Source organism: Pleurodeles waltl, chromosome 7, assembly GCF_031143425.1.
Source record: "Pleurodeles waltl isolate 20211129_DDA chromosome 7, aPleWal1.hap1.20221129, whole genome shotgun sequence".
NCBI classification, from domain to species: Eukaryota; Metazoa; Chordata; class Amphibia; order Caudata; family Salamandridae; genus Pleurodeles; species Pleurodeles waltl.
Window position 1 is genome coordinate 460,098,327 of NC_090446.1, and position 60,948 is coordinate 460,159,274.

The 60,948-nt window shown below is 48.0% G+C and overlaps 1 protein-coding gene across 1 annotated transcript; it reads right to left on the reverse strand.

Moving 5' to 3' along the window:
• Nucleotides 1-8,195: 8,195 nt before the first annotated feature.
• LOC138304189 (sulfotransferase 1 family member D1-like) lies at nt 8,196-40,560 on the reverse strand. Its single transcript, XM_069244037.1, has 4 exons — nt 40,444-40,560; nt 34,654-34,748; nt 13,560-13,740; nt 8,196-10,889 (listed from the first exon to the last, which is right to left on the reverse strand). The coding sequence occupies exons 1-4, from the start codon at nt 40,508-40,510 to the stop codon at nt 10,777-10,779; spliced, it is 456 nt and encodes a 151-aa protein (XP_069100138.1). The 5' UTR covers nt 40,511-40,560; the 3' UTR covers nt 8,196-10,776.
• Between the last annotated feature and the right edge of the window lie 20,388 nt (nt 40,561-60,948).

A 60,948-nucleotide genomic window follows, 5' to 3' on the forward strand; every position in this document is an offset into this window, starting at 1 on the left:
GCGGTGACGTTGCGCAACGCTTCAAACGTGACCGCCATTTTCTATCTGTTCACTCACTTGCTACCTGACCTTCAACATGAGAGGACCTACACTGCAACTGCTTCTGTGTCTGGAACCGATCATGGCTTGAGTCACTGGGGAAAGGGCCCCTGCCTTCAGCACTGCGGAGTTGGGGAGACTGGTGGATGGGGTCCTACCCTAGTACCGATTGCTGTATGGGCCTCCAGACCAACAAGTGAGTACACTTTGTGCACGATGCATGGGGCATGAATGCATGGAGTGCTGTGTGTGAAGGCCTCGTGTAAGGGGGGGGTGGTTGAGGGGTCCTGGGCAGCGTGCTGCATGTATGGTGGGCAATGTATGTGCGTAAGGGGACAGGAGGGATATGGTGGGCCATGAGTGTAGCAGGCCGGACAGTATGACATACCTTTTTCTACGTTTCTTTTTCTGCAGGTCAGCGCCCATCAGGAAAAGTGTGGACCCTGGGGGTCTACGGCAGACGGATAACCCACTGTCACAAACAGACAGAGGACCTGAGACGCTGGGAAAGGAAGACAGCAGAGGTCCAGCTGGGGATGGCCTTCCAACGAGGAAGGGGTGCCCGTCGAACCCTAACCCCGATGTTCTGCATACTGGTGGTGGCCTATCCGGAGATGGATGGGCGCTTGAGGCCATCACAGCAGCCACAAGGGGGTGAGTACAGTTCCCAATATACTACTTGCGCGTGGAGCGGTGGTCTCTGGGTGGGGGATATGTGCCTGTTGGTGCCCCTAGGCCAAGCCGGACATTGCAGGGTAGGTTCTATGTTGGGCAGGGGCTGATGCACTCCACACCCAAACAGGCTAGTGGGCATCCACAAGTAGGCAGGGATCTGTGGGTCTCAGGTATGCTGCAACTGGCATTAGGTATTCCTGTCCATGGCGTGGTGACTATCATTGTGACTGGTAGTGCATCACCTAGTGCGTAGGGCTGTCCCTTGTGTGTTGTGTACACCAACAGTGGTGTTGTTGCTGGCATTGACCAAGTGTATCTCCCCCCCCCTTTTTGTTTTGTCACCCTGTCCTTCTGTGCAATAGCATCATCTGGCGGAGGAGCAGAGGCACCGGCAACGGAGAGAGCTGCATCCCACAGGGCCCAAGAGGCCGAATTCACTGACGGTGGTGCCCTGAGTGAGGAGGCTATTGACCTCCTGCGATCCATCTCTGTTGGGCAGTCAACCATTGTGAATGCCATCCAGGGGCTGGCAGCCCATTTGCAACATACAAATGCATTCCTGGAGGGCATTCACTCTGGATTGGCAGCCCAACATAGATCATTCCAGGCTCTGGCCTCCTCCCTGATGGCAGCCATTGTCCCTGTCTCTAGCCTCCCCCCTCCAACTTCCTCTACCCAGTCCCATTCCCCTTAACCCCAACCTATCCTAAGCACACTTTCAGACCAGCATGCACCCAAGGCAACACACAGGAGTGGCTCAGGCTAAGACAAGATAACATTTAAGTTTCCAGATGGGGGAGGCTCTGTGGTGGTGTATGACTGGGCCTGGGTAACTGACTGTCCAGAGGTCCCTCATGGGCCAGGTTGGTCAACCAGATCCAGGCGACCAGAGTTGCTGTCATCACTGTTGCCCTCTTCATTTGGGGGACTGGATAGTGCTGGCACCTCTTCTCCGGGGATATTGGCTGGGATACCTGTGGGGATGTAAACGCTGTGTTATTTTTTCTGTGTCTGACATATTGTGCATCGGTGCGTTGCCCTACTTGATCATATTTGCCCTGGCATCTTTAACTTGTGTAGGTTGGTATGTGGTTGACTAGCTGATTCTCTCTAGTATGCATGCCTTGGTTGCAGGTGTCCATGCAGGGCTGTGAATGATGTCCATGCATTGGTGGTGCATACAGGGCTTGGCATTGGGATAAGTGAGATTTGATGGTGGGGTGTGTGGGAAGTGGTGGAGTGATGGGAGTGGGGGTGAGGGTGGGGGTATGTGATGGCATGCAGGGAGGGGGGTGATAGTAGTAGAGAGTTACCAGAGTACAGTCCTCCTCCTACTCTGGCCAGGCCCTCAGGATGCATGATTGCCAAGACTTGCTCCTCCCATGCTGTTAGTTGTGGGGGGGAGGTGGGGGTCCACCTCCAGTCCTCTGTACAGCGAGTTGGTTTCTTGCTGCAATGGAACTTACCTTCCCCCTCTTCCTGATGTCGTCCTTTGTTCTGGGGTGCTGTCCAACAGCATTGACCCTGTCCACGATCCTCCAACATAGCTCCATCTTCCTAGCAATGGATATCTGCTGCACCTGTGCTCCAAATAGCTGAGGCTCTACCCTGATGATTTCCTCCACCATGACCCTTAGCTCCTCCTCTGAGAATCTGGGGTGTCTTTGTGGTGCCATGGGTGTTGTGTGAGTTGTGTAGGTGAGGGTGTTTAGGGTGATGTGTTTGGGTGTGTAATGTGGGGTGCGTGGGTGGTGTATAGTTGTAGGTGGTGTGTGGCTCTGGTTTTGTCGGTATTCGTAGTGTCAGTCTTGTGCCAATGGTTTTTAGTCATAAGGGGTTGTGTGTACTGTGGGTGTATGTATTATAGTGGTGTGGGTGTGGTGTGTGTATGGGTGTCAGGTGTGTGTAGTTTGAATTGTCCAATGTGGTGTTGTTTTGTGTGTGTGTGTGTGTGTATTTTTAACGCCATTGAATGTTCGCCGTGGTGATTCATGGGTCATAATGTGTTGGCGTAATGGTGTGGGTTTGGATACCGCCAGTTTATCACTGACTTTGGTCTGACGGATTTGTGTCTGTGGTAGAATAGTGATGGATTGGTGTGTGTGTGTCATAATATAGTAAACAGATATCTGCCGCGGCGGTGGTATGTTGGTGGAAGTCAGCATGGCGGTAAGTGGGATTTACCACCAATGTCATAATGAGGGCCTTTAGCTTATTTTACATGATGTTTGGTCCATGTTTTACATGACAAACATTTTCAGGGATTGGCCTGTGCACAGGCTTTAAGATCCAAGCCAGCCAATTGGCTCAGAGCTAGCTTGGCTCTCCCCATTCATTTCTTGGCTCACCCAGCTCTACTGTGCACTTTTGTACTCCTTCAAGCAAGTCATCATTCAGACATCCTCAAATCTTTCAGGATTGGAGTGCTCTGTGTGTGTGTTCATATTTGAATGTAACAAGAAAAATAATGTTAATTGAAATAGAGATAATCAAATTAGTGTAGCAAAGGAACTGCCTCCAGTGCCTTGGCCTCTGTTAGCAGCTTCATCCGCCAGTCAACTGACTCCTCCCAAGAATGACAGATCAAGGGACAGAGCCAGGCCTCTTCCAAGATGGCCAACCCATGATAACACTCTGTGAACTGATCTAGTTTTGGGCAATTCTCACTTGATTGGGGTTTTTATCATACATGCCAGATGCCAAAAGTAGATGGTAGAGGAGGACCTGATTGCATGATAGCCACTGGGTAAAATGAGGACTGCATACGAAATACAGGGTGTGGCACAATTCAGCACAGTGCTCCACCTCAACCCTCTCCATGCCTGATCATAGTCAATGTAGATGCAATCCTCTCATACACTGACCTGAAAGCAGAATATTCTTCTTTAGTACAATGGGGGGAGGACCTCAGCAGCTCTGTCTTTCTCATTGTTGGAAATGGCCCTCTACAGGGTCACCCCCTTCCTCCTCCTATGTTTTGCTGGGTTTCGGCTTGTTGACCTTAGGACTCTGAGCACTTTCCCACTGATAACCAGTGCTAAAGTGCCTGTGCTCTTACCCTAAAACATGGTTTGACTAGCATATACCTGACTGACATATTTAAGGGCATACAGTGCAGCACCACTTTTCTTGTGCCCCTTCATGCACCCCTAATGCCACCATGTAGGTGCCGTATTTAATACAGCGCACCATGGTGATGGTTAGGGAACTAGTGTCAGAATGAACAGCAGTCCAGCACTTTGCAGCATTAGCATAAAAAATTCTGGCGTTTATCCTGCAAAGCACCCAGAGGCCCATTGTAAATAATGGAAGCCTCCTTTTAACGCCTGCTCTGAGCAGGAGTAAAAAGTACTGAAAAAAATGGTTCACGGAAATCTCTTAGATTTCCTTGTGCCATTGTTTTGACCCCCCTAACGGGGGAATGCCGCCTTTGTATACATTATGCCTGGTACAGGCATTATGTAGCGCACAGGGTTACAGAATAGCCCAATGCATGCACTGCGCCACTTTGTAAATATGACTTGGAGTTTTTAGCCTCGCTGGGCCACATTTACGTAGAAAGAAATGACGCAACTGTGGTGCAAGGGGGCACCTTGTAGACAGGTATACCATATACCCAGGGCCTGTAAATTAAATGCTATGAGTAGGCCTTCAGTACTTATTGTGACACCTACAAGAGTAGCACCTAAAAACCTGTCCCACTGCTGTGTCGACTTGGCATTTAAAACCCCTCGCCAAACCTTAAACTCCCCTTTTATTACATTTAAGTCACCTCTAAGATAGGCCCTAGGTAGCCCCTAGGGACAGTGTGCTGTGTAAGTAAAAGTTAGGATATGTACTTTTTTAGTTCTACATGTCCTAGTAGTGAGAAACTCCCAAATTCATGTTCACTGCTGTGAGGACTATCCTCCCATAGGATAACATTGGGGATTAATAAACTGTAATTCCCAAACCAGAGGGGGTAGCTGTGTCATGTTGGGTACCTATAAACTTGTAATGATAAACCCTCTTTAGTGGTAAAGTTAAATTTATCATTACACGTTTGAAAATGCCACTTTTAGAAAGTTGGCATTTTCCTGCCCGTAGCCCTCTGTGCCTGCAGTCTGCCTTAGTTCACATGACTCTCTTTAGTGGTAACCTTAAATTTATCATTACACATTTGAAAATACCACTTTTAGAAAGTTGGCATTTTCCTGCCCTTAGCCCTCTCTGCCTGCAGCCTGCCTTAGTTCACATGACTGGGTGTAACTGACAGTTAGGCCCTTTTCCTCCCAGACACTCACACAATAGTGGGCATAGCAGAACCTGAATGGGCCATTAACTAACTTGATTGGGAGGCAGACCTAAGCACAGCCCCAATTGCACCTCAATGGGCTGAGCTCTGCCACCTCACAATAGGCTTAAAAAGTATTCTCAGTGCAACAAACTAGGAGACAGGGCATGGGAGGCAGGAAACTCCTGGAAATTCAAAGAACCCTTCTGGAAACTTCTCCCACATTCTAGGAGCAGGGCACCAGGGTATAAAAGTAAGGCTCTCAGACACACCCTTCAGTTCACTACTGGACCTGTGGAAGGACTCTCAGAGGTCTGCCGGCTGCTGTGACCTGCACTGCACTCTACCAGACTGCTGCTGTACCTGGAAGGACTGCTTTGCTGCCTGGAGCCTGCCTTGTACCTTCAGAGGCCAGACCTGCTGTGGAGCCTTGCTTCTTTGCCTGCAGCCAAGACTTCAGAAGTGACTCAAAAGGCTAGCTTATCTGGTCTCCTGTTCGGAGCACACAGGCAGACGAGCATGCACACAAGACAACACACAAGAGTGGCAAACACAAACACCACACACCATCCCACAGGCACTCCCACAACACCATCCAGATGCAGACATACCAACATCCACAGATACCACTGTGATCCTGTCCTCCTCCTCCTCGAGCACCTCCCTCCCAGTTGTGTCTACACTCACACCTGCATGCACTACATCCTCATCCACTACCAGCATCACCACCACACCTAGCAGAACACACACCTCACTTGCAGACACGTCCACAACAGCCATGCACCCGTCCAGTGTCCTCTCCCACTGTGTCTGCCCCCCCCCTCCCAAGGTCCACAAATGCAAGCACTCAGACACCCAACAGCCATCCACCTCAGAACAGCATCCAGCCCATGCACCTGCACCCAAACACAGCAGATAGACACCTCCCACAACCACTCCCTCTTCCTCCACTCCTATACCTTCTCCCTCTCCCCACCCCAATGTCCCTAAGAAGTTTTTCCTCTCCACCATTGACCTCTTCCCTATCCCTCCCCCCCCAGTCATTCATGTCTGGCCAGGGTGGCAAAAACCCAGGCAAGCATCTCAGCCACCCAGTCCACGGGCCTTGTAGTCTCCTCACCCACTCGTGGTGGGAAAGGATCCAGGGCACGTGTCCAGAGGTTGAAGGAGCCTGCACCAGGCAGCCTCAAGGAAAGGGTGCCTGCCCCAGCTGCAGGCCGGAAGACCAAGGAGCCAGCTCCAACTGCTGCCAGTAAGGGCAAGGAGTCAGCCTCAGCTGCTTCCAGGAGGAGCAAAGAGCCAGTCCCAGCTGCTGCCAGGGAGGGCACGGAGCCAGCAGGCAGGAAGGACAAGGGGCCTGGTGCAGGGACTCAGACAGAGCCCACACCACCAACCATGGATGTGCAGCCGTCCGAGGCTGCAGGGGATGGGCTGGAGCTTCCCCCCACCGCCACCAGCAGCACCACCACCAGGAGTGGGCAGCTGTCCGCATCTGCAGGGGATGGGCTGGAGCTTCTCCCTACCACCACCAGCAGCAGCACCACCAGCAGACAGCCGTCCAAAGCTGCAGGGGATGGGCAGGAACCTCCCCCCCTACCAGCATCAGCAGCAGCACCACCACCAGTGGGTAGCCGTCCAAGGCTGCAGGAGATGGGCTGGAGCCTCCCCCCACAAGCATCAGCAGTACCACTACCACCACTGAGCAGCCGTCACTGCCGGTGGACAGTATGTAGTCCTGAGTCCAGGGCTGCTGTGCGGCCTGCCCCCTGCAAATCCAGTGGGTATGACACCCACCTGAGAGACTGTGACCTTGCACTCCCCAGGATGAAGAGCACAGGGCACGATGCCCCCTCCAGAACCAGTGGGTATGACACCCACAAACCCCAGCCTCCCCAGGATGAAGAGCACAAGGCAGGATGCCCCCTCCAGAACCAGTGGGTATGACACCCACCAAACCCAGCCTCCCCAAAATGAAGAGCACAGGGCACGGTGCCCCATCCAGAACCAGTGGGTAACACGCCCACCAACCTCAGCCTCCCCAGGATGAAGAGCACAGGGCTTGATGCCCCCTCAAGGACCAGTGGGTATGACACCCACCAACCTCAGCCTCCGCAGGATGTAGAGCACAGGGCACGATGCCCCCTCCAGAGCCAGTGGGCAAGTCACCCACTTGAGAGACTGTGGCCTTGCACTCCCCAGGACCAAGCGCAGGGCACGTTGTCCCCTCCAGAGCATGTGGGCAAGTCACCCGCTTGAGAGACCGTGGCCTTGCACTCCCCAGGACCAAGCACAGGGCATGTTGCCCCCTCCAGAACCAGTGGTGTTGTTCCATCTGCCGGCTGAGGTGCCTCCCCGTTCCCCGTCCCCCTGAGGTGCCTGCCTATTTCCCGACTGATGCCCCTGCAGTGTTCTCTTTGTGTTGTTGCAGGTGACAAGTGGGGCCTTGGACTTTGGCCTGTGGCCCTGTGCCCCATGCACAACGAGGACTGGGCAGTGTCCCTTGAACTGTACATATGTTTATATCAGTTGCATTGCATTTTTGATTTTCTACTGTGTTGATCACATTACACTCACTTTATCACATTCCTGTTGTCCTTGCATTATTCCTCTGGGGTACGGGGTAATTATGTTTTATTACTGCATCTGATTGTGTGTATGGTGTTGGGGGTGGGGGTGTTGCGTGTGTGTGCCACACTCTTTTTCCTCCCCCTCCCCTGTGTGCTAGGCAGCTGTACTCACCGTGTTCGTCTTCGCCATCGTTCGTGTTCGTGGTGGAGCAGGACATAGAAGATCATCGGAAATATTTTCAGCTCGGGCTCCATGGTGGCGTGGTTGTTCCCTGTGTCTCCAAAGCTGAGTCCTTTCTCTTCTGAGGTCTGTTTCCATCAGGCTTTTGATGTCGTTGGTACCGCCCCGGAAAAGGTGGCGGTTTCCTGGGTCTTAATATGGTAGGCAGAATATTGACTTCAGCCTGGTTGTAGGCGGCTACCGCCGTGGTGCCTGTTGTTTCCACCCTGGCGGTTGGTGTGGTAAAGTGTTTGTCTATCTGAGTTCTCTCCACCATGGTCAGAATATGGCAGTAATTACTGCCAGCCTGTTGGCGGTATTACCTCCACATTATCACGACCGTCAAGGTTGTAATGAGGGCCAAAGTCTCTTCGAACTTCAAAGAAGTTTATTTATTTAGCTTGTTGAAGCTATGTCATTAATATGTCACATTATAGCACTGCACTGAGGAGTACTTCATTAAAAGCGATATTTTTCAAACATGACCCATTACTGAACTAAGAGGCAAGACAATGGTCATGCAAACCCTGTACATGGCCCAGATTATTATAGAGCAACATCCCTTCTGTTAAGGCTTTGCTTTTACCTTTCAGCAATTTTTATATAGCAGAAACTCAATAGGAAGGTATTGGAGTGCTTTACATAGAAACCCAATACATTACACAAGGTCACCAGTCATTGTTTATAGGGATGTGGAGATGAAGTGATTTTCCCAGAGCCACAGGATGTTGGGCTTTCAGTGGCTCACTCACCTCCGGAAAATCTAGACGAAAATATTGAATCTAAAATATAGAAGAAAAAAAATAAATTAAGGCTTATTATTATTTTATTCACCAACAGGTACGCTTTTTGGCGTTACCGCCTTCGTCAGCCTGAAAATCGCCATCTTGGCTGTGCTTAAATGTCATGTGATTGTGATAAACATTACCAAAACACAATGAAATTAAACCAAATTTCCAACACTGGAATTCTTGCATTCGCAATATATCTCCCCATGATTACACATTTAGGGACAGATGTAGCAAGAATCGAATTTCCGATTTGCAAATTTGTATGCAGAATGGTGTCTCAGACACCTTCATGCAAATCGCAAGGGGGTCGCAAAGACCCACGTCATTAATATTAATGAGGTGGGTCGCAATTTGTGACCCCCTTGCGATTCCCTGCACTCACAGGGATGGTGGCCTGCTGGAGACAGCAGACCTCCATGTCTGTGACTGCTTTTTCAATTAAAGGAAAACGAGTTGCAATACAAAATAAAAAATGAAACCATTTGGTTTCGTTTTTTCAGAGCACGCAGTGGTCCATTGGACAACTGCCTGCTCTGAAAAAAAAAATTGTGCGACATTCACAAAGGGGAAGGGGTCCCATGGGGACCCCTTCCCTTTTGCGAATGAGTTAACACCCACTTCAAGTGGGTGCTAACTGCAAATTGCTTTGCGACCGCTTTCGCGGTCACAAAGCAATTCTGCATCGCGGTGCGAGTTGCAAATAGGAAAGGAACACCCCTTCCTATTTGCGAGTCGCATTCCCATTTTGCGAGTCGGTACCGACTCGCAAAATGGGAATGTGCATTGCGATGGCCGTTTTGCATGACGCAAACTGCGATTTTCGCAGTTTGCGCCATGCAAACCGGTTCGTACATCTGGCCCTTAATCATTTAGCATTTCCAAAAATTCCTTTTTTCACTTATATGCCTTTCTTGTATTAATCACCCTAATGAGGACAGTTGGTTACACGATAACCACTTCAACTACAATGAACAAAGATATAAGCTTCCATATGTATCTAACGGTTACATTAACCTCCATGTTGTCACAATTCCAAATTCTTTTTAAAGAGCATAAATGCATTCGACATCCCGTCAGCGATCTAATCTAATTGCTTTAAGCTGTATTGAATATGTTTGTAACTATCCATTTCGATCATGTAAATTTCTCTAAGGATGACAAAGGATTATAAAATAATCGCTTTGACCACAATAGAGGGAAAGTCCGAGCTTGCATGTGGTTCTCACATTCGAGTTTAACCGCATGTGTTCAAAGATCTGCGCTCTTTGAGAAAAGCAATAAGTGCATTCATCATCTTCCTAATAAGCTATTGTAACCAAATTTACCATATTATGTCACACACCATTCATGTATACTTCTCTGACAATCTATTTCGATTCTATGACATTAAAAAAATATATCGTATCATCTGTTAATACATACAAATATTCTACATTATGATAGGTGACCTCGAACCATATGTGAATGGTTTTCAAATACTATACTTGCCCATGTAACTATAGTTGTCATGTACTGTAATCTTTGATTAAAATTTTCAGGATTCTTGTTTTAAATAAACAATATTTGCAAATGTACAAGCAAACAGCATAAGTGTAGAAATAAAGAAGAACAAGCATTAGCAATAGTTCTGGCTTGCATTTTTAGTCCTGACATACATTTAAAAAAGCCTGCTAGAGTGAAAAAACAACAAAAACAATTGTTTTCTGTATACAGTGTATCTGTGAACTAAACAATGTAGACTGGGACGATTCAGAGTACTTTTGCTGTGTAAAATAATCATTCATGCATTGCAATCCAAGTACTCCATAGGAAATGTTACGCCAAGAGCCAACAGTATGAGGTGGGAGGGAAATACTCCTGTGGGTGGAGCCAAAACCTACTGTATGTATATTTAAGGAATTGATAACATAAAGTAAGGGAGACAGCTGCACTGTCAAGGCAGATGCAAAAACACAAGGTCAAAATAGAAACGAAATGTATCTGCAAAAGATTTTCTTATGAGAAAAGAAACTCCAGTTTGCCATAATGTTGATAAATACCCGGGGACATGGGAAGAAATGTATAGGAGTTAAACAGGAGCAACTAGGAGGGAGAATGGAAATGTGATCGTTGGAGAAATCTTTTATTCATCTTTTGGATTTAAGCTAAAAAATATTGCAAGTCCATGAAACAATATTCAAAATATGGTTGACGAAGTGCCGCCTGTTGCCCTCATAGCTCTGTCCGGAATTGCAGCGTGCTCCCTGACATTTTCCTCACATAATCTTCATCAAACTTCTCATTCTGAGCAACGGTGAACATGTTCTTCCAGTCTCCGGTAATCCCTGTGTGGAGGGACAGAGTCAAAGGACAATACAGAGTTACTTGGTGCCTCCGTTACAAAGGCTTCTGAAGTATGTTTTGCGTTGCTTTAGACATGGTAGAACTGGGACACAATGCACCAAAATATATGTGGCACATATTAGAGAATCAGATAGATAAAAAAGTGTCCCATATTTCCAGGTCGGGGCAGTTCAGGATTTGTACAAATGCTCTGTATTGGTGTTTTGCAAGGTTTGGGCGATTGCATAGATTTGAGCTTGCTGCATGCAGTGTTTGTGGTAAAACCAGGAAAATCTACATTAAATATTGATCCACCAGACCATAAACCAAACCCACAAACAAACAAAACAAAAATAAACGATTGACACACTGACCTGTCAGACCTCCCCTTAAAGCACTGCCAGACCGCCTTATAGGCCAGTTTAACACTGTTCTATGAGCGACCATAAATTCGGAATAAGTATTGTGGTGTTGTAGAAGAATAATCAGGAGCAGCTCTCCACCTAAGCTCCGGACCTACCTGTAGTGCTTTTTATATTATGAAAGTAAATTCTCACTATCGTTCTGTGTCACAGCCCATGCCCACTTTTCATTTTGGTTTGTACTCATTGCATCCATTTAATGCACCAGTACATCAAACGTATAGAGGATCATTATGATCCTGGGGGTCTCCTGACCGCCAGGGCAAAGGTGGCGGTTTCACTGCCAACAGGCTAGCGGTAAAGACTGCCACATTATGAGTGTGGCAGGTTGGCCTGTGCCAACCTGCCACATCTCCACTCATACTACCAGGGTGGTTGGAGCCGCTGGGCCGGAGAGGTGCATCTCCGACCCGATGGTCCACAGAAGACTGCCGACTAAATTAGGAGCCGCCTTTCCACCAAGGTTTTCACGGCAGTAGCACAGCCACGAAAACCCTGAAGGGTTACCGGTGACAGAGAATTTCTTCCCTGTCACCGGTAGATGACTCCCCCACCCCAGCAAGCACTAAGCCCCCCTGCCCCGCCAGACACAGCACAACAATCCATCCACCTCCCTCCCCCAACCACCCTCCAGACACAGCGCCCCCTCAGACACAGCGCCCTCCCACCCCCTTCCCCACATACATGCACACGCACAGACACCCACATGCACTGCTCATAAACACTCATTCACCTACATTTACATACACGCATTCACTCACATGCATCCATACTCGCATTCGCATCAGCACTCATACACGCATTCAACCATGCATACACACTTATATGGATACACACACTCACTTCTACATTCAAACACGCATACACACATTCATGCACACACGCAGACAACACACACTCACACACGCACACACAACAGCCCTTACCCTCCCACCCCCCACCCCTGTCGGACAATCAACTTACCTGGTCCAGGGAGGAGGTCGTCCGGCAGGGAACAGGCGCTTCCACCTCTGGCGGCGCCCCGCCAGCAGGACACTGCCAGGCCGTATTATTGCACATAATACGGCAGGCGGTGTCCTTCTGGCATGGCTGGGTCGGTGGTGGAACCGCCCCAGCGCTTCTGCCCGCCAGCACGACTTCTGATGGATTTCTGCCCAAAGTGTGATGGAAATCCAGCAGTACCTGTAATATGGTGGGCGGAAGACCGCCAGCACGGGCGGTCTTCTGGCACCCGCAGCTTTGGTGGTCACATAATGACCACTATATTTTTCATGGTGCAGGACTTCCAGTTTTACGTTCAAATAAGTTATTTAATAGGGCTTCCTAATATATTTGATGACTGGGGAGGCAATTAAGTCATCCTCATGTGTTATTCTAGGAAATGGGGTTTCACTACAATAATCACTTTTTAGGCATTTATCTAGTGTGCCACCACAATATTGCCTCATGTAAAATTTGTTTTGTAATCTGCAGCACACACACAAGTGCTAAATCGCCATTAGTGATTGTTTATGTGCAGGAAGGGACACCTTCCCGCATATAAACAATCAAACCTCTCAACGCAGACATCCATGCACAATGGTGCAGGGATCCTGCGTTCGCGCTTGGCAACTCATTTCAGCGCCAGCGAGGGGACAACACAGGGATGCACTGTATTCAATTAAAGATGGTGCATCCCTTCGATGTGAAAATGATGGAGCGTGGCGCTGCCAATTTTAGCGAAGTGTCGTGCTCCGTCATTTTCTGTTAAATTTGGGCCTAGATTTTGTTCAGAACGCAAATCCCTTTTTTTCCATAGGCTTATCAACTGCTAAAAACAGGTAAAATGTGCAGAAATGAGGAAATACAGGTTAGAATAAGAGATAAAACACTGATTCCTGTTGCTATTCACCATTTCCGTATGACTAACTCAGAATGGTCCGGTATTCCCACACCCCAGAATTACTAACTGTGGGTTAGTGCATCTGGGTAAAAATATATCAAATGCAAGGCTGTAGCTTAGCTTACATCTGGGCTCTAAAAGATCTGGAGCACTTGGGTAGTGATGACTTAACTAGTAGACAATAGAAGGGCCAAATAACTACTCTCCTGAGGAGTCATTTTCCTATAGTTTAGTAGCACCAAGGAAAAAAATCATAGTCACAGAGACTGGAAAGTCAAACGGAAGAAGCCTCTTCCGTGTGTCATGTGTTCTCCCCCTCCATTTTCTCCTGGTGCTTTGAGGTTAGGTCAGGACTCCAATCGTCTTACCTTTCCTCATGAAAGGAGACACATTTTGGTCCATTAACTCGTCAGGTATGGTTCTGTAGTTAGCCATGGGGTTGCTCTTCATCTCTTGGAAGGACGTGTAGTGCAAAATCTTCTCCAGAACTTCATCGGAGACTTCACGCTCCAAGAAGCGCAGCAGTTTCAGGACCTCTCGTCTTGGATCCTGCGATGCAGGTAAGGAAAGTTTGTTATTCAGCAAAGTAGGCGAAAACATTACTGGGAGAATATTCACCAAAAACTATGCGGAGAAAAAAATCATGGTGTCAGTACATATAGGCATCTATTTTAGGTGTAATCTAGGAAAAATGCATTCTTATTAGCTTGTTATGAAACTTACAACATCTTTCTTATTCATTTTAAAACGTAAACAAAAAAAGACCACAATTTTGACATCACATGAAGACTTTAAATCAAAGTATCCTAAAATAATAAACCAAGGAATTCTGTTTTACTGTGCATGCATCATTTTAATGTCTCATGGGTTATTTGAAGTTTTACAGCTTTAAATTTGCTTTCAAACTCTTAAAGTGCTTGTACAGTATTTAAAAAAAGTCTTCTCATGAAATCCACTAACACAGCCAGATATTCTATTTCAGTGAGATTACGACAACAGGTAAGTTATTTAGACAAGATATGAGCGAATGGATAGCTCACTCAACATAAGTTTAAGACATGTGTCATGACATTTACAGGGGCGATTGATGGGGAACAGCTGCATCATAGAGTGTGTAATGTACGGTACACCCTTAGAAACATGCTTATCTTTAGTGATGCTATTAGAAGGAATGTGATCACCTGCAATAAAACAGCCTAACTGACGGCCAACTGTACAGCTAGCTGGCGACAGTCAGATGACCCACTGGGAACAAGAGGTCCCACAATACAAAGGGGCAAATTTAAAAGACCCCAGGGCCTCCTTGTGCCCCATTAGCATCATTTTTTTTAACTCTAATGTGGCCCAACAAGGTCAAAATCCCAATGCCATATTTACAAAGTGGGCCAGTGCTTGCATTGCGCCACATTGTAATCCTTTGCGCTACATTTTGCCTGCGCCAGACATAAAGAATGCAAATGGGGCTTACCCCCGTTACGGGGCCGAAAAAATGGAGCAAGGAAATATAACAGATCTCCATGCATCATTTCTTTCAGCACTTTCAACGCCTGCTCAGACCAGGCATTAAGAGGAGGAAAACCATTGTTTATAATGGGCTCCTCTGTCCTCTGCAAAAGTAGCACCAAGATTTTTGCACTACTTCTGCAGAGTAGATCAATAGCATCATAGAGAGTGAGGCTATTGGCCCCTACCCTGCGCCATGATGCACTGTATTTTAAATATGGCACACACATGGTGAAGGTAAAGGGCACATGAAAAGAGACGCTGCACTGTGTGCAGCGCCACTTTATTTAAAAATGCCCCAAATACTTTGACTAAAAAGCCAGACTGATCAAAGGTTTCAAAAATAAAAGACACATCCACTTGCCAGCTAAATCATGGATAATGTTCAGCCTCTTCTGCTCCTCCCATACACACACACATTAGTGCAAGGAAGTATTCGCCTTGAATTATGGAAAAAGATTTAATGGTGTTCCTCAAACCTTTTAGCTAATCTTTTTGAATTGGATCTCAGACCCCTCCTGTAAAAGGAATGTTCCCCTCATATAAAGATCCGAGGATTTGCCAGAACATATACAACTCGGTTGTACTGCAAGGAGATCAAACCCAAAATTCGCTGCTCGTGAAGCAGTGTTAGTTCATGACAATGCAGATGAACTGCTGTTCTGCATAGATGCCAAATCACCTTACTGGGTGAAACAATCAGCTAGTACTGGCTAGTACTGGCTTTTAGCCAACAGCAACTTTACATTCAGGGATTTGTAGTTTATCTGTGGGACCTTGCCTACGAGGTAGTTGGCTAAAAAACAAGAAATGCATTAAAGTGGCGCTCATGCTACTAAGTCTTTTTCCGAAACTTAAAAAGAAGTGAGTGCGGAACCCTTGGAGCAACATATTTACTACTCCTTAAAAAATCATTCGCTGGGAAATGCTCAGTAACCACAAACTTAGTCCATCTACACTTTGATAACTGCTGCTGACTTTGTGGCCAAATCGACATCACCAAAAAGTCAGCGATGTAACTGTGCGGCCAGTCATGCAGACACGTTTTTTTTAAATATAACACCTCTATTCGCGTCCAAACTTACAATGGTGCCATTTATAACACGCTATTTATTTATCACCAAATGAGCTGAAAAGGAAAAGTACTGCTAATCTAGTTCTGCGGTCTAAGAGAGGTTTGGAACTTGGGAAGCAGTAAGTTTTGGGTAGAACAGCATTTGCCCTGCCTTCCCCCTCTTCATCTTCTCAGCCCTGAGCCTGCAGCTCCAGACCTCCGTCACAGAAACCTGGGATCTGCAGCTGAGCGCCACCAGCCCCAGGAGAAACTGTATCAGCAAGCAGGGATCAGGAGCTAAAAAAGGTACTACTGAGGAAATGATGTAACACATCTCATCAGGTGCCAGAGGTGCCACTATCACTTCTCTGCTTCACTTGATGCATCCGATTGAGACAGACCGACCAGACTTTAGTACGAGGAAGTGTCTGTATGCAAGGAGAGAACATCAATTGATCAATCAGTTTTTGTAAAGTGCAACTACTGACCCGCAAGGGTCTCAAAGCGCTGGTGGTGGGTCTGGACCTCATTCGAAGAGCTATGTTTTCAGGTTCTTCCTGAAGATGGTGAGCGATGGGCTTTGTCTGAGGTGCGCGGGCAGGTTGTTTCAGCTCTTAGCTGCGAGGTATGAGAAAGATCTTCCTTCGGCTGTGGTTTTCCAGATGCGTGGGACGGTAGCTAGCGCCTGCTGGAAGGAACAGAGGAGTGTGGCTGTGTTATGGAAGGAGATGCAATGGTTCAGCCCGCTATTGTGCTGGGCCTTGTAGGTGTGGGTGAGTAGTTTGAAGTTGATTCGCTTCTCTACTGGGAGCCAATGGAGAGTCCTCAGGTTTCGGGAGATGTGTTCTTGGTGGGGGAAAATTCAGGATGAGTCTTGCTGTGGCGTTTTGGATTATTTGTAGTTTCCTAATGTGTTGCAGTAGTCGATCTTGCTAATGACTAGGACGTGGGTGATTATTTTGCGGCACTCGACCGTGATCCATTTGAAGATTTTGCCAAGTTGGCGGAGGGTGTGGAGTTGAGGATGATTCCTAGGTTGCAGGCGTTGTCAGTCAGAGTAGGTGGTGCGCTGAGCTATGTTGGCCACCACGAGTTGTCCCAGGCAGAGGTGGAATTTCCGAAGATGATGAACTCGTTCTTATCCGAGTTGAGCTTGAGGCAGCTCTCCCTCATCCAGGTGGCGACCTCTTTCATCCCGATGTGAAAGTTCCTCTTAGCTTTGTCTGGGTCTTCAGTGATGGATATGATGAGTTGTGTGTCATCGGCGTATGAAATGATGTTCATTTCGTGGTCTCTGATGATGGCTGCCAGGGGGGCCATGTAAATGTTGAACATCATTGGGCTCAGAGAGGATCCCTGAGGGACTCCGCAGCTGACTTCTGTTGGTTTGGATATGAAAGGTGGGAGCCTGACTCTCTGCGTTCTTCTTGTGAGGAAGAAGTGGATCCATTGCAAGGCTTTTCCGCGGATTCCTGCGTCATGGAGTCTGGTGCATAAGGTGCTGTGGGAGACCGTGTTGAAGGCTGCTGAGAGGTCGAGAAGTATGAGTGTTGTGGTGTGTCCATGGTCGAGGAGTGTGCGGATGTCACTGGTGGCTGCAAGAAGAGCTGTCCCCGTGCTGTAGTTTGCCGTCGGAATCCAGACTGCGAGGTATCCAGAGAGTTGTCCTCGAGGAATTGTCACAGCTGTGAGTTTATAGATTTTTCCAGGACTTTTGCTGGGTAGGGTAGCAGCGAGAAGGGTTGGAAGTTCTTGAGCTCTGATGGGTTGGCTGTGGGTTTCTTCAGGAGGGGGCAGACTTCGGCATGTTTCCAACCTTCGTGGAAGGTGGCTGTTGTAATGGAGTAGCTCAGCGTCTTGAGGAGTTGGGGGGCTACTGATGCACTGGCTCTGTTGTAGATTTGGTGAGGACAGGGATCTGTTGATTGCTGTTCATGATGATTTCAGTCTCCTCTGTGGTGAGCGTGGACCAGCTGTGGATGGTTTGGGCGGGGTTCTGGCGTCTGGGTCGGTCGTGGGCTCTGACGCTGGGTGGGTTCTGCGGGAGGAAGCTGTCATAGATGTCCTTATTCTTGCAGTGGAAGAAAGTGGCCAGTTTGTCGCAGAGGTCTTGAGATGAGGCGATGTTGGTGGCTTCAGAGGGAGTGTCGCGTGGGCTCTCATTATCCTAAATGAGACTACTGGATTTCTAGGTAGCAGGATCGATAACGGTGTGGGGGACTGAGTCTGACCCACTTGTAAAGAACTCTGTCACCCTCAATCCGGTTTTTGCTCCGGCTAACTAGCAGTGCCTCATTTCTCCCGCGGGGAAGAAATGATTAGGCAGCCGAGCGCATGACATCTTTGGAACTCTCTCATTTACAATATGATCTCATATACAAATGACAAAGACAGTATAAGTTTTATATAATGTTTTAATAAAAAAACTGTATTTTAGATAATACGGCGTGAGCCGCAATAACCAGAACAATACAACATAGTAGGATTGAAATAGTCACCAGGAGAGTAAAACATAAGAAAAAAGCTATCATAGTGCCTAACAGTTTCTACTCTCCCTCTGCTTGTTCTATTTAGAGCACAGCATGTTAAGCTTCTAGCTTGCCTTTCCGAATCACCGGGGAGACATCAGCCCTCATACCTGAGCAAAGGCCTGTGATCTGGTTCAGCATCTGCAACGAGGCAGTCAGCGTCTAGTTGTGGTTCCCTGGTCGGAATCTCCCTCTTGCGTGTATTGGGACAAGGAAGTGATTTTATAACTAACATGTCATTGTGATCACAAAATGTCCCTACGCAGGAATGCCAAATCTAAACTCCTACCACGTCTATCGGCAATGTACCAGACTGTATACTTGACTGAAGCACAGAGTGAATATGTTATGGAGCACTCCAGTGCTGAAGTAGGCAAAACAGTGTGATATGAATAAAAAACAACACCGTAGAACTGGCTATTTGAAAAATAACAGTACGAAGCCTAATAAAAAGCATTTAGAGCAAAGTGCACAGAGGCTCTAAGCTGTCAGCAAATTAATAAAATACATTCAGGGCAAAGTGCACAAAGGCCTAAAGCCTGAAGCTAATGCGCAAAGGATACGTAAAACTAACCACACTACACCCTTCCCTTGTCGGTAGCAAGTGGTTCCAATAATATAAAAGCATGCCCCAAATATAAACAATATATAAAACCATATATTTCGACAAGGTAAGAAGACAACAAAGTCATAAATTTAGGAAACATGTGACGATAAAGCCAAATTCAATATAGTGTCAATTTTGCCGGAGAGAGAAAAAAAAATCCAATTGTCAGACAGAAGCAATAGAACGTAGGAGCTCCTCCACTTCGATATATGTTAATATCGGAAGATCCACGCCACAAAGTACCATGGAGCAGGTGTGTTCCAAAGCCCCAAAACCATTCAGGGCGGCACCCCGTGCAGGGCCAATGAAAGAGACAATACCATCTTCCTCCAGGAAGGGAATCTCATAAACCACCTCACGAAGCAAACGCAACCGTAGTGCACAAGTCTGGGAATGAGCCCTAATCGGGAACATCAACAGATCAGGATCGACCAATGGAGGGCGCTGCAGTGAGAGACAAAAAGCCAGTGCATATTCAAACGAGCACCAAAGGCACCGAAACACGGGTTGTACACAATCCAAAACCGGTCTGAATGACAGAGACCAGTCACACTTCAAATGGCCCAGGAGTGTAGCTCCAAAATGCTGCATCATGCGTTCACGACACAGCTGCGCTGACGGGATCAGCAATATAGGATCTCGTCGTGGCGGGACAGCCATTGCGAAAAAATAGCAACAATAGCAAGACTCCAGCCAACAAAGCCAAAGTAATCGGGAAACCCCCAAAAATGCTTCCGAAAATAGAGTGTATAGCCGAAGGTATCAAACCGAATATGGAAGAGAAGGTGTGAGCGAAACCAACACCAACGGCTTTGAAAAAATGAGCAATACCAGCAGTGCTGGATGCATTACATATACGTCCCACAAGTTCACCGAAGTGACTTGGAAAGTTAGTATTCAAAAGGGACTATATCTCCGCCGATGACCTTGCCACCTGAAGTGCGTAGGTCTCGCTAGCAGATGTAAGGGCCACATGCTTTTGAAACAATAAAGCTTTCAGCCGACTCAACTTGTCAAAATCAACCTTGAAAGTAGCAATATGAGGCCAGATGTCCGCTACCTCCCTAATTTGAGTGGGGGGAAACAACACATTCCCGCAGCACGTAACGGCCTTGTTGACAACGACAACGTAAACTATTCCGGCACGCATGCCACAGCAGCGTTCGCTGTTAAGAACAATGTAACTGCCGTTAGAAAGCACCTGGAAAGTGTTTTTAATAACCGGGACTGGAACACCCTTCAAATAACAAGCTAAGTTAGCAATCGAAGCGTTACACGCTCCGTGCAAGGACAGCTGTTTACAAACCATGGAATGGCTGACAGAAGCTTCGCATTCGCTACCGCTAAGAAAAACCTCCCTCAAACCATTAACACATCTGTATTGAAAGGGAAGCTCCCACACCTTGTGTATGTAACTGTATCCCAATAGTTCATATCTACCCACCGGAATGTGCTTCAAACAAGAAGTAAATTGCAGAGTGGAGATAGGCAAATTAATAACCCCATGAATCAACCACTCAGCTGACGGAATCTCAGCCACCGTGAAAGGCAGTTTCTCCAATTTCTCAATATTCAACATAACATATGTCGCTTCCTTTTTAGCCATCAACTGTTGTTGACGAGTCAAATTAAAGGAGATAAAGATCTCCCTGGCACGAATGTGCTGCCATGGAACGCGACCCGCCTTCAAGGTTTGAAGAGTCCAACCCAGCTGCATGATGGACCGCGTCTGACTCTGCCCATGATATAAAGAAGACATGTCCGATTTAATAATGTCAATAGCAGAGGAAACAATGCTGTCAATCGTGTAAACACGGTCAGAAAGGGTATGCATGCCATTATCAACAACAGACAAAGGGGGTCATTCTGACCCTGGCGGTAAAATCCGCCAGGGCCAACGACCGCGGGAGCACCGCCAACAGGCTGGCGGTGCTCCCATGGGCATTCTGACCGCGGCGGTACAGCCGCGGTCAGAAACGGAAAACTGCCGGTTTCCAGCTGCCCTGGTGAATCCTCCAAGGCGGCGCAGCTTGCTGCGCCGCCATGGGGATTCCGACCCCCATACCGCCATCCTGTTCCTGGCGGTTTTGGCTGCCAGGAACAGAATGGCGGTATGGGGTGTCGTGGGGCCCCTGGGGGCCCCTGCAGTGCCCATGCCAATGGCATGGGCACTGCAGGGGCCCCCGTAACAGGGCCCCACAAAGATTTTCAGTGTCTGCCATGCAGACGCTGAAAATCGCGGCGGGTGCAACTGCACCCGTCGCACCCCTTCCACTCCGCCGGCTCCATTCGGAGCCGGCATCCTCATGGAAGGGTGTTTCCCGCTGGGCTGGCGGGCGGCCTTCTGGCGGTCGCCCGCCAGCCCAGCGGGAAACCCAGAATACCCGCTGCGGTCTTTTGACCGCGCAGTGGTATTCTGGCGGTTCCAGCCAGGCCGGCGGCTTCCGCCGCCGGCCGGGGTCAGAATGACCCACAAAGTCTGCAGCAGATTTTCCTGATCAATCTGCCTCACCGGGCTGCAGCCTCCTGTTGTGAAAGTTTCCAAATCTCATTATAAACTTCTTATAAAAACCTTTTCTTCCGTGGTACCTTGGGACCTGACAAAAAATCTTGTAAATCAGTACCATTAGACAGTAACTTGAGATGTGACTTAACTGCATCCAGCGTGGATGACTTCAACCATTGTTGACAAAGCTTCCCCACGCTGTACGTAGTTATAATATCAGCATGTTCTGGTGAAATGTAACGAGGGTCTGCCCTACTAGTCCTGAACTCCCCTGAAGAGGTGACAAAACGTTGATGACATTTATTAGCATCTACAGGCCATAATAACCACCCGCCCGGATGTAACGATGAAGTGTTAAGCGTACCATTCTGGACCCAATGTGTAAATTCACTAAAAGTAGCATTCACATAGTGCTGCCAGTTGTTTAATTTGGAAGGGACAGGTATACTAGGCAAATTCAACTCTCTAATTGTCGCCAAGCCCAAACAGCTAGTCTGTTGTACTGTGTCATTGAGGAAAATCATCTGCACAGGGATAATACATGCTCTAAATAATGTATCCCTGCCTTGCATCTGCCAATTTTTCGTACCCCAAACACTTTTCAAGTCAACAGTCTTTAACCAGTATTCATACCCCTCGACCGAAAGTTTAGATACAAACAAATTTGAATACAGTAATTTAGTATTGGTCAATAAAATTTGCTTATTAGAATACGGTGCAACTTTAAAATAGTAAGACTTAGCATTCCGCTGATCATGCCCAGAAAAATATGCAAATTTATCATAATACGTTTTCGAACTCCCTTGTGGAGGAGTCGAGCAATGTTCCCATTGCACATAATTAAATATGGACTTAGGGCTACTAGCTTTATGAATAAAGTGGTATCCATAATAGTTGTAGCAAAACATGTCACCATGATTATCTCTAAATTGGTAAGCATCTTCATCGTCATAGACAGTATAATATTGCAAATCTGTTAGCATAGAATCTACTGTCTTCACATCCCAATCATCAGAAACAATGCCTGGTATAACAATATCATTCATTGATAACTTGAGGACATACGGTATTTGAATCAATTCAGTGGGACCATATATATCAAACATTACTTTATCCCACACAATCCCATCCGGAATCGGTATTGCAGAAATGCTCACATCGGACAAGTCTCTTCGAACCACATGAGACGAAAAATGTGGTCTCAACACAGTCTCCACGTGCTCAATGTCAGATCGATCAGGAAGAAAATGACCATGTATTACTAGAAAAAAAGTAACCACAAATCCCAACCATAAAAAAGGAGTCATTACAGCCATAAAAAGCCACAAATAGTTCCAAGGAAAAACAAAATATGTGCGTTTAAGCCAATCCAGCAGCTTACGTGGACCTCGGACAGAAGACATCGAGGACGAGGAGCTGGACACTGCTTCATCAGCGTCGTTAAAGCAGCCAGAGGCAGTTCTTGCAAAAGGTGCAATTGTGAACAAAGAAGCAGATGGAGGCTCTCTCCTAGGCACACTATAAACCACATGTTCAGAAACATCAGTAGAACGTAGAGCAACTTGATCAAAAGATTCCATATTAATCGTTGTCTGTGGAACAATCGCAAGATCATCTTCCACCCTCCCCAAGCTCGGAGAGGAAACAGCGTCGGTGTAAATCACCTGCAGCGGGACTTCTTCCCCAGTAGTGAGAGGGATGCCGGAACTACTGGGTGTCCCTCTTGGTCTGCTGTGCAGAATCGGCCACATGTTGTAACTTGACATTATCAATGGAAACAAAGCGATTTCCTTTGGCCCCTTGCAGCGGCGGTAAAATCACAGTTCTTGTGCCGCTCACCCCTAACACAGGGACAGGTGCTCGATAAGAAGGACCAAATTCTTTCTTTACTGCGACCTTTTCACACACTAGATCCTCAATCCTGGGTATCCAGCCAGTAGGTGTTACTGGCTCAACCTTAATTCCTGAGGAGGCAGCACTTGCAGAAGAGTTATCTTCACGGAATTGTTGTAAATCCTGCAAAACAGCGACACAATCATTTATGTCAAAGTGCGTAACTGCCGCCTCCACACCAGGACCATCTAGATCAGGAACATACATTTGTGTTCCAAACAGGCACTCATATGAAGTACGACCCCCCAGTGACCGTCTAGGCACGTTATTAAGTGCTCTCTGTACTCCATATAGGTGGGCTAGCCAACTACGACCCGTACCTATAACCCTGGCCGTTAAGGATTGCTTTAAATCACGATTTAAACGCTCCACTACAGAATTTCCCTCTGGATGAAATGGAGACGAGAATTGGAGTTGGACCCCCAACGAAGCCATGGTGTCCCTGAATGCCTTAGAGGCGAAAGCAGGGCCCTGGTCCGAATGAAAAGCCGCAACTGCAAATGTATCGACAAAGATGCGCAAATCTTTAATAACAGTCCGAGCGTCAGCCGAGCGTTGTGGCCATACCCACACAAATCTGGAGAACGAATCTACAGCAACCAATATATATTTGTATGCACTATCTGGTGTCAGCGGACCGCAATGATCCAAGTACACACACTGTAAAGGTTTGTTTGAAATCAGAAGGGGCGTCTGCTGCGGGCGTCTAGCCGACGAAGCTTTAATCTGTTGACAAACGTCACAACAAAGGACATATTGCTTTGTCTCTTTATAGAGACCAGGCCACCAGTAACGAGCCTGTAAAAGTGAAATCGTGGCAGCCACACCAGCATGTGCAGACGCCACCCCCTCATGTGCTGCAGAAATTAATCGAGGTTTCTCAATTTTATTGGGTAGTTCACGTACACCAATGCCTGGAATATTAACAACAGCATTTAGTGCACTACTCAAGCAGTAACCATATTTAGAAGGAAATCCTTTAGGAAATGGAGTGCCATCAGCCGTAGCTCTTATGGCAGCCGAAATCTCTGTGTCTGGTTTGGAACTCGAACGAGTCACTGCGGCCACAGTGGCGACAGCCACTGCCGACTTCGCGGCTTCATCAGCCAAAGTATTCCCAGCAACGTGTATCCCAACGCGCTGGTGTCCAAGCGTATGCACAACATGGACCTTAGGAAGCGTTTCTTTCAGATCCGCAACCTTACCCCACAACAATTTATGTTTAATGGTGTTGCCTTTAGAATCTCTGAACCCATTCAACTTCCAATAGTGCAGATATTCATTGAAAGACTGAACACAGTAGTAGGAATCACAGACCAGCAAGGTCAAAATCGCCGGATCCGCGTGCTCCAACGCTAACAATAGAGCTTTGAGCTCAGCCAGCTGCGCCGTGCAATCTCCCAAGGTTTTAGTATAAGTATGTCGGGGCAGAACACTTCCCCCTCCATAGTGCCGCTCACCACCGCACATGCAGCAGAATACTGTTGTTTAGTCCCAACCGCTGGTTGCGCAGAGCCATCGGTATACATGACCACCTGATATTGGTCAATAGGCAACGTGCCAGCAGGAACTGGGTACTCTATTTCATATTGAAGAAATTCTTGAGTCTGCAGTTTAGGGTCAAATATGTAATCTACATCAGTGGCTGTCAAAGACGTAGCCCATTGTATCCATCGCGGGTGTAAAGCTTTCGAATTAGGAACACTTGCTTTTGTAACAGCCTCTAAGGCTGGAATCGGGGAAACGACAATGATGCGTTGGCCCTGGGCAAGCGGTCTTTCTTTAATCACAGCCATCTGTACTGCAGTGAGTATTTTCTCAGTCTGTGCAAATCGTTGTTCTGCAGCAGAATACAAGTGGGACTTGTATGCAATCGGGACTGTCTCACCCTCATTAAAGGTGACATACGTAAACCCAACAGCCCCAGGTATCACCCTGATGACTAAATGTGTCTTATTGTCCTGTGTGTGTAAGTGTTTAACTGCTAAGAGATCAGTCTGTAACTCTCGCAGTATGTGTGTATGCTCAATCGTCCAAAATCTACTCGAAAAATTCGGGCGAATCAGTTCGTATAAGGGTTTTATACGTGTAGCATAATCAGGAATGTAAGTTCTGCCAAAATTCAGAAACCCCAACAATGACTGGAGCTTCCGAACCATATTAGGAGGCTGCAATAAAGCAAATTTCTCCAAAAAATGTGGCGCTAGGCTCTTGCCCTCACTCGACAACTCATATCCCAGGAAAATGACGCTGAGGAAGGCAATCTTTGATTTCTTAAAATTAAACTTATAGCCAATATCAGCAAACCCCACAACAATGCGCGATACGCGCCTTAGATGTTGCAGAATCTCATTGTCTGTCAAATATATGTCATCAACATATGATAACGCTTCAGGGTCCAACTCGTGCAGCATTTCAGTCACACAAGCCGAAAACAGTCCTGGGCTATTTTTATACCCCTGAGGCAAACGACAATTTTTTTTCTGAGAGCCAAACGCACTGAAACTGGTATACTCCCGACTTTCGGGTGCTATATTTTGGCAGAAAAATCCATTCGAGATATCCAACGTTGTTTTGTATTTCTTACGCACTATATTGTTTGTAAGCGCTGCGCTATGTGAATTCTGTATTGCATATGTGCGTGTATGACTATTCAAATGTCTGTAATCCACCACTATCCTATATGAATGGTCCGGTTTAGCAACCGGAAATAAGGGATTATTCATCGGCGAGACACAGGGCTCAATTACACCCTGGTACTTCAATTGTGTAAGAGTTTTCCTAACCGATGCCCTTGCCTCAAATTTAATAGGATACTGCGGCTGTGGCTGAGGTGTGCCCTTTATTGGAATTACATGATAAGGTGATTGTCTATCCCACCCCACGTTATTTCTATATAGGGCGGGAGCCTGTGCAAGAGCCCATGTTTTACCATAGGACTCCACTAGCTCTCTCGGAACAAGTGGTGAGAAGGAAGGTACAATAACATCCTCCCCAACCGGACAGTCGCGAACAAAGTCAGGTGGCCAATCCTGTTCGGCCAACAGAACATCATATGATTTTACCACATGGTCCCAAAAGATGGCGTGTACAATGCGGTCAATGTCCCCTTCTAATCGTAGAGTCACTTGATATACTCTATCAGGATCAGAGACTCGCATGTCCGCCGTTTCGACTTGTATGAAGTCATCAGTTGCTTTCACCTCCAGATGCTCTAGAAGACTCCGGCGAACTATTGTGACCTCTGCCGCGCTGTCTAACAGTGCTAACGCCCATGTCTTGTTCGTCAAGAGAACTCTCTTCTTGAGCGGCATGTCTAACTGAGACTGCTGCCACTTTCTTCTTTTTAAATTGCTGTTTTTGTTGCAGCGGTTTCTCTTCTTGTTTAACAGAAACCTCCGCTGAGCGTTGTGAATCCTGTCTCGGTTTCACGTACTCCGTCCTCCGCTCTGACCGCCCACCTCTCTCACTTCTCTTTTCTGAGGAGTCCTGAAAGGCACGAGATTGGCGTGTATCAGCATATTGATATCTATCAGGCGTCTTCAAATTATCCCTATTCCTGAGATTATACCTATTCTGCGGGGTCTCCGGTTGCGGAGACTGTCCCCCATCTTTTTTAGGTGTTTGCTGTTTCTTTTCCCAGCGCTTTTTTGTTCCCTCAGGTTGCTGTTGCTTAGCATTATCTTTATTATTTTTACCCTGCAATTGGGGTTTTTGCGGTCTAGCCCCTAGGCTATCGCGACCAATACTGGAATAGGTCTCTGCTATTATCCTCGGAAGTTCCCGCTCCTGATCAATCTGCAGAACATCCCGAAGACGCATTCGCACCGCTAGTGCTACTGCCTCTCCCTTGAGATTACTCAAAATAATAGAAGAAACCGCAGCAAAATTGCCCATTAACTGCATGCCCAAATCTAAGGCAGGGGCAGCCCCATATTAATCTTTAATTTGTTTAAGCACTTCCGGTAAATTAGCTAAAGTCGGTGTACCGTGTGCTGTAGTGTAGAGCGCGGCAAACACTGTGCCCCAGGTATTACAAAGGTCCACCGGAGGAACCATCCCATACGGCAAACACATCGTCAAAATTCTATGTTTATCCTGAGGTCCCGTATGGGGAAATACTGCTTCCAGCGTATTAATTTTCTGCGCCAGCCAAAATGGAGTCTCCTCACGTTTAGCCGGTACCTTACCCATAACTGAGTGTACAGTGGCTGGATTGATACCCGGAACCACTGCTTGTGGGTGAGCCGGAGCAGCACGCGCTGCATTAGTATTTAATGTCTGCATTACAAACTGAACCAGTCTTCTGTATGTAGTTGCTAAGTCTATATATAAACGACGCACGTCAGCCACTGCCAAATTTGCAACCGCAGGATATGGTGTATAAGTAGCCAATAAAGGCCAGGTCGGACCATCATTACTCAGTGGACCTAACCTTACTTGTGCTACTGTGTGTGGGAGGGCGCCATCAAGCCAATTATGGTGTTCTTGATGAGATAGAGGTATCTCTAAGTAAGCGTAAGCCCTGTATTGTCCAGGGACATTCGCAACAGTGTATTCGTGAAAAGTATTTGTACCCCCATCAACTGCTGGAAATACGACACAAGAATAAAAAAGTTCTGTCCTATAGGCTGCATGGGCATCAACCACAAAAGTGACTGGACCCCCCTGCACTGATAATCCATGTGCTATCAGATGTCCTGTGAGCGGGTGACGCATATTGATTGCTATATTCACTACATTAGGATTCGCCATTTGTTAGAAAAAAAATAGCTCTAGGTCAGAGAAGGCACACCAATATTGGGGTTTTTCCTTTCAAAGTTCAAGCTTGAACAACCAACCACTAAGCAATAGGATGTACCTATCCCGTGGTGGCGGAAACCCTCAGCCCCACGGACGTCTCCGCGTACGGAACCGAGGAGTCAAAATATATATGAGACCGAGAGAGTCAGTCAGACCTAAACATTAGAGCCAGACCAATCGTTGGCGGCGCCATGTCGCGTGGGCTCTCATTATCCTAAATGAGACTACTGGATTTCTAGGTAGCAGGATCGATAACGGTGTGGGGGACTGAGTCTGACCCACTTGTAAAGAACTCTGTCACCCTAAATCCGGTTTTTGCTCCGGCTAACTAGCAGTGCCTCATTTCTCCCGCGGGGAAGAAATGATTAGGCAGCCGAGCGCATGACATCTTTGGAACTTCTCAGGGAAGTCGTGGTCACTCAGATCCAAACCAACTCTCTCATTTACAATATGATCTCATATACAAATGACAAAGACAGTATAAGTTTTATATAATGTTTTAATAAAACGACTGTATTTTAGATAATACGGCGTGAGCCGCAATAACCAGAACAATACAACATAGTAGGATTGAAATAGTCACCAGGAGAGTAAAACATAAGAACAAAGCTATCATAGTGCCTAACAGTTTCTACTCTCCCTCTGCTTGTTCTATTTAGAGCACAGCATGTTAAGCTTCTAGCTTGCCTTTCCGAATCACCGGGGAAACATCAGCCCTCATACCTGAGCAAAGGCCTGTGATCTGGTTCAGCATCTGCAACGAGGCAGTCAGCGTCTAGTTGTGGTTCCCTGGTCGGAATCTCCCTCTTGCGTGTATTGGGACAAGGAAGTGATTTTATAACTAACATGTCATCGTGATCACAAAATGTCCCTAAGCAGGAATGCCAAATCTAAACTCCTACCACGTCTATCGGCAATGTACCAGACTGTATCCTTGACTGAAGCACAGAGTGAATATGTTATGGAGAACTCCAGTGCTGAAGAAGGCAAAACAGTGTGATCTGAATAAAAAACAACACCGTAGAACTGGCTATTTGAAAAATAACAGTACGAAGCCTAATAAAAAGCATTTAGAGCAAAGTGCACAGAGGCTCTAAGCTGTCAGCAAATGAATAAAATACATTCAGGGCAAAGTGCACAAAGGCCTAAAGCCTGAAGCTAATGCGCAAAGGATACGTAAAACTAACCACACTACAGGAGGATTGGGGAGTTTGTTGAATACCGTGAAAAGTTCTGTTGTGTTGTGTGGGGAGGTGCTGATGCGTTCACGGAGTGTGGCTTTTTCGCGCTCTTGATGCGTTAGTGATGGATGGCAATGGTGGCTCTGAAAAAGGCTAGGTCTTCGTGGTTTTGCTGTTTCTCCATTTCTTCTTTAGGTGCCTGCAGATGCATTTGGATTCTTGGAGTTCAGCGGTGAACCCGCTGGCTTTTTTTGGGACACGCTTGACCAAAGTTGATCAGAGGGGGGTTAAGGAGTTGGTGCATTAGGTGATCCAGGAATTGAGGTTGCGTTCTGCAGCATTGGGCTGCAGGGGTGATTTGGCAAGGGTCATGGTGAGTTGCTCGTCAGTGATTCATTTCCATTTCCTGCGGGGGACCCTGGAGATGTGGAGGTGGCTGTTGGGTGTGGTAAAGGTGAACTGTATGCAGTGATGGTCGGTCCAATCAGGAGTGGAGGTATTCTTGAAGGTGATCTGGTTGGTTGAGGTAAAAATGGGGTCTAGTGTGTATCCTGCAGCGTGCAAGGGTGTGGTGATCAGTTGCTTTAGGCCGAGGGTGGCAAGATTGTCGAGTAGGGAAGTGGTGTTTCGGTTGTTGCGGTCCACGAGGTGAAAATTCAAGTCACCCAGGAGGAGGTATTTGGTGGACGCAAGGGCGTGGGGGCTGGTGATGTCTACAGTGGCGTCGATGAAGGCTGGGTGGTGACCAGGCGGTCTGTAGACCAGGGTGCCGCGGAGGGAGGAGTTGGGAGTGGAGTGGATCAGGAAGTGTAGGTGTTCCATTGTGGTGCAGTGCTCCTTCATGTTGACTGTGATGCGGAGTGAGGACTTGTGTACTATGGCCAGTCCTCAGCCTGGACAGGAGGGTCTGTCCTTCCTTAGGAAGTTGTAGCCTTCTAGGATTGCGATGGGGATGTCTGGTCCGGAGATAGGGTGGTCCAGGTTTCGGTTAGGAAGGGGATGTCTGGATGGGTGGAGCTGATCAGGTCTCAGAGTTCGGTGGTGTGCTTGTAGAGAGAGCGTATATTCAGAAGGAGGCAGTTCATAAGGTTATGGCAGGCATTTGTGGTTTCAGGTTTGGGGTGTTCTGGTTGTCTGTTGTGGCTCGAACTGAGGTTGCAGTTCCGGCAGAAAAAAGGCCTGTGGGTGTCCTTAGGAAATACAGTGCAGCAGGCGCTGAGACGTCCAGTATTAAGGCGGTGGAGGGTCTTGGTGTCGTAATGGAGGGTGGCCAGGGAATAGCTCGTTAGAGATCTAGGTTTTCTGGCGCTGGGTGCGGTCCAGGCGCGGATGGACACAGATGGGCTTGCCTTTGGTGTTGCATCGGCACTCCAGTGGTGCGCCCACTGCGCGCGGTCGCCATTAAGAAGGGGAGGGACATTGGGGGTCTGGTCAGCTGGGAGGCAATAGGGCAAGAAAAGCACTTCGCAGGGGTAGGGGAGTGGGCCGCAGGGGCAGCAGCGACATGGGGGAAATGTGGGATTGAGAAGAGGGAAATAAAACTAAATAAAAAGAGCAAGAAAAAGTGAAAAACAAAAGAAAAAGAAAAAAGGCAGGAGTAAAAGCCAGGAGTAAAGAGAGACAGAGAGAGACAGAGGATACTTACTTGCAGGTGTCCACTGGCCACCAGGGATGAGGCGCAGGCAGGAGCCTGCAGGTGGAGGAGAGCCTCGAACTGAGAGTCAAGCAGACTTTCAGTTCGTTCCCTGAGGCAGAGGCAGCAGCGCTAACAGCAGCAGGAGGAGCTGGGGAGGGCAACAGACGCTGGCCAGGAGGACAGTGGAGTTGCCCTCTCATAGCGCTGTGGCCGCCATTAAGAAGAGGAGGGAGGTGGGGGGTCTGGTCAGCTGGTAGGCAGGAGGGTAGGAAAAGTGCATTGCGGGGCAGGGGCAGCAGCACCACAGGGGGAATGCGGGAGGGAGAAGGGGGAAGAGGGAAAGAAAAATAAATAAAAAGAGCCAGAAAAAGTGAAAAACAAAGTAAAATGAAGGCAGGAATAAAGAGAGACAGAGGATACTTACTTGCAGGTGGCCACTAGACCACCAGGGATGAGGCGCAGGCATGAGCCTGTGAGTGGAGGAGGGCATCGAACTGAGAGTCAGGCAGACTCTCAGTTTGTTCCCTGAGGTAGAGGCAGCAGCAGTAGCAGCCACAGGAGGAGCTGGGGAGGGCAATAGCCACTGGCAAGGAGGTCAGTGGAGTCGCCCGCTCACAGCGCAGCAGCTCCCATTAAGAAGGGGAGGGAGGTGGGGGGTCCAGTCAGCTGGGAGGCGGGAGGGTGGGAAAAGATCTTCGCGGGGATGCAGGGGGGTGGGGCCGCAGGACCAGCAGCGGTGTGGGGGGAATTTGGGAGGGAAAAGGGGAAAGGGGGAAGAGGGAAAGAAAAATAAATAAAAAGAGCCAGAAAAAGTGAAAAACTAAGTAAAAAGAAGAAAGCAGGAGTAAAGTGAGACAGCGAGAGAGAAAGGACACTTACTTTCAAGTGGCCACTAAGTCATCAGGGATGAGGCACAGGCAGGAGCCTGCAGGTGGAGGAGGACCTTGAACTGAGAGTCAGGCAGACTCTGTTTGTTCCCTGAGGCAGCAGCAGTAGCAGCCGCAGGAGGAGCTGGGGAGGACAACAGACACTGGCCGGGAGGTCAGTGGAGTCACCCTCTCACAGTGCTGCGGCCGTGGTTGAGAAGAGGAGGGAGTTGGGGGTCCGGTCAGCTGGGAGGCGGGAGGGTGGGAAAAACGATTTGCGGGAGGGGCACGGGAGTGGAGCAGCAGCGGTGTGGAGGAACACAAGAGTTAGCAAGCAGGGACGAGTGAAAGAAAAATAAATAAAAAGAACCACAAAAAGTAATGAAAAGAAGTAAAAAGAAGAAAGGCAGGAGTAGAGAGACAGAGGATACTTACTTACAGGTGGCCAAGAGGCCACCAGGGATGAGGCACAGGCAGGAGCCAACGGGTGGAGGGGGGCCTTGAACTGAGAGTCAGGCAGACTCTCAGTTTGTTCCCTGAGGCAGAGGCGGCAGCAGTAGCAGCAGCAGGGGGAGCTGGGGAGGGCAACAGATGCTTGTCAGGAGGTCATCTGCAACAATGCTAATTTATGAGGCATTTCCAAAGGTGATTCCCGGCTCACAAGGTTAGCCTTTGAACAGGTGGGTTCCAATCGCTAAGAACATTTATAGTAAATTACAATTATGTTGATTTATAAATCTCAAGACATGTTTCTACTTTAGTTAGGAGGTCCTTCTGTGTCCTTCTGTTGTCTAGCTTGGGCCAGAGAGCCCTTAGTGCCTTTCTGATTAGCCTTAACTACGGTGGGTACTTCTGTTTGGCCACATTTAGCAAGTAATGAAGTATCATCTCTGATGGTGAGAAGTAAATGAATATAAGTTTAAGATGCGGCTCTTAGGGTGCTGGATAGGCTGATTCATTAATTGAGGTAATTGGGTATTTAGACTCAGGCCCTCATTATGACTTGCAAAAAGACCACCGAAGCTGCGCGTGCCACAATACCGCCAGTGCTGGCGGTACTGGTGGCACCCTATTATGACATTTCCGCTGGCCAGCGGGCGGAAACAGCGTTTCTGTCCACTGGCCCAGTGGAAAAGTCACATCAACATTGAAGGCGGCTCATAATAAAGCCAGCGGCAATGTTGATGTGCAGCGGGTGCAGCAGCACCAATCACGCATTTCACTGCTGAAATGCGCTATGGGGGTGTGCCTGGGGGCCCCTGCACTGCCCATGCCAGGTGCAGGGGTCCCCAGGGGCACCCAGAGTCCCCGTTACCGCCAGCCTTTCCATGGCACAGCCATGGACAGGCTGGTGGTTGGGGATTATGACAGCCTGGCAGAAGCCTGACGGTATACCGGAGGGGCCAGCGGTATGGCCTTGGCTAATGCGCCACGGTCATAATACACTCGTGGAACACCACCAGCCTGTTAGCAGTGTTACCGTCAGTGTTCCGCCGGCCGCCAGGGTCGTAATGACCCCCCGCCAGGGTCGTAATGACCCCCCCTCTAAATGCATTATATGTATGACTTTTAGCAGGGCTGAGTGTAATTTTCAGATATCAAATAAACCTGTTGGAAGATATTGTAAGCACTTCCTATAAGGTGGAATGATACACCAAACAGCCAATAGCATTAGGTGAGAGTTGTACACTACTCCGGACTGATCCATGCAACATACAGGGCCTGATTTATGAGGCCCCAGCCCCACGTTAGCGCTGCCATAGTGTCATTGCTAAGGCAGCACAAAAGTAGCTTTTTACATGCGCCATATTTACAAAGTAGCACAATACATGCATTGCGCCACTTTGTAAACCCTTGCGCCACATTATGCCTGTGCCAGGCATAATGTATGCAAGGGGGGCGTTCCCCGTTAGGGGGGTAGAAAAAATGGCACTACGAAATCTAAGAGATTTCCTTGCGTAATTTTTTGTGTCACTTTTAACGCCTGCTCAGAGCAGACGTTAAAAGGGGGCATGTAATTTAATACAATGGGGCCCAATGTACTCTGCAGGAGTGGCACCATCATTTTGGCGCTACTCCTGCAGAGTACATCAATAGCATCCGGAATTCTGATGCTGTTCCCTGTATTTTAAATGTGACGCATACATGGTGGTGGTAAGGGGGCACTAAGGGGCACTTTTCTCAAATCAGCCCCACAGAATCCCAAACCACTGCCTGAAGGAGGCTGCCCAAACAAGCCAATGTCTGAAGAGGATGATCTAAAGCCTGCACTGGGTACAATACGTCTTGCGGACAGCCATGCTGCCAACTAGGATCTAATTAGAAGTAAGTGAAGAGGACTAGTATTTAAAGGATAATTGTACAGAAGAAGCAGAGAGTAGAATGCAAGTGGGCATAAAATATGTCAAATAGTCTAAGAGGTGGTGCAAAAGCCTTAATAGCAGATTTCATTTAGGAGCATGTATGAAACAAAGATCTGGATTCCCACCATGAAGGACCAAAGATGACATGGTAACAATTTTATTTTTTCCTGTGGGTTGGAATTGTTGGTTATGTCATGCTGCCACATTTCTTCATAATACGTAGAGTTAGATTGACCTGCCTTACCATTGCCAGACAATTGGGATATTTCTATAATTGACTGAAGCAAGATCTACCAGATGTCAAGTACTCGCCATCTTTCAGAGGCACCAGGACTGTGGTATCAAAATTTCTAGACCAGTCCACCACTGTTCATGAGTTTCTTTCATGGCACCTAGACCATGCTCTAATATACTGAAATAGTCTACCTTATTTCCTTGAATGAGACAGAACACTTCTGCATTAAAATTTCATTGGTGTCAGAAGTGGGATTTTAGATGGCAGATTAGTTATGTGGCACTCACCTCCTTCATGTCCTCATAGAACACGTAGAGTATGGGGTGGTCCCGGATCTTCTGCCACCAGCCCTTCACATGATCATACCAGGAGCCAAATGCCACTAGGTTTTAAGAGATGGTGGCTGTTAGAAAATTAACAACATGGCCACTAGCACTTACAAAGCAAACAAAGGAATAAAAAGACAGTGGCAACAGTTCATAATTATATTTGGAGAGGAGGGCTAAACACACTAAGGAACATTTCAAAGGCAGGCCAGGTTTTAAGGTTTTAGGGATTTTTTGCAAAACACCCAACTGGCCAGCCCTTCTAACAGCCTTGCAGGTTCGAGTCCTCCTTTTAATCTTACTAGCGTTATACCGCAATTGGCATAGTAAAGAAGCTGATCTTATCCTATCCACCATTTCATAAGTTTCAGGCATTAGGAATACACATTCTAGGCAGTGCCCTCTGGAAACATACCGAACACACCCACTGCCATTATTGATTGCTAGACTACCTTGACTCTAAATAATTTGTTTACACACTTGACACCACGGCTACACATCGACGTGGTTACCCCTGTATTTTCTTTTTAATCACCAACAATTTGCAGAGAAATTATGTTTTCCTTTTTAAGTTCTCACCTAAACAAGGGCATTTAAAAAAGAATAAAGTGTATGACTGACTCAGTAAATGCCTTCTGAGTCTCCCTGGAGCCTACAGACTACATTGTCCAAACCTGCCCTCTGGTCCTAGATATAAGAGTGTGCCTGTTACCTCGAGGAGTCGCTCTTGTTGATGGCAGATGTGATGGGGCCTTTTCAGGTGAGTTCAACTGCCTCAATATGCTAAAGGGAGATCTGGGGAAAATGCACTTGACAGAGTTGTGTAGGGGATTTCAACCTGTGCTGTCCATGCCTTATATTGAGAGATACGGGAAACTGGAAGGTAATGCTGGAGACACGTACTATGTTGGTGATGAGGGAGGGTGCCATCTATTAGCACTTTATGAGTCACTCAAAAGGATGTGAGAAGTACACTGGCAGAAGCTTAGAGATCAGATTATGGCATATAGACAGTACACAATGAAAAGTGAAAAAAAAACTAAGCCTGCAGCATGTGTCATGTATGAGAACAGTAACGGTAGGGTCAAAAAGCAGGGGGGTGCATCGACTTGTATTATATGCTCACTACTTCAAAAGTGGTTAGGTTTTCCTGTTTTATATAGTTATTACAAGGGTGGTACTGGGGCAGTTTATCACACGTGGGCAGTATCTGTGTGTGAATAAAAGGGGTCAGGCTGCTACAGTTTATTGGCATGTGGGCAACAGTGGTGGTGTCAGCGGAAGCGCATGAGTGGTACATGGGCCTCTGTGGGTAGAGTCAGCCAGAAGCACATGATTAGTAAATGTAGAAGTGATGGAGAAGGTCTGCAATGCATAGGCAGTTATTCTTTTATTTATTTATTCAGTCTAACATTTAGACCATTAAAATACAATAAAACAATCATACATAACAATGATAAACACTTGTAGCCAACATTCGAATAAATACCATTAGTGCGTTCCTTAAAACTAAAACCGGTAACATAATCGATTTGTGGATACACTAAAACAATCATACATGGCAATGGTAAAAAAATGTGTCCATCGTTCAAATAAGTACAGTTAATACGTTCCATGAAACTGAAACCAGTAACATGATCGATTTGTGGACTGATACATTTCTTATCATATCAATATAATTTATAAGATGCCATGCCAATTGAACTAAAAATTCATCTATATGGACTAATAACACCGTAACTTCTCACAAAAGAGACAAGCCTGTGGGACTATAGAATAATTGTTAAGACATACTTTGGGACTAAATTATATAAATAATTATAAAAATAATCCACACTATTGGATTACATTCAATGCCAGTTAGACTACACTATAGAAAAAAAGAAAAGAGGAAAAAAATTCTAATAGTTAGAAATAAAACATACATTCAAAAGATCATATCCAGAAGCCCCCCTAGTGATCCGAAAATTTCTAAAATCCACACAATGATTAAGTGAAATTCCCATCAGAGTTAAGATACATGACACGTCTAAGTGTTAAAAAGAAAAAATAAATATATCTAATTAAAGTCCCCATCCGTAGACAAAAGAGTACCTAGCTGGCTTGGAGCCCCAGGGCTAAGGTGAACCTATGGCGAATGGACCAAGCTACAGATAGATATTTGGTAACTGAGCTTACTACCAGCATGGATGTATCATATGTGCATATTCTGAAAGCATTAGCTCGGTCCTGCAGTAGTAAGACTTTACACGGAGGAATGATCCACCTCCCTATGGGGCTCTTGTATAGGGGACAGAAGAACAGCACTTGCTCAGTTGTTTCCTTGCATTGATGACAAAATATACATCTTTCAGTTTTGGGATTACTTGTCGACCAATGGGCCGTAAAGCTATTAACGGGTAAAGTGCCGTATCTTAGCTGAAGAAATAAAGCGCGGGAACGTGCAGGTATAGGGAGGTCTATGAAATTCTCAGGCCCGGGTTCATGTTTGACTTGCAAAAATTCTGCTGTTAACCTGCCTACCCCGTTACGGTGGAAAGGCTCATCGTTGGTTTTCTCCCAATATCTCCCTTTGACAAGTTGTCTAGCATTAGCAGGGATCAACTTAGGGTACTTCAAGTAGTGAGGGAAACCTAGCTTATCCCAGGCAGATTTCATCTCCTTCAGCCAAAGGATTTTTTCCCATCCCTGTGAGGATATTATAAGTTCTTTTATCGCCACCCTAAATGGTTCACGTTCGTCTGTTTTCCATAAACGGATCCAGTATAAACGCAAGCTCAGACCCGCTGTGGCTTTGATGCTGTTTAATCCTAAATCGAGTCTAAGAGGGGTCATTGGTGTACCCTTCCCTAACCTGGATACGTGTCTAAGGAAGTGATTTTCTTTGGTTTGTAAAATATCCAATTTTCTGTAGGAACCCCAGAGTTCCACTCCGTACAGGGCCGCAGCACGGATTTGGACTTTATAAATCTCAGAGATTGGATTCAAGGGAGGGCTCACTGCAGTTCTAGCCTTGCATACTAATGCCCCACCTCTTTGGCTTATAATGAGTGCTCCTTTACTAATAGCAGCCTCCCAACTGCCAGAGTCCGTTAGCCTAATGCCCAAATAATCGAAATCTGAAACTCTTTCCAGCGGAATTGAATTCATTACTATTCTTGCACGTAATCTTTTTCTTGAGGCACTACATATCATAAGTTTTGTTTTCTTAACATTAACATCCATCCCATAGTCTCTACAGAAAACACAAAATTGATTTACCAAATTTTGAATTCCCACCTGTGATTTGGCTAGCAGGATAGTGTCGTCCGCATATAGCAGACACAGTATTTTCTTCCCAGCCAGCTTGGGCGAATCGTTGGTGCAATTCTCTAAATATTGAATACAATTGTTTATGTATAGGAGAAAGAGGGTAGGGGCTAGAACACAACCTTGTCTGACTCCTCTTTTGATAGCTACAGGGTCTGCCAGTTCCTTACCACACCCAATTTGTGTGTAGGTATTCTTGTGCAATCGAACAATAAGTTTCAGGAGGCCTTTTGGAACACCCATATTGGATAGAGTCAGCCATAACAAGTTCCTGGGGACCAAATCAAATGCAGCTCTGAGGTCAAAGAAAACCACATAAAGATTCCCCCCCCAGGTCCACATTCTTCCATTTGATTGCCAAGAACCTCAGGGCTTGATCTATGGTGCTAACTGCGGGTCTGAACCCTGCCTGTAGATCAGATATAGCTTCGGACTCTGAAATCAATTCGTCAAGATGGAACAAAACTTGCTTCGCAAAACTTTTTGGGGAGTTGTCAAGTAGACATATCAGATGGTAGTTGGCAGGATCACTGGGACTGCCTTTTTTGAAGATGGGAACTATCTCAGCCCCTTTCCAAGAGGGTGGGACAGGTGCTCCTGCCGCAACTGCATTACAGACTAAATTTAAGTAAGGGGCCCATTTATCAGGTCTTGTCTTATATAGGTCGCCAGGGATCTTATCAGGACCCGGGCCTTTCCCCAATTCAGTGAAATTATTGCAGCTCTGGTTTCAGCTAGAGTGAATTTGATCGGGGTGGCCCCGGAAGTCGAGTTATCATCAAGGTTCCTAAAGGTAGCTTCAGATGGCCCTTCATATAGTCGACCAAAATGCTCAGCCCACACTGCGGAGAGGATTGAGGTACCAGGTGGGGGGGATGAATCTCTACTGTCATCTGCTATCAATTTCCAGAACCTGGAAATATCATTTACTTTTGCAGTCTCCAGGATAGCTATCCATCTGGCCTCCTCCCAGCTCCTGCTTGCCCTATGAGATTCCTGTTTGTAGTCCCTCCTTGCTTGTCTTATATACTCTACATGACCCCCTTTCAGTGTTCTCAATAGCTCATGCTGGGCTTCCCTGAATGTATTGCTAAGCCACCTTGCACTGCACTTTTTCCTAGGTTTACTAATGATCTCTTTTGTGAGAAGGTACTTTAAAGAGTTGAACAGTTCAGTGGAAGCTGCTAAAAGCCCATCACCGTCCTCTAGATGCAAAAGCATGTGCTCCATTTGGTGTGCTAATAAATTGTATATTGATGAAAGTGAACCAGAGGAGGTATTAACAGACTCCCATTTGACATTACGTCTATTATTTGTCAGAGCGAGTTGTGCATATGCCTTAGGGTGGGGAACCTCAAGCGAAGGCAGCAGACCCCAGTCGATAAGATCAGTGGATCGTGGCCACTCTCTTCATGTTCTTGCACCCTCATGCCAGTCATATGGCCCCACAGTCGGATGTCAAGTAAAATATAATCGATCTGACTCCTATGAGCTCCATGCCTAAAAGTGAAGTAAGAGTTGGCATCTGAACGGGAGCGACCATTGCAATCTCGGAGACCATGTGTTAGTGTAATGTCAGCAACTTGGTGCGCTTTTCTGTTCATTCTGGGTCTTTTACTTGGCACTAACTGAGGGATGCCCCAATAGGCATCCTCTTCTTTATATAACTCTTGGACCGGAGGGTAGGGCTCGAAGGTAACATTAAAGTCCCCTGCAATTAAGATGAAATAGGATGAAATGTTGCTATGAAGGAAGCTGTCCAATATGGTCAGAGCGCCAGAATTATAATTACTGCCCACACTCCTGTTATAGATATTGATTATTAGTAAAGGTCTCTCCTTGAGGGTCGATACTAGTAAGGCCTGTAAATCAGGGCAGCCCATATCTACAACTTCAACCTGACACTTAAGAGAACAGCTTAGCCATATAAGTAGCCCGCCCGATGGTCTCCCAGAAGACACCTTACGCCCTGCAACCCAGTAGCTTTTGAAGCAAGATCTATATTTAGGCCCCAATGCCCATGTTTCTTAGAATAGACATGTCTGATGTTCGTCTATAAATTGGCCCCATCCTGGAATTTGCATTTTGCTCTCCAGCCCTGCTATGTTCCAGCTAAGAACAGTATCTAATACGTTTGCTTTTCCTTGCCAAGCTTCACCCAGGAGTTGCTCTCTGATTGGGGAAATACAGCTAGAAAGCTTGGTGTCCCCCATGATCATAACTTGACCCTTTCATAGGCAGTTATGGAAGGCTTATATTACATGTTCAGTTGTTTGACATATGTAGAGAGGCATGTTAGTCTATAGCAAGTGTTCTATTCAAGACAACATGGTCAAAATGTGCTTCTTTGCTATACTGCTGATGAAAGCAAATGCTCACTTCAATAGCTTATATGTGTAAACACTAAGATCCTGCCATACAGTCCCCTGCTTAGTTTCTCACCATCTCCAGACATAAATTTTTCCAGGTACTCAGGCCATGTGCCAGGCTCTGGATGCACCTTTGCCATCTTGTAGAAATGGAAGTAGGACACAGCTGAATCCTTGGCGTTGCGTGCCACATATATTATCTGTGGTATTTTGAGAGAGGGGAGGAAAAGAAGGTTAGGAACAGACTGTAAAATTCTTCAGTGCACTACTAGGTGTCAGAAAATTACAAAATGAGACATTTCTACCTAAATTCTGAATCTCCCCTAAAACCACATTAAAGACTCCCTCTGACCTGCCCCACTCCGTTAGTAGTTATCATTCATTGCCGTGTTTTTCATTCAGATTACAGGTCTTCGCGGGTTAATTATATGTGGAAAAATGATCAGGTGGGCGAGCAGGATCCCTGTCTTTAGATAAATTCATATTTAAGTAACATTTGTCTAATTTAAGTTATCTTCCCTTGTCATAGTTGTTCCTTTGTTCTCTTCGTTGTGTCATATGTGGCACATTTTTCCTACATGTTGGATAATGTTATGTATCACAGGGTGTGATGCATGTTACCATTGTCCTTGTGTGTGCTCTGAATGGATCTAAGTGCATGACAGAAGTAATAGGTCTTCAAAATTCTAGCTTTCATTAATGCAGGCTTTTTAGCTTCAATTTCTGGTAACTGTAATTGTATATGCTAAATTATCGCATATTTTTGCTGATTATCTCTCAATAGTTGGAGATGGATTTTTCCAGTCTCTCCAGCATTCCATAGTAGCAGGGCTGTGCTGGGAACCCAAAGCAGTCCTGGCAATTTCGCCAGCCCAGCCCCCAGGACGGGCGGGGGTGGGGGATTGGGGAGACGGGGGCATGTGCAAGTAGGAAGCACTGCGATTTTTGTTAGGGGGGGGCGAGTTCTTAGCACTGCTGCAAAACCAGCCCCCGGTAACAAAACCGGCCCCCACCGCTGCAAAACTGGCCCCCACCCTTCCAGCCTCTGGGGAAATGCCCGATGCCCGCTACGGCCAGTCCGGCCTTGCATGGTATCCAGAGATCTGCTTGCAAGTTGACCTTGTTAAAGTTCCATGCTGGTGGTATTAAAAAGATACAATGCAATATTGTATGTATACTTCCTAATCAGCTAAAAAAAAAGCCTTTTCTTCTGTCCTGTGAATCAAAAGGAGGACAGAAGTGCGAGGGCTCTCCCTTGCTTAATAGACTAGTTCTTAAAATAGAATAAAAAACCCTAAAATGTGTATGGGCAAGCACACTGACCGGTTGATAGTGAGAGATACTGAAAACTGGGACTCTGATTTTAAGCCTACTAGAATGCAAATACGTGGTGGGGGCTGTATATGAGATTTTTAAAAACACAAATATCGAGCTGCAAGCCAGGTAAATGTAATATAATTAAGGATTTTTGGTAAAGATTAGGGGTTATGAACTATATTTGGAGGTTATTTCCTGTTCATACTTTTTATTTAGTTGCCGAGGTGCTTACTATTTGTATAATACTTCTCATTCATCTACATTACTTGAGAATAACACATACTGAATTCTAACTCAATATAAAATGCCTAATAAGTCTATCTACTGATTTTGGTGTTAAAGGCGTGGCTTAGGGACATCACCTTTATATATAAGAGTTTCTCTGTCAATTTTGTCTGATTCTAAAATCTCTAATCCACACCAGCATAAATTGTGGGAGAGGTGAGAGCAGGGGAGTAGCCATAAAAATAAAATAACCCCCACTTTGAACCATGTCCCAAATATCTCTGATTGCGAGGGTGAGGCAAGTGAATCCAGCAGTCCTTCGGGGAATTGCTCCTTTTGATGTAATTCTGAAATCATCAAATGTATTTCTTTCAGTCTCCTTACCGTTCTTTCTGTCTTGTTTCTTCTTGTTTTCTTTCATTTTTCATAGATTCTGTACTTTCCATCCATTCAATCATCCATCCATTTATCTATCCATTCATTGTTCCTTTTGTCTTTTTATCCATGTATCATTTCTTATCTCCACCTTTGTTGTATCTGTCCTTCCTTCTCTCCATTCTTTCAATCTTGTTCCTTCTTTCTTTTTTCACCCATCCATTATATCAATCCATCCATCTTATCTTCCTTCCACCCAGCACAATCCTTTCTTTACCTCCATTCATGCTTCCCTCATCAATCCATCATCCATCCTTCTCTCCATCTATTCCTCCATCGTCCTCTGAATCCATCCATCCATCTCTTCATTGATTTATCTAACCATCTCTGCATCCTCTTTCCATCCTTCTCTCCATCTCTCCTTCTCTCACCCCTCCATCCCCTCCATCCCCTCCATCCCCTTTTCCTTCCACTACAAAAGGTTGCTTTTTTAAAGCTTTTTGGAGACCTATGCCTCCGTCAAATTTAAGCAGGCTAAAAAAACAACTTAAATGTATCATGTAGAGAAAAATTTGCTGTTTCATATGAAGGGCTTTAAGTTTAACAGTTCATAGCCCAGCAACATGGGATCTAGCAGTGCCCCACCTTTATAATGACTACAGTACGTTATTGTTCTAATAGTTCATTAGAACTCTTTGTTGAAGCTGCAGCAGAAGAAATGCACGTCAGTGCTAAGGGTTTGTCTTATTTTGCACACAGTTCTGAAAGGAGGGAAGCTGATCTCTTTTCATGACCCACAGACTAGAACACAAGACAGCAAGCTATCTTCTACCTACATGTCGGCTGATAGAAACCACACGTTCTCTAATCCATTAACAACACTCATAACATTCAAACATGCAGGCACCCACCAACCATTCATTTTAAAAGTTCACACACACTCATTCTTTCACACACACATACACACGCACATCCATTAACAACACTCATACCATTCAAACATGCACGCACGCTCCAAACATTCATTTTAAAACATCACACACATCCATTAACACTCATAACATTCAAACATGCAAGCACACACCAAACATTCATTTTAAAACATCACACACACACACACATACACTTACCTTCAGCCTTGAAGTCCCAGGAGGGCTAGGACTGCTGCCTTAAGGCAGCCTCCCAGCCTTCACATAGTGGGATGGGGTCAGTGAGACTGCTGACCCCACCCCACTCTGTGACGAAGTGTCACTGATTGACACTCGCCGTGGGTGCTTCAGGGTTTAAACCTGAAGCGCCCAAATCGAAGTCAATGGGTGACGATTCCCTTGTCACCTGGGGGAGGGCCTCGAGGCACCTTTGCTGAGCCGAGGAGGTCACGCCCATAGGAGCTGTGACTTCCTCAGCCCAGCAAAGTTCAGCTCAGGCAGCCAGGAGTCTGCGCAAATCGCGCATGTCTCACTCCTGGCTGTCTGAGCTGAAAATGAAGAGTGTCTGTCAAGCTGACCTTTTTTCAGCCTGACAGACACTCTTCATGAGGGGCAAAAGGTAGGGGGCGTGGTCCCTCCGCCCTAAAGGACAGGGCGCGCCTGCTCTCAAGAATGAAGCATCTTCGTCCCTGCAGGGTGCCATTTAAAAAAAAATTAAAACAGGATTTTCTATCTATTCTTAAAGTGGGCCTACATTTCTCTTTGGAGGTCCTTATCATTCACAATGTTACGTATAACTAAAACCAATAAGAGAGCTTGACGCTAAACATCTTCACCCACCTTCTGTATATATTCTTTGGTCACTTCCTGTCTGCTCACTTAGCCTGAGTTACAACTAGGCAGATAGTCTTTCGGATCGTTTGTCCAAGGGTGGTATTCTGCTGTGAACAGATTATCAATGAAGCTGCAGGAACCACCTTTAACATGTGAAAGCAGGTTAGGGGGCAGACCTTGGATCTGTGGATTCATTTTAAAATTGCTGCTATTTGAATCTGATTGTTGGGGGAATACGGGGCTATGTTTGGGGGCTATGGGACAAGCGGGCATCTTTTTGATGTTTCTTAATTTTGCTCTTTTCATCAGCCATTTTGCTATAGCCACTAAAAAGAGTGAGTTAGCATTCTAGTGGCAGCTATTTGTGGGGATTCTCAATGTGCCTGATCGGCCTTAAAAAGTCAGCCAATGCACAGAGGTGCCGCTGGCATGCTGTAGGTTCTCCAAAGGCAAGCCCGTCTTTGCCCGTCCGCACCACGACAGCAGCAGGGGCCAGAGACCCTGCTTCTCTTGTGTTATCTAGGGTAACTATTCCACCTCTCAATTACTGCTATACAGAACACCCTGTAAAAATGTTTGTTTACACTTCCTGATCCTTGGGGCAGATGAAAAAGTTGAGGTTCGGTGCAGAAATTGCAGCTTTCTTCCAGCATAACTAAGCAATATCCACTTTGAAATTGTACTGTATCAATTGCCGCTTGTTAGGCTACCATTGCTCTGATAACTATGACCTAATTCTGGACAAAATGCTTGACATTTTATTTCTTACAGAAACGTGGCTTACACAATACACTCATGTAGAATCTGCTTTTGCTCCCTTTCTACAGTATTGCATCAAAAAGATGCAAAGGCCCTGTGGCAGGAGGAGCGGTATCACAATCTTTGATAGCACTTGTTTTAAGTGCAATATGTCCCCTGGCCTCATTCAGGACTGTGAAAGCACGCTATTTAAATGTAATTTTAACAAAAATTCTACTTTTTCAGGTCTCTTGATTTAGAGACCACCAGGTTGCTTAAAAAGTTTAGGGAATCTCTAATACAAAGTATTTCTTCCCGCTTACTTAAACTGTCTAATTGTAACATCATCGGTGACCATAACCTGCATTTTGAGTTGATCAATGATAAATGAATTCAGGACTTCATTAATGATCTAGCTATCATGCAAGTGACCCAGCTAGAAGAACTTTTGACACGTGGCTGGGCGTCTGTTAGATCCAGTTTTCTCCAATCTATCTAACCTCAAACATTTTATCCCTACTCCGGTGACCTGGTCAGACCAACACATGGTGCCTACGACCATCGATATCTCCAGAGCTGATAAGACTATCACTGTTAACCCTACCATGAGAAGGCAGTGGCATAAGTTATATCTCTCTACCTTTTCCAGTGATACTGAGGCGAGTGCTTCTCAATTGGAATAAAAAGCATGGCTTAATTCAGTCATAGATCATTTTGACAGTGGTCAGCTGGTTGGTTTCTTCAGGAGTTGGTGCAGGGGACTCTGGTTAGCAAGTTTTCACTGGTAGCAAACAGGGAGTCCCTACTTGAACCAGTTGGAGCCAGGCAAATACATTTTTGTGGTGAAGCCCAAGTGTGCAGCTGGTGCAGTCCTCCAAAGTGCAGTGTCCAGGTACAGGCCAGGGATCCAGCAGGGCAGTCCTTCTTCTTCTGTAGTTCTTCCTTGTTGGAATCTGATAGTGATCTGAGGAGTGGGTGCAGGTCTGCCAGTTTTATCCTTGCTACTGGGTGAAAAACAGGGGGGTCCTGGTTCTCCAATCAGGGACAGGGTCCTTTCCCCTGTGATGACCACTTCCTGGGAAGTGTAGCAAAAATCAATCCCAGGGGGCAACATTCCTCAAAAATCCATCATGGCTGAAAGGGATTTTTGGAGGTTACATGTGGCTAAAAATCCTAAACACACCCCTCTCCTAATCTAATCAAGGGGGCACCTAATTGTTTGGGTTTGCAGGCTGTGAGGGTGTTGCTGGGTTGTTCAAAATGTCCTTCCTTGCCGTTGAAAACCAGTTTGGCAGCCTTCCCCCTTTCCTGCTTCCCCATCTGCTGAGGGGAGATCTCTTCCCCCAGGCACATCTCTTTGTGTTGAGCCAGGCCACTTCACACCTCATCAAGGTAGCCTGGCCAGGCTGCCAGAGGCTGGCCAATCAGAGCAAAGCAGCAAAAACACTGCAGGGCTGAAGTTCGCAACTTCTCAGGTAAAGTTTAAAACTCTTTACCTGAACAAGTTATATTAAATCCCACAACTGGAAGTTGTGGGATTTATTATAACAATTAATTTGATACCAAACATGTGGTATCTGTTACTTAAAGGGACTTTTAAAATTAAAATAAAGTCTCCCCATTCTAGCCTATAGAGGCCATTCACTACAATGATGGAAAAAAACAATTTGGCAGTTTTACCGCACCAGGACGTATAAAACTATGTTTATAAGGTCCCTGCTTATAGTTACAAGGCACCTAGCCCTTAGGGGTGACTTATATGTAAAAATAAGGTAGTTTAAGACTTTGGAACTACTTTTAATTCCAAAGTCGAATTTGCATATAACTTTAATTTAAAAGCAGCCAGCAAGGCAGGCCTGCCTTTAAAATGACACTGGGCACCTCAGCAGTGCACCTATGGGTGCATTACCTATGCTAGGGTCCCTAAACCTACATTCCCTACCATATACTAGGGACTTATAGCTAGGTTGACTTAGCCAATTATAATTAGCCTAATTTGCATACTGATTTTACACAGAGCACAGGCCCTGGGACTGGTTAGCAGTACCCAGGGTACCATCAGAGTTAGGAAAACACCAGCAAAAAGTGAAAAATGGGGGCAAACTGTTAGGGGCCTCTGCAGTCAGCCCTGTTCTCTCACATCATTTTATTCCTTTCAGGGCATGCAGAGCAAGGAATCAGCTTCAGCTGCTTGGTTCAATGAAACATTAATCGCAGAAATAAAAAGGTGTAAAAAAACTTGAGCGTGGTTGGAGGAAAACCTTCGACGTTGTACCAAAAAAACAATATGTGAGAGCTATTAAAGGCTATTACAAAATGGTCAAAAAGGCATGCACCAATTTCTTTACAGATTAAAAACAAAAACAGCAGCAATCTTTTAAGGAACTGTTCTCCATAGTTAACAACTTGATCAAGCCAGCAGCCACTCCCAGGCTGGCGGAAGCACCAAATAGCCACTGTAATTAATTTGTAGATCATTTTGTCAGCAAGGTCAATTACATTTAGGGCCTGATTTAGAACTTAGCAGACGGTTTACCCTGTCATAACAGTGAAGGATTTATCGTCTGCTTAAATCTAAATCCCATAGGCTATAATGGGATTTAGTTTTAGTGGATGGGATATCTCTCACTATTGTGCTGGAGTAACCTACCTGCTGAGTTCTAAATCAGGCCCTGACTCTCATTTTAAAATGAGTGATGAAATAGAAGAGCCATATTCTCCTGTGATAATGATTAATTATACACAATGGACAGTACTGGACCAACTGGCTCTACTTGATGAAGGCTCTATTTCTACCTTGTTACACCAAGTCAAATCAGGATCCCTGGACGACCCAATAAAACCAGATTATATCCTAAAATTTCAGGAGAGCATTACACCTATCTTTCTGGAACTGGCCAATCTTTCTTTGAGCACTGCAGTGGTGCCAATGTAATGGAAACATGTCAAGGTTACTCCTTTTAAAAAAAAGTCTTTGCAAGATGCTACCCAGCCAGAAAACTATCACCCATCTCAGTATTGTCATTTCTATCCAAGGTTGTGGAGAAACACGTGAATTATCTCCCGGCTGATTTTCTAGAGCAAAATCAAATATTAGACTACTCACTGAATGTGTTCAGACTTTAACACAGCACGAAAACTGCTCTTTTAACAGTAACTGAAGCCCTTCGCAGTGCTGCAGACTTTGGCAAATCCCAGTCACTGATTTTCCTAGACTTAGGCCCAGATTAAAGAGAGCCTAGCACCTCCTTGCGCCACATTAGCATCATTTTTTTAATGCTAATGTGGCCCAAGGAGATCACCGCGCCAGATTTACAAAGTGCCGCAATGCAATGCATGCATGAATGCCACATTAAGCCTGCACCGGGTATAATGTATACAAGGGGGGCATTCCCTCATTAGGGGGGCTGACAAAATGGCACAAATAAATCTAAAAGATTTCTTTGCACCATTTTGTGCAGCATTTTTAATGCCTGCTCAAAGCAGGCATTAAAAGGGGGCACACCATTGGTTACCTTGGGCTCCTATGTAGTGTTCAGGGTTAGCACCAAAATTTTGGCGCTAACCCTGAACAGTACATCAATAGTGGACTGTGATTAAACGTGTTGACTCGTGGCTAAGGACCTAGCTCGCTTGTACTAGACACTGAGAAGGAAGTGGCTCACTGAGTACACAATAGACTCTGCTGTGTTTGTTCTGAATAGGTGTATCACCACCTGGTAATCCTCAACCCCCAAAGATAGACAAATGAGCCTAAGCCAACAATGCCTTATTTCTCAATAATCTGGGAAAACAATGACAATATGATTTACTATTTCAGGAACAAATTCACAGATTGGACATGAGGCAGGTTTGCTTCCTTCACAACATAAGCTACCAAAAGCATTCAAAGGGAGCAGCCGTACCTAAATCACAAATAAAGTCTTTTGGCCAACAGGAGGGTTACAGTGTCCCAAAATCTTCATACAACCGTGCTGGTTTAACCCCGAAAAACTTTTTATGTTAAGTGGCCCTGATTGACCCTGGATTGTTGGTGCACCAGTATGTAGCCCCAAAATGCTGACTTCACAACCTGTTTATCCGTTTGCGGATTCGATCAGGGTTCTCCCAGAGTGCACCAAGCATCAGCCTTATGCACCAAGTGTATATAAACGTCAACTGGGGTAAGTTTGGGGCATGATTCAATCTTAATAGATCACTTAAACAGTATGCAACCAATTCAGGAGTAGAGCAAATGCGAACCCAGTAAAGATGGCGTTTCAAATGAACAAGATTAGACACCCCATTAGTGCCTAGGTCATAGCTCAGGGGAATAAGCAGTGTACCTATTTGGGACAGCCACTAGGGCTCTAAAAACATTGTTTTCAGACACCGCTAAACTATATGTTTTAGTATACCCCCAGATTTCATTGCCACAAATAGCAGCATTCAGGGCCTTGGTGCGGTAAGCCTCAAGAGCATGTGAAATCAAATGAGTGGAAGTCGCTCTAAAAAATCGCAAAATTGCTTTAGACCCGTTCTACAACACCAGGGTGCTCTTTAGAATTTGAGGGTCCCACTTGAATTTATCCAACAGGGCGATTCCTAAATAATGAAAACACGTCACCCTGTCAAAATTTTCATTGCCCATCTTAACACACTTAGGCGGTCATTACAACACTGGTGGTAAAAGGCACTTACTGCCGTGCAGAAGACCGCCAACACACCGCCGCGGCCGCGGAATTCCACCACAGCTATTATGACCCACATCTCAGAATCCGCCAAAAGTCAGACACCCACACAAGTCCGCCACACCAAAGGTCAGTGATAAACTGGTGAAAACAAAACCGACACCGTCACGCCAACAGAAATACACCCACACTATCACAACACACAAATCCACGCAGCGGTCTTTCAACCGCGGTATTCCATTGGCGGTACACACCGCCGCGCTCAAAATACACACACTTTTACAAAACACAGCCACATTGGACAATTCAAAATACACACACCTGATACTCATACACACACCACTCTCACACACCCAATACAATGTAAAACACACACCCACAACACCCACAACCCCCTACGACCAAAAATCCAGAAAGAAGGCCAGAGAGAGACAGCACCAGCAAGAACAACAGCATCCACAGGCACACAACGTCATCACCCACACAACTTCCACGCACCTCACACAACACACCACTACATATCACCACACTTATCACCACACACTCCACCCCACACATCACCTACACCACCCCATGGCACAGCAAAGACACCCCAGTTTCTCGGAGGAGGAGCTCAGGGTCATGGTGGAGGAAATCGTCCGGGTAGAGCCACAGCTATTCGGATCACAGGTGCAGCACACCTCAATTGCAAGGAAGATGGAGCTATGGCGAAGAATAGTGGACAGGGTCAACGCAGTGGGACAACACCCAAGAAATCGGGAGGACATCAGCAAGAGGTGGAATGACCTACGGGGGAAGGCGCGTTCTGTGGTCTCAAGACACCACCTGGCGGTTCAGAGGACTGGAGGCGGACCCCCACCTCCTCCCCACAACTAACAACATGGGAGGAGCAGGTCTTGGTGATTCTGCATCCTGAGGGCCTCGCAGGAGTAGGTGGAGGAATGGACTCTGGTAAGTCAAATCTCAATTATTACATCCCCCACCCTACCTGCATGCTATCACATACCCCCACCCTCACCCTCACCCCCAGCACCCCAACCCCTCATATATGTCCCAACATCACAAACCACACATCCCAACACCAAGCCCTGCATGCAACAACAAAGCATGGACACCCATCACCAAAGCATGCCCACTGCACATACCCATACACCCCCCTAAACTATCATCACACAAGCTCCCGCACAGGAATGCTAGCACTGGGGTACACGGTTAAATCAAATCAAATCATTAACATTTATAAAGCGCGCTACTCACCCGTGCGGGTCTCAAGGCGCTAGGGGAGAAGGGGGGGTTATCGCTGCTTGAACAGCCAGGTCTTTAGGAGTCTCCGGAAAGCGGAGTGGTCCTGGGTGGTCCTGACGCTGGTGGGGAGGGAGTTCCAGGTCTTGGCCGCCAGGAAGGAGAAAGATCTCCCACCCGCCGTGGAGCGGCGGATGCGAGGGACAGCAGCGAGTGCGAGGCCAGAGGAGCGGAGGAGGCGGGTGGGGACGTAGAAGCGGAGGCGTCTGTTGAGGTATTCCGGTCCCTTGTCGTGGAGGGCTTTGTGTGCGTGCGTGAGAAGTCGGAAGGTGATCCTTTTGCTGACTGGGAGCCAATGCAGGTGTCTCAGGTGTGCGGAAATGTGGCTGCTGCGGGGTACGTCGAGGATGAGGTGGGCCGAGGCGTTTTGAATGCGTTGCAGGCGATTTTGGAGTTTGGCTGTGGTCCCGGCGTAGAGGGTGTTGCCGTAGTCCAGGCAGCTCGTGACGAGGGCGTGGGTCACGGCTTTTCTGGTGTCGGCGGGGATCCAGCGGAAGATCTTGCGGAGCATGCGGAGGGTGAGGAAGCAGGCGGAGGACACGGCGTTGACTTGCTTGGTCATGGTGAGAAGAGGGTCCAAGATGAAGCCGAGGTTGCGGGCGTGGTCTGTGGGGGTCGGTGCGGTGCCGAGGGCCGTGGGCCACCAGGAGTCGTCCCAGGCGGACGGGGTGTTGCCGAGGATGAGGACTTCCGTTTTTTCAGAGTTCAGCTTTAGGCGGCTGAGCCTCATCCAATCTGCGACGTCCTTCATACCCTCTTGTAGGTTGGTCTTGGCGCTGGCGGGGTCCTTGGTGAGGGAGAGTATAAGTTGGGTGTCGTCGGCGTAGGAGGTGATGATGATGTTGTGCTTGCGTACGATGTTGGTGAGTGTCGGGCTGAGTGATGAGCCTTGAGGTACGCCGCAGATGATCTCGGTGGGTTCTGAGCGAAACGGAGGGAGGTAAACTCTTTGGGAACGGTTTGCGAGGAAGGAGGCGATCCAGTCCAGGGCCTGGCCTTGGATCCCGGTGGAGCGGAGGCGGGTGATTAGGGTGCGGTGACAGACGGTGTCAAAGGCAGCCGAGAGGTCGAGGAGAATGAGGGTGACTGTTTCACCGTTGTCCATCAGGGTTCTGATGTCGTCTGTGACTGAGATGAGGGCGGTTTCAGTGCTGTGGTTGGTTCGGAATCCGGTTTGTGAAGGGTCGAGCAGGTTGTTGTCTTCCAGGAAGGTGGTCATCTGTTTGTTGATGGTCTTCTCTATTACCTTGGCTGGGAAAGGCAGAAGAGAGATGGGGCAGAAGTTTTTTAGGTCGCTCGGGTCAGCCGTAGGTTTCCCACCCATTGCACACCATTACACACACAGATTTAATAAACATCCTTTTATACCCCTGCAGGACCCCTACCCAACATCACCGGACAGGAGGGTCCACACATGTCCACACCACCAACAGAAGAGGCCCACAGTGATGACAGCACCTCTGTCCAACTGGATCTAGATGACCAGCCCGGACCATCGGGAACCTCTGGACAGTCAGTTCCCCTCACATAGGCCACCACAGACCTTCCCCCCTCTGGAAACACCAGCACAGCACCCACCCAGCGGGCCCATACCTCCGTCCCCAGGACACGTCAATCAGCTGTGTGTCCACCACTACAGGGAACCCAGGATAACCCACCACCCCAACAACAACAGGGACCTGGGGACAGTGGTATTGGGCACACGGTCCAGGGGACGGAGACCCAGGAACACAGGGGAACTGGGAGGGCTGCTGTGCGACAGGGGGCGGACAGGCCAAGGGAACCCACTCTCCACGAGGCCCTCTCCTCCATCATGGGAGTCTACCACCACTCCCAGGAGACAATGGCAACTGTACTGGCCAAGTTTCAGGAGACCCAGCGCATGGAGGAGGAACAGTATCTGGGCTTCAGGGAGGAACTCAGAACTATCAGCTCAACCCTGGGCACCATCGTAGGGGTGCTGAAGGAAGTACTCAACACCAGGAGGGACACTGTGGCACTACAAGGGGCCCCTGACACTAGCATGGATGATGAACTGCCCACCACCTCAGCTGGCACTAGTGGACAGGACGCCCCGCCACAGGACCACCACACCAGTACCCCAACCCCTGCAGAGGGAGAACCACTCCGCAAATGGTCCCTGAGATCCAGGACAAAGACAGAGCACAATGCCAAGACCCCCGCCAAGAAATGAGACCACCCTGATTGTCATCCTACTGTCCCACTTTGTCACCCTGTCCATAATTAAACTGCCCCAGCTCCACTTCCTATGCCCATATGGGCAATGCACCTGTGAGACTAATAGACTGGACTATGCCATGGAAATTCCTCCACCATCACCCCTCACCATTTAACAGCACCCACCAATATTGAGCATTTAAATAAACACACCTAAAGCACAAAATGATCTGGAGTCTGTCTGTGATTTCGAAATAGTGTATTAGCAATTAGAGTGACAAAATGTTTTTCAAATAATAATGTCAACATACCTATGTCACACAGCTCTAGTCCATGAGGAATCTAAGCAGATGTCACACAGTGGGACCCACATCTGTGAAATCGTAAGGGAAAGTGACAACTCAGTGACCATACACTGGGTGAAAACGACAGACAGGAGAGAGGTAGTAGTGTCAAAGTACATGTAGTAGGCAGGTTTGTATTCCTACCTGTGTCTCACTGGAAATATTGTAGGATCACTGAGTCCCTGTTCTGCATGTCTTCTTCCTCTGCTTCCTCCTCATCACTGTCCACAGGCTCCACAGCTGCAACAACACCGCCATCTAGACCATCCTCCTGCAGAAAAGGCACCTGGCATCGCAAAGCCAAGTTGTGAAGCATACAGCAGGCCACGATGATCTGGCACATCTTCTTTGGTGAGTAGAATAGGGATCCACCTGTCATATGGAGGCACCGGAACCTGGCCTTCAGGAGGCCGAAGGTCCGCTCGATCACCCTCCTAGTTCGCCCCTGGGCCTCATTGTAGCGTTCTTCTGCCCTTGTCCTGGGATTCCTCACTGGGGTCAGTAGCCATGACAGGTTGGGGTAACCAGAGTCACCTGCAAATGGCGAGGGACAACTGTTAGACACACACTAACCTGGAGTGATAACCCCAGACCCAGACAACCATTCCCACTGACTAGCTTCCAGGTGCTCACCTAATAGCCACACATGGTGCCTCTGGAGTTGACCCATCACATAAGGGATGCTGCTATTCCACAGGATGTAGGCGTCATGCACTGAGCCAGGGAACATGGCATTCACATGGGATATATACTGGTCTGCCAAACATACCATCTGTACATTCATAGAATGATAACTCTTCTGGTTTCTGTACACCTGTTCACTCCTGTGGGGGGGGACCAAAGCCACAAGGGTCCCATCAATGGCACCTATGATGTTGGGGATATGTCCAAGGGCATAGAAATCACCTTTCACTGTAGGCAAATCCTCCACCTGAGGGAAAACGATGTAGCTCCGCATGTGTTTCAGAAGGGCAGACAACAATCTGGACAATACGTTGGAAAACATAGGCTGGGACATCCCTGATGCCATAGCCACAGTTGTTTGAAATGACCCACTTGCAAGGAAATGGAGCCCTGACAGCACCTGCACTTGAGGGGGGATTCATGTGGGATGGCTGATTGCTGACATCAGGTCTGGCTCCAACTGGATACACAGTTCCTGGATTGTGGCACGGTCAAGCCTGTAGGTGATTATCAAATGTCTTTCCTCCATTGTCGACAGGTCCACCAACGGTCGGTACACCTGAGGATGCCGCCATCTCCTCACATGACCCAGCGGACGGTGCCTATGAAGGACAACAGCGAGCACAGAGTCAAACAACTCAGAGGTACGTACCCACAGTTTACCCAGAACACCAATCATACACAAAAGGTGGCCTGTATGTGTGTTGAGTCTAGGCCTAGGTATGTGTGACGCAGTTGAAAAAGAAGCCATATGGGCCCCTGAAATGGCGGCTGCCTGACTTCTAAAGTGGGACAATGGGATGTGAGGCAACTGCGCTGGCGTTGTACACTGTCGTGGTAGGCGGTCGAAGACCGCGGCGCAATGCTGCATTGGTTAACATTGGACCCTATGGGTCCCAGGAGCCAATGACGATGTACGCCGGCCGTGGCGGTACGCACCGCCGCGGACGTGATCGCCATTTTCTATCTGTTCAATCACTCGATACCTGATCTTCGACAGGAGAGGACCTACACTGCAAGTGCTGCTGTGACCTCGGTCTGGAAGAGACAATGGCTCGTGCGTCTGGGGAAAGGGCCCCTGCCTTCACATCGGAGGAGTTGGAGAAGCTTGTGGATGGGGTCCTCCCCCAGTACACGCTACTCTACGGTCCTCCAGACAAACAGGTAAGTACACAGGGAGCTTGTTGTATGGGCTATGCCTGTGTGGAGAGGGCTGGATGTAAGAAAGAAGGGGGCAGAGTGCTGTGTGCATGAAAGACGGTGAATGCATGTGCCACATGGCAAGGGTAGGGATGGGGGCCAATCACTTTGACGGTGCAGTTGGTAATGACTTCTCTTCTTCCCCTGTACATTTCATGTAGGTCAGCGCCCGACAGAAGAAAGATATTTGGCGTGCCATCGCCAAGGACGTCCCGACCATGGGGGTCTGCCAAAGACAGAGCACCCACCGCCGGAAAAGATGGGAGGACATTAGCCGCTGGAGCAAGAAGACGGCGGAGGCTCAGCTGGGGATGGCCTCCCAACGTGGGAGGGGTGCCCGTCGCACCATGACCCCCCTGATGTTCAGGATCCTGGCGGTGGCTTACCCGGAGTTGGATGGGTGCTTGAGGGCATCACAGCAGACACAAGGGGGTGAGTACACTCTCATTCTGCTGACTTTGCGCGCAGTGGAGTTGTCTGGGTGGGGTAGGAGAGCTGTGGGTTTCCCTAGGCCAGGGCGAGTTCCGTAGGCAAGGCCCCTCCGTAAGGCAGGCCATGTGGCACCCCAGCCCACCTCTGTAGAGTGCCAAGTACACCTATGTGTGCAGATGTCGTCCATAGCCTTGTAGACCATTTCCCAGGACTTGAACAGTGGAGCCCAAAAGCGTGGCGTAGTGCAGGGGGCTTCTGTGTCTGTCGTGTCCGCCAACGGTAGCGGTAATCCATGCACTCAACATGTCTTTCTTCTGTCGTCCCCCCCCCTTTTTGTGGTCTCCCTGTTCTTGTGTGCATTAGTATCATCAGGCGGAGGAGCAGTGGCACCGGAGTACGAGGGAGCTGCATCCCACATGGCCCTGGAGGGCGACACTACGGAGTCTAAATTCACCAGTGGGACGGAGGGCGAGGGGAGCTCCACGGCGGGGACAGGAGCTGACACCAGCAACACGGACTCGTCCTCTGATGGAAGCTCCCTTGTGGTGGCGGCAACATTTGTGCCCCCCGCATCTACAGGTACAGCTGCCACCCCCCCTACCAGCACCGCCCTCCCAGCAGCCCCTCAGCCATCGCCCTGTGCCCGCTCACCCAGGAGGGTGGGCATCACCTTCACCCCAGGCACCTCAGGCCCTGCCCCAGTCACCCCTGCTGCCCTCAGTGAGCGGGCCATTGACCTCCTCAGGTCCCTCACTGTTGGACAGTCTACCATTTTGAATGCCATCCAGGGTGTAGAAAGGCAGTTGCAACAAACTACTGCATTCCTGGAGGGCATTCATTCTGGTCATGCGGTCCTTCACCGAGCTTTTCAAACTCTGGCCTCAGCGCTGATGGCAGTCATTGTCCCCGTCTCTAGCCTCCCCCCTCCATCTTCCTCCACCCAGACCCAATCCCCTGTACCTCTGCCTATCCCAAGCACACCATCAGACCAGCCTGCACACACCTCAACAAACAAGGGAAGCTCAGGCAAACATAAACACCACACATCCCACAGGCACTCACGCAAGCAACACACATGCAGACACACCAACATCCACTGCCTCCACTGTGTCCCCCTCCTCCTCGTCTCCCTCCTCCCTCCCAGTCTCGTCTACACTCACACCTGCATGCACTACCTCTACAGCCACTACGTCCCTCATCAGCACACCCACCAGCACACCCCGCTCACATGCAGTCACCACCCCCACTACCATTCACACGTCCCCTGTGTCCTCTCCCAGTGTGTCTGTGATGCCCCCTCCCAAGATACACAAACACAGGCACACACCCACCCAACAGCCATCCAACTACAGCCTCCAGCGCATACACCTTCACCCAAAGTCACCAAACGAACACCTCCTACTATCACCACTTCTTCCTCCACTCCCAAACCCCCTCCAGCTACCCGTCCCAGTGTGTCCAAAAAACGTTTCCTGTCCATCCTTGACCTTTTTCCCACACCTCCCCCACCCGTCCATCTTATCGGTCCATCTCTGGCACCAGTGGTGCCTGTAGTCACCGGTATGTGGAGTGCACCGGCCACCAGGACAGCCAGTGTGACACGGAGCCACAGCACAGACAGTCCCCCACCTGTGAAGCATCAGAAGTTCGCCAGTGCCTGGAGGGAAAGGGGGAAGACTCCAGCCACCAAAGCCGCTCCCAGGGGTCCCGGTGGGAGTGTGGAGTCAGCTGTGACACCTTCCAAGGTGGGGAAGGGCCACAAGAAACCCGGCAAGTCTGGGAAGAGCTGCATGGCGGAGAAGACCGCCATCATCCCCGCTGGCCAGGAGGCCACCGCCAGCCCCAGCCCAGCTGCCCAGGAGGGCACCGCCAGCCCCAGCCCCAGCCCAGCTGCCCAGGAGGGCACCGCCAGCACCAGCCCAGCTGCCCAAGAGGCCAGCCCCAGCCCAGCTGCCCAGGAGGCCACCGCCAGCACCAGCCCCGCTGGGCCATGAAGGACCACCAGCACAAGCCCCGCTGGGCCATGAAGGACCGCCAGCAAAAGCCCTGCTGGGCCATGAAGGACTGCCATGGGCCATGAAGGACCGCCAACTCAAGCACCGCTGAACAGGGCACCGCCAACTCAAGCACCGCTGAACAGGGCACCGCCAACTCAAGCACCGCTGAACAGGGCACCACCAACTCAAGCCCCGCTGAACAGGGCACCGCCAACTCAAGCCCCGCTGAACAGGGCACCACCAACTCAAGCCCCGCAAAACAGGGCACCGCCAACTCAAGCACCGCTGAACAGGGCACCGCCAACTCAAGCACCGCTGAACAGGGCACCGCCAACTCTGAACAGGGCACCGCCAACTCAAGCACCGCTGAATAGGGCACCGCCAACTCAAGCACCGCTAGCCCAAGAGCGGCAGGGGCACTGACGCAACTGGGTCCGTCACAGGATGAGTGATGCACTCTGGGCACCAGTCCCCTTCCAGAACCAGTGGAGACATCCATCTACTACCTCTGTCCTTCACAGGATGAAGCACTCTGGGCACCAGTCCCCTCCAGAACCAGTGGAGAGATCCATCCACTACCTCTGTCCTTCACAGGATGAAGCACTCTGGGCACCATTCCCCCTCCAGAACCAGTGGAGAGATCCATCCACTACCTCTGTCCTTCACAGGATGAAGCACTCTGGGCACCAGTCCCCCTCCAGAACCAGTGGAGACATCCATCCACTACCTCTGTCCTTCACAGGATGAAGCACTCTGGGCACCATGCCCCCTTGAGGACCAGTGGAGACTGTTATCCACTTGAGAGACTGTGGCTTTGCACTCCCCAGGATTGAAAAGTGGGCAAGCCACCCACTGTAGAGACTTGAGAGACTGTGGCTTTGCACTCCCCAGGATTGCACAGTGGGCAACCAACCCACTGTAGAGACTTGAGAGACTGTGGCTTTGCACTCCCCAGGATGGAATAGTGGGCATGTGGCCCCCTCGTGGATTTGGCGTCATGCACTCAAGCGGCTGAGGTGCCCCCCCTTTCCCTCCCCCTGAGGTGCCTGTTTTCTTGGTATCTGATGCCCCTGCAGTGTTCTCTCCGTCATGGTCGGAGATCTTGTGTGGGCCTTGCCCATAGCGTGTGTGTGGTCCAAGTGTTCCACGGACTTTCTTTGTGCAGTACCTGGACTACTATACCTGGTATTTATTTTGGACATGGTGTATATATATATGTTTCTGCCTACTTGTTTGTAATATATTCCGATGGTTACACTCATTTTCTTTGGTCTTTGCATTCTTTCAGGGGTGTTGGGGGGTGTAACTGTGATGTATTGATATGCATTAGTGTGTGTGTTGTAGTGGGTGAGGGTGGGGTGTTGCGTGTGTGTGTCCCTGTTTTTTCCCTCCCCCTCCCCTATGTCGTAGGTGCAGTACTCACTGTGGTCTTCGCTGCCGGCGTTCGTGCTCCTGGTAGAGGAGCAGGAAGACTATCGCAGGTAGGATTTGGAGTTCCGGTTCCATGGTGTCCTAGTTCCTCATTGAGTGTGTAGAGGTGAGCGTTTTCCCTTCAAAATTCCTGTTTCCGCCGTGTTTTTATCCGCGGTGAATCAGCCCCAGAAAAGGTGGCGGATTGGCCTGTCACAATAGTGTGGGCGGTATATTGTCTCCCGCCTGTCTGTTGGCGGTGACCGCCGCGCTGTTTGTATGTACCTCCGTGGCTGTCTGAGTGTTAAAGTGGCTGTCTTTGTTGGCGGTTTCCACCACGGTCGTAATTGCAATTTTTTTACCTCCGGCCTGTTGGCGGTCTTACCGCCGCTTTAACACCGTCCGCCAGGGTTGTAATGACCACCTTAGTTCTAGTGGGACTCTTGCCAAAAACCAGACATTTTGTTTTTGAGCAATCTAGCTCTAAACCTCTTTCATCATAGAATAACCTAAACCTAGTCAACAGGCTTTGGAGCCCCATTGGAGATTCAGAGATTAGCAAAGAGTCATCCATGAAAAGAAGAATTGGGATTTTCCTCCATTCATGTTGGTAGAATCATTAATACACTGCACGAGGAACTCAGCTGCGTCATTCATATAAAGAGAGAAAAGCGTTGGGGCCAGCACCCAACCTTGGCGCACTCCGCGGGCACTAGGAATTTAGGACGTCTCTTCCCCATGCTCCATCCAGCGTACCTGAGTACTATTTCCTTTTAAAAAATATATTTTTATTGTTCGGAAAAGAAAGAGAAATAATTACAGTAAATTACCAATTTGGTCCTTAACATAGGAAATCAAAAATAATTACATAGGGGGTCATTCTGACCTTGGCGGTCTTTTCGCAAGACCGCCGAGTTACCGCCGCGGTGAAGACCGCCGACCGCGGCGGTATGCCGCTGTGCGCATTCTGACCGCTGGGAGCGTTCCGCCGGAAAACCGCCAGCAGCCACACTGGCGGTCGAATAGTGGAGACTGGTGAACCTCCACCGCCACGCCAGCAGAACACCGCCCACAGAATTACGACCCACATTTCTGTGTGGCGGTCTTCTGTTGGCGGTCTTCTGTTGGCGGTCACCTCCCCATGGCTCCTGTCACCTCCCGGAGGACCAACGCACAAGGTAAGTTGATCGTCCGTGAGGGGAGGGGGTGGGGGGGTGTTGTGTGATGTGTGCGTGCATGGGGGTGTGCGTGTGAGTGTGTAGAGGGGGTGTGTGAGTGCGTGCATGCGGGCGGGGAGTGCTGCTGTGCCTATGGGCAATGTGTGTAGTTCGGCGGGTGCGCATGTCGGCATGTATGTGTGCGGGTATGTGTCCCCGTTGTGTATGTGTGTGTGTAGGGGGTGTGTATATGTGCATGTTGGGGGTGTGTGCATGTCGGGGTGCGTGTATGTGCATGTCGGGGTGGGGGTGGGGAGGGGGTTCGTACCACCTCTGGGGGGTGGCAGGGGGGTGGAGGGTGTGGGGGGAGGACTCGGGGGGGCAGTGGGGGGTGGGGGAGACCCCTATCAGTGCCTGGAAAGGAATTCCCTGGCCCCGATAGTGCCTACCGCCATGGTTCGCATGGCGGTTCCCGAACGCCAGAAACCGCGGCGGTAAGCAGGGTCATGATACCGTTGGCGGTCTTGGGTCGACCGCCGGACCGGAGTGCGCAGACTCCAGCCCGTCGGTCATGACCGCCGTGGCTGTCGGAGTGGGGAAGTGGCGGTCGGTCGCGGCGGTGACCGCCGCGGTCAGAATGCCATTTTTAATATCGCCGGTCTGTTCGCGGTCCGACCGCCGCCTCTCCGCCGACCGCCAAGGTCAGAATGAGGGCCATAATCTAATTGAGAACGCAATTTACATTCCATTCAGGGGCAGAGCTTTAACCACAACCATCCATTAGTG

Bases quoted from the DNA above. Each gene is read 5' to 3' on its own strand.
- LOC138304189 (XM_069244037.1), bottom strand. From the start codon at position 40,510: ATGGCAAAGGTGCATCCAGAGCCTGGCACATGGCCTGAGTACCTGGAA. The intron at 34,749-40,443 runs GTGAGAAACTAA...CTTAAAACCTAG, and splicing joins AAAATTTATGTCTGGAGATG to TGGCATTTGGCTCCTGGTAT. The intron at 10,890-13,559 runs GTAAGACGATTG...CCCTCCACACAG, and splicing joins GTCTCCTTTCATGAGGAAAG to GGATTACCGGAGACTGGAAG.